The sequence below is a fragment of the Ahaetulla prasina genome, chromosome 9 (genome assembly GCF_028640845.1).
Source record: "Ahaetulla prasina isolate Xishuangbanna chromosome 9, ASM2864084v1, whole genome shotgun sequence".
NCBI classification, from domain to species: Eukaryota; Metazoa; Chordata; class Lepidosauria; order Squamata; family Colubridae; genus Ahaetulla; species Ahaetulla prasina.
In genome coordinates, this window is record NC_080547.1 from 1,764,589 (window position 1) to 1,823,391 (window position 58,803).

At 45.8% G+C, this 58,803-nt stretch overlaps 3 protein-coding genes across 3 annotated transcripts; 1 reads left to right on the forward strand and 2 right to left on the reverse strand.

The window, feature by feature from the left end:
- Positions 1–10,270: 10,270 nt before the first annotated feature.
- LOC131203676 (pulmonary surfactant-associated protein C-like) lies at positions 10,271–17,285 on the reverse strand. The gene is made up of 6 exons (XM_058194126.1): positions 17,149–17,285; positions 14,747–15,241; positions 14,043–14,180; positions 13,356–13,457; positions 13,000–13,149; positions 10,271–10,583 (listed from the first exon to the last, which is right to left on the reverse strand). The coding sequence occupies exons 1-5, from the start codon at positions 17,209–17,211 to the stop codon at positions 13,000–13,002; spliced, it is 948 nt and encodes a 315-aa protein (XP_058050109.1). The 5' UTR covers positions 17,212–17,285; the 3' UTR covers positions 10,271–10,583.
- A 5,967-nt stretch (positions 17,286–23,252) lies between these two features.
- SFTPC (surfactant protein C) lies at positions 23,253–29,207 on the reverse strand. The gene is made up of 5 exons (XM_058194127.1): positions 29,060–29,207; positions 28,195–28,335; positions 26,818–26,958; positions 26,009–26,119; positions 23,253–25,522 (listed from the first exon to the last, which is right to left on the reverse strand). The coding sequence occupies exons 1-5, from the start codon at positions 29,120–29,122 to the stop codon at positions 25,388–25,390; spliced, it is 591 nt and encodes a 196-aa protein (XP_058050110.1). The 5' UTR covers positions 29,123–29,207; the 3' UTR covers positions 23,253–25,387.
- Positions 29,208–33,875: 4,668 nt separating this feature from the next.
- Positions 33,876–49,752, forward strand: LGI3 (leucine rich repeat LGI family member 3). The gene is made up of 8 exons (XM_058194118.1): positions 33,876–34,267; positions 40,681–40,752; positions 43,185–43,256; positions 44,832–44,903; positions 45,239–45,310; positions 45,647–45,816; positions 46,669–46,833; positions 47,567–49,752. The coding sequence occupies exons 1-8, from the start codon at positions 34,047–34,049 to the stop codon at positions 48,382–48,384; spliced, it is 1,662 nt and encodes a 553-aa protein (XP_058050101.1). The 5' UTR covers positions 33,876–34,046; the 3' UTR covers positions 48,385–49,752.
- Positions 49,753–58,803: the final 9,051 nt, after the last annotated feature.

The window sequence follows — 58,803 nt, forward strand, 5'->3', positions numbered from 1 at the left end:
CAAAATGTACACTTGTGTCCTTTGTTTCCTTTAGCTTAGGTCTGGAGATAATGTGCATTGCGCAACGGGGCGAACATTTTTTCTTTCCTAATAAAATATGTGTTGTCTGGTGTAGGAAGAAACGATTGCGTCTCAAATTCTTAATAAAATGACAGTTTTGCAGTGGAAAACATTATTTCAAGAGTGGGTGTCCTGCATAGCTCAGAGGGTGCAACGTTGAATGATTGTCCATCCAGGGCAGAGGTCCTCAAACTTGGCCGCTTTTATGACTTGTGGATTTCAACTCCCAGAATTCTCCAGGCCAGCAGAGCTGGATAGACTTGTGGACTTCATAGCTGGCTGGAGAATTCTGGGAGTTGAAGTCCACAAGTCTTAAAGCTGCCAAGCTTGAAGACCTCTGGTCCAGGCTGTGAACTCGCTCTGCGAGTGTTTTCTTGGAGGCAGCTCACGCTTGTGGTGGTGAGAACTGCACTGCTTTAATTCTGCAGTTGCCAAGTGATAAAAACATGAACGCAAGGCTGTGTCTTTTTTTTCCTGAAACCCTCCTGACTCTCTTCCGGCTGGAAAATCAGGCCTTGATGGAGAGGGGTTGGGTGTGAATGTGTGAACAGAGGTGGCGCAGTGGTGGGATTCAGTCAGTTCGCACCTATTCGGGAGAACCGGTTGTTAACTTTCTAAGCAGTTCGGAGAACCGGTTGTTGGAAGAAATCTTATTTTGCTTTTTTTTCACTTTACAGGGCTAATCCTGTAAGGAAGGCAGGAAGAAACATTCTGGTGGTGTTTCTAGCCTCATCTTTATTGCCCTGCTTACAGAAACTGCCTCTCTGGTTTAACCCTTAGTACATTGTAACAGCTAAGGCGAAGCTCCCATTGATGTGAGTGATGTTGAGTTGGCCACACCTACATGATCACATGACCGCCGATCCACGCCTACCCAGCTGGTCATTAGGGCAGAGAACTGGTTGTTAAATTATTTGAATCCCGCCACTGGGTGGCAGGCTCAGCTATGTCGAGTTTAATGACAAGGAAGGACTGGGGGGGTGGTGACATGAGAGCAGTATTCCAGTATTTGAGGGGCTGCCCCAAAGAAGAAGGAGTCAAGCTATTCTCCAAAGCACCAGAAGGCAGGACAAGAAACAACGGATGGAAACTAATCGGGGAAAGAAGCAACCCTAGAACTAAGGAGAAATTTCCTAATAGTGACGACTATTTATTTATTTATTTACATTTATACCCCGCCCTTCTCCGAAGACTCAGGGCGGCTTACACTATGTTAAGCAATAGTCTTCATCCTATTTGTATACTATATACAAAGTCAACTTATTGCCCCCAACAATCTGGGTCCTCATTTTACCTACCTTATAAAGGATGGAAGGCTGAGTCAACCTTGGGCCTGGTGGGACTTGAACTTGCAGTAATTGCAGGCAGCTGTTGTTAATAACAGGCTGTTTAGCAGCCTGCGCCACTCAAGGACCCAATTAACCAGTGGAACGGCTTGCCACTAGCAATTGTGGATGCTCCATCACTTGAGGTTTTTAAGAAGAGATTGGACAACCATTTCTCTGAAATGGCATGATCTAGTCCACCCCCCCACCCCCCTCTGAGCAGAGGGGTGGACTAGAAGACCTCAAAGGTCCCTTCCGACTCTGTTATTCTGCTATCTATATCGGTTACAAGAGTTGGGGGGAGGGGAAACACTATGAAACCGTACAACTTTAAAATCGGAGCTATTGAAGTTTTCACTGAATCCCATCTCCAAATCGGTAGCGTTTATCTGAAAGACATGAATGAAAGCAAAGCTTAAGGGCTTATGGGGATGACAGTTCCCACTTTTTATGCAAGTCACAAAGGGCTGATGATCTCCCCAATGGAGGACCCACCTCCATTGAGCTGTGGGCTGTTCTCCAAAGTCCTGTGACCTCTATTGAAATGGGGGCTACCCAAGCCAGCTATTCAAGAGAGCTGAGCCCGCTTTAGCAAACAGTCAGAGGAGGGCGAAGCTTTGAGTTTGCACAGATGTCCCAACATGTCCTTAGACTGCGTGGTTTTCCATAACCTCCAGAGACCGATCGTTTACCTTCCCTGAGGGCCGACGTCCGCGGATGGTCAATCCAGGCAGACAGTAAGTGAGTAAGTGATGGGCAGCTGAGCTTGTGCGTTTGCTGGCTTTCTTTGAGGTGTCTTGGTAATATTTTTTTCACCCTTATTCCGTCATCTTTGACTCCCGCATTCCTTCCTGTTTTAAGATGAGCCCAAAATTTATAATAATAATAACAACAACAATAACAACAGAGTTGGAAGGGACCTTGGAGGCCTTCTAGTCCAACCCCCTGCCCAGGCAGGAAACCCTACACCATTTCAGACAAATGGTCATCCAACATTTTCTTAAAAGTTTCCAGTGTTGGAGCATTTACAACTTCTGCAGGCAAGTCGTTCCACTGATTAATTGTTCTAACTGTCAGGAAATTTCTCCTTAGTTCTAGGTTGCTTCTCTCCTTGATTAGTTTCCACCCATTGCTTCTTGTTCTACCCTCAGGTGCTTTGGAGAATAGTTAGACTCCCTCTTCTTTGTGGCAACCCCTGAGATATTGGATTGACTGCTATCGTGTCTCCCCTAGTCCTTCTTTTCATTAAACTAGACATACCCAGTTCCTGCAACCGTTCTTCATATGTTTTAGCCTCCAGTCCCCTAATCACCTTTGTTGCTCTTCTCTGCACTCTTTCTAGAGTCTCAGCATCTTTTTTACATCGTGGCGACCAAAACTGAATGCAATATTCCAAGTGTGGCCTTACCAAGGCCTTATAAAGTGGTCTTAACACTTCATGTGATCTTGATTCTATCCCTCTGTTTATGCAGCCCAGAACAGTGTTGGCTTTTTTGGCAGCTGCTGCACACGGCTGGCTCATATCTAAATGGTTGTCCACTAGGACTCCAAGATCCCTCTCACAGGTACTACTATTGAGCTCTGCTCTTTCTTTCTTTCCACTTGTGTGAAAGACATGATATATTGCTTCAGTTTTCTTCGTGCGCCACGTATTGGCAACTGATCTTGTCCAAGTTCGTTTGTAAGTAGGCTCCCTCTAGATCTTTCCCTTTGCAGAGTAGGCTACGTCCGGAAACAAAAATCTCAGCGGTTCAAGATAAATCCGCCAGGAAAAGCAGGACACAATCCATTAAGCTGCTTTAACAGACCAAATTAACACATCTTTGTTCAGGATAGAGCCATAATTCAATTAACTTCCTGGGTGGGATAAACCTACTGCCAGTTTGCAACAGCTGGAGTTGGAGAGAATTTTCCTGGAGGGCAACCAAACTATTAGGGAAAATGGATGTCTGGGCATCCCTCCAGTATTGGCTTCTCCAATTTAATGCCCCAAAATATATTGCTGGCGTATTATTCAGGGGTGAAATGTAAAATTTGTTACTACCGGTTCTGTGCGAGTGGGTTGGGGTTGGGGGATTAATGTGACTGGGTGGGCGTGGCCAACTCTTTTTTTTTTTTTACTATTAAAAGCATTTTTTCTACAACCTCTTTCGGCCGAAGGGGTTGTTAAAAAATGCTTTTAAAAGGCTCTGATGATCAGGCAGCTCAGGTGGGATCGCCAGAGGAGCCTTTTAAAAGCATTTTTTTACAGCCTCTTCAGCCAAAGAGGTTGTAGAAAAAATGCTTTTAAAAGCCTCTGACGATCCCAGCTGAGTTGCGTGATCATCAGAGGATTTTTTTTTACTTTTAAAAGCATTTTTTCAGCCGAAGAAAAAATGCTTTTAAAAGTAAAAAAAAAAAACAACCTCTGATGATCAGCTGGGCATGGGGGGGGCAGGGATTTTTGCTACCAGTTCTCCAAACCACCTGCCACCATCGCTATTGGATCGGGTGATCCGGTCCGAACCGGGAGCATTTCACCCCTGATATTATTGGAATCCAACTCCTATCGAGTCAAAAAGCAGCAGGTTGAGAAAAGTTGTTTTAGTGAGATGAAGGCAGAATATGAGACCTGAACTATTTTTTAAAGTTCAGATCCTGCTTTTAGTGTTTTAAAGACTATTTAAGCCCAGTAAGGCTGCATTTCTTCTAAACATGGAAGATTTAAGGTTGAAGATTGGGCAAAAGACCCTCCGTGAGTTTCCTCCCTCCTTAATTGCATGAGGGGCTCGGCAGAAAGAGGTTGGTGCCTTTGTGTCGGGATGGGGGTTGTAACCGCATGTGCAGTCCCTGCCCCCTTTTTTCTCTGGGCTGCACATGTGTTCTTGACGTGCACGGCATGGGGCTCTCCAGCTTCCCATGTCCCACTAACATGATCATTAGAGACCCCAGCTTAACTGAGGAAGACCCAAAGGTATCCTGTCTTGGGACCCATTGGTCTCTTTGTAATGGAATGGAATAGAATAGAATAGAATAGAATAGAATAGAATAGAATAGAATAGAATAGAATAACAGAGTTGGAAGGGACCTTGGAGGTCTTCTAGTCCAACCCTCTGCCCAGGCAGGAAACCCTACACCTTTTCAGACAAATGGTTATCCAACATTTTCTTAAAAATTTCCAGTGTTGGAGTATTCACAACTTCTGCAGGCAAGTCGTTTCACTGATTAATTGTTCTAACTGTCGGGAAATTTCTCCTTAGTTCTAAGTTGCTTCTCTCCTTGTTTAGTTTCCACCCATTGCTTCTTGTTCCACCCTCAGGTGCTTTCGAAAATAGCTTGACTCCCTCTTCTTTGTGGCAACCCCTGAGATATTGGAACACAGCTATCATGTCTCCCCTAGTCCTTCTTTTCATTAAACTAGACATACCCAGTTCCTGCAACCGTCCTTTGTATGTTTTAGCCTCCAGTCCCCTAATCACTTTTGTTGCCCTTCTCTGCACTCTTTCTAGTGGTGTAGAACTGGATGCAGGATTCCAAGGGTGGCCTTACCAGGAGTGGGTTCTACTTATCTCTGCTACCGGTTCGCAATGGGAGCACGTGCCCACTTCTGCGCATGCGCAGATCCTCCTTGACGACATGTGGCTGGGTGGGTGGAGCCTCCCGCCACCATTACTACCGGTTCGCAAGAACCGGACTGAACCGGGAGCAACCCACCACTGGGCCTTACCCAGGCATTACAAGGTGGCACTAATACTTTGAGTTTAAAAGAGCATCTCTCAAAGCTGGCTTTGCAAGGGGGGGGGCAGTCGGTATGTTTGATCTCTAGAATCAAACTGCTGTGTGCTTGCCTGCAAGATGGAACTCCAGTATCCGTTTGCAGAAAAGAGGAATACATGACAAGGCCTTCAACCTACCCCTGGCCCATCACAAAGACCTGGCCTCTTTTTCTTAATGTTTCTTGTGACTCTTGCTGGGTGTGCAGCAACTCAGCCCCATGGAAGTGTTGGTGGGGGGACACACAGCCTGCCCCTATTGGACAGGGCATCCTCTGGAGCCCGCCTACTGGTTTTCAGGACCACTCATTCTTTAGCTCTCCTTTGTGCCTAAAAAACTGGTCCAAACTTTTGGGGCATCCCAGGACTCAGAATCTGCCCCTGGAATGTTATTGTTTCTCTGTCACCTTCTAAGCGTTCGGGTGCTGCTTGGAGTTATGATTTTATTGCCACTGATTTGAACTGAGCTGAAAAAAAAAAGTCAAGAGGAGAAGAACCTCCAAAGCACCTGAGGGTAGAACAAGAAGCAATGGGTGGAAACTGATCAAAGAAAGAAGCAACTTAGAACTAAGGAGAAATTTCCTGACAGTTAGAACAATCAATAAGTGGAACGACTTGCCTGCAGAAGTTGTGAATGCTCCAACACTGGAAATTTTTAAGAAAATGTTGGATAAACCATCTGACTGAGATGGTGTAGGGTTTCCTGCCTGGGCAGGGGGTTGGACTAGAAGGCCTCCAAGGTCCCTTCCAACTCTGTTGTTATATTATAATATATTCTCTCCTCAGTCAGCACATCCAGCGTTTCCGCTCCAGACCTCTTGCAGTTTTGGGGCGCTGCAGAAAGTTTTTGTATCCCAAACTCGAAGGCTTTTTCCTGGCGCTCTGTCGCAGCTGCTGCACATGGGCCTTTGCTCCTGGCCCTCGGGCGATGCATAAAGCAATCATGTGAGGGACACAGGGTGTGTGTGTGCTGAGGTGTGTGTGTGTGGAGGGATGGCTGAGCGCACACCATTCTCCATCCCTTTTGTGTTAGCAGTTCCCAGAAGATTCGGCTCTCCTGTGTCCTGAGCCCTGAATTGTGCTTAGCAAGACCATTCCTTCGGGAAAGGCCTGGCTGGGTAGTTCTGGATTAGCAAACCTGCCTTTTGTTTGTTTTCGGAGTCAAAATAGTATTTATTTGACCAATGAGCAGCCAGATTTGACGAAATACAGCACCCAAGTAAAAACAAATAGATGAGATAAAATACTAGCGTAACAAAGCTAATAAATAAAAATGCAACCTACACTACAACGGGGATGTATCAACTACCTGTAAAAGTGCAGATTTAACATATTATGATCTGAAGTAAAAGTAGACATCTAGATAGCACTAGCAATAGCCCTTAGACTTATATACCGCTTTACAGTGCTTTAGCTCTCTCTAAGCGGTTTAGAGTCAGCCTCTTGCCCCCAACAATCTGGGTCCTCATTTTATGGACCTTGGAAGGATGGACGGCTGAGTCAACTTGGAGCTGGCCAGGATTAAACTGCTGGCAGTGCGCAGAGTTAGCCTGCAATACTGCACTAAGCACTGAAGCACCAGGAAGGTGAAGGAGAAAGGAAGGAAGGAAGGAAGGAAGGAAGGAAGGAAGGAAGGAAGGAAGGAAGGAAGGAAGGAAGGAAGGAAGGAAGGAATAGCAATAGCATTTAAACTTATATACTACTTTACAGGGCTTTCCAGCCCTCTCTAAGCGGTTTAGAGTCAGCTTGTTGCTCCCAACAATCTGGGTCCTCATTTTACTGACCTCGGAAGGATGGAAGGCTGAGTCAACCTTGAGCCTGGTGAGATTTGAACTGCCAAATTGCAGGCAGCCGGCAGTCAGCAGAAGTATTGTGCTGTCTTGCTCATAGGTTTTTTACTTAACAATCTGACCCTTTGGCAGAAAGATTATCAGCATCAGACCCTCAATTGACTGCTAAAATCTTTTCTTGTCCCTTTGCCAACACCAGGTTACTTTGCTCACCAGAGTGGGGCTGTGGGCACACGCCGGCCCATCGCTCATGCAGTCCAGTTGCGACTAGGCCCCGTCCCACAGGTCCCAATCCAGGGATCCCTGGATCAGACCATAGACCTGATTCTCAGCCCACAACTCCAGAGAGGGCAACATTGATGCAAAAGATATAAACCCCTGCAAGTGGCCAAAGATCATTCAGATTGCAGAATTCAGAGGTCCGCAGGAGCGATAGATCGCGGAATTCCTCTCAAGGTCAGGATTTGAGGTTGCCAGAAGCTTCCGGGTGGTTCTGCCAGCCCAGTGCCGGCTGAGGAGGACCCACGATGCTCCCTTGGTCTTTCTGTTCCAGGAGAAGCACCATGAGGTACGGCTGGACCACTTGCTGCTTCATCGTGTTGCTGCTCCTCATCCTTTTCAGCGGAACGGCTTCTTCCCGCAGGGCAGGTAGAAGAGGAGGCTCCGGCAAAGGGTCGCCGTCACAAGGGGAGGCCCACTCGGCGCCGAAAAGCAGCAGCAGCAGCAAACAGAGTCAAGGCGGAGGTGGCCAGGGGGCGAAAATGGTCGGCCTGGCCGCAGTGGGCGCAGCGATGGGATACGGCTTGAATTCCCTCGGCAAGTCACCCTACGGCCACAGAGGGCACAGCTCCCCTTTGGGGGGCAGAGAGAAGGGCCTCAATTCCTCGGCGGTGATGGCGAAAGGCCATCTCCACAGCTGGGCTTTGAAGGGGTCCAGCCTGCCCGCCTTCTCCCTGCTGGTGTGTGGCCTCACCACATCCCTCTACCAGAACTAAAGACGGGCTGTTGAGGGCATCAGCCTGGCCAGAAGAGGACCTGTCACGTATCTTGCCCTGGGTTTGCCTTTTTTTTTTGCGGTGGTGAAGAGAGCTCCTCCTGGTGGCTTTTGGAGTGTTGACACGGGGCGGAAAGGCTTTAAAGCATCCCAAATATAACGCAACTCTGTCCGAGCGCAGTTCAAGCTAGAGTGGGTTAGCGAATAAATATTTATTTTTCTTGCCTCGAGTGTAACGTTGAGCATAAGATCCCGTCTCACTGTAAACAGCAGCCTTGCGGGGTAGGTTGGGCTGCACGGGAGCGACTGGTCCAAAATCACTTTCAAATCCAAGTTCTGCCTCAAACTTTAATCCCTACCTTGGCGGTCAGATCTAAGAAAATAGCATCTGCTGGAAGAGAAGATCTAGATTCTGCCCTCAAGGGAGGCTTGTCCCTGGATTTTGGGTGGAGAAGGAAGCAAGGAAGAGATGGAAGGCATTTGGAGATCTGTGCAGAATGGGGATTTTAAGCGGTTCAGAGAACCGGCAAATACCACCTCTGGCTGGCCCCAGAGTGGGGTGGGAATGGGGATTTTGCAGTATCCTTCCCCCAGGAGTGGGGAGGGAATGGAGATTTTGCAGTATCCTTCCCCTGCCACGCCCACCAAGCCACGGCCACAGAACCGGTATTAAAAATTTTTGGATTTCACCATTGATCACCATTCATCATTTAAATACAATTGGAATTGACAAATTCACCATCAGTCAATTGCAAAAGATAGCTTTAATTGGAACAGCTTATTTCCTGCAATGATATCCGCATCTGTTTATCCCAAGTCCTTGGGGAGGACTCAATAGGCGGATATTAATGCCAAACCCCATCTAAACATCTGACCGACTCTGTGATGCATCATTAAAATAGAAATTCCATGTCCTAAGCAGTACTTGTGATACAGTAGTAATATTAATAGTATAGATTTTTTAAACTATTCTCTGACTTCGGCCTCAACCGTTTTTTACAGATGGCCTATCAAATGTTAGGTTAGGTGGCAAGGAAAATATTAGCAAACATTTGTATCTGCCAGTATATTTTGTTTGCCTATCTTGAAAGGCATAAATAGTTTGGTGTGAAAAAAACACCCCCCCCCACAATAATAAAATCTTCTGTTTGGTCTGGTGTTTATTGTGTATGAGCATCCTTCCTCTATATATACACTGCTCCCAATCCAAACCCAGCATTTAATTAGTGCATGTTATCTAAGCTTTTATTCCCAGAGGTGGAGAACAAAATCCCTCAAGGCACATACACATCTGATCACAATAGTGAATTTAAAGCAATTCTTATGTAAAAAGCATGCTCTGAATGCAAGGAGTACATTGACAAACTACTATGCCAGAGGTCTCCAAACGTGGAAATTTTAAGACAGAATTCTGGGAGTTGAAGTCCACAAGTCTTAAAGCAAAGCTGGGTAAGGAATTCTGGGAATTCAAGTCCACAAGTCTTAAAGTTGGCAAGTTTGAAACCCCTGTACTATTCAGTTTCTGTGTTATAAGCTCCGAGTTTCAACTTCTGGAAATCCGAGAGAGTTCGCTGGCAAATGATCTGTATAAGGGTGCCCTCTAAAGGCAGAAGCCCACAAATGCACATTCAAGGGCAGGTTGGTATTTTTGTGGCCAGCTATGGACTATTGTGGAAATGGTTTTCAAACTGAGTCCAGAGGAATTGCCTGTTTACTTAACTAAAACTTCCTTCGGTGGTTCCAGAAACTGCATATATCCATAGAGCAAACTCCTAGTTTTCAGGCAGTTTGGACTTTGGTAACATGATTAGAATAGAATAGAATAGAATTTTTTATTGGCCAAGTGTGATTGGACACACAAGGAATTTGTCTTGGTGCATATGCTCTCAGTGTACATAAAAGAAAAGATACGTTCATCAAGGTACAACATTAGCCACAAATCATGGTTAAAATACACTTCGAGCTAACCACAGAGCTGACCTGGTATTATCTTTTGACTGCCACACTCCTGCAAGATTGTCCTGATCTTACACTCCTGCAAGAGTGTAAGGGGACTGTTATTAAACTGTATTTATTTAAAGTGTGTGTGTAGCAATAGCACTTAAGACTTATATACCACTTCACCGTGCTTTCCAGCCCTCTCTAAGCAGTTTACAGAGTCAGTATATTGCCCCCAACAATCGGGGTCCTCATTTTATCGACCTCGGAAGGATGGAAGGCTGAGTCATCCTTGAGCCTGGTTGGAATCGAACTGCCAAATTGCAGGCAGCCGGCAATTGAAGTAGCCTGCAATACTGCATTCTAACCACTGAGCCACCATGTGTGTGTGTAGAAATACAGAGAGACTCATTCTGTGCCAGGTTGTTTTATTAGAATTTTGTACTAAGTTGCATAAGGCATTACATATTTTGATTAGTAATTATTTAGTATTCCAAGCCATAGGCACAAACTACGTATAATCTCTTAGGCTTTGTCACCCATTATCTCCAAGGGTGCTGGCAGGGATTGGGGACAATAGTGATAAAAGTGGTGATAAAAGGAGGAAAGGGATTAACAACCGGACAGCAAGTATTGCCGCAGCATAATTTCTGAGGAATTTGTAGGCTGACACCGTGATGTACATTTGTTTCCTCCTACCCCTGCTCACCATGGATCCAGGTTTCTACAGGGAAGGAGAGGAGAGGAAAGGAGGAAAAGAGAGAAAACATCATCAAACGTGGACGTAGATACCTTCTCAGCGAGTTCTTGGGTCCTGTTGTGTCTCGTCCAATCTCACCTCAGCCGGGGTCTTCTTATCTGCTTCCGAACACGGAGGAATGTCCTAGTATGCCTCCCGGCCCCAGCCCTGGCTCCATGCCCAGACAGGCTGAAGAGGAAGAAATACCTCCAGCCCCCAGCTCTGGCTCCATGCCCAGGCAAACGGAGCAACTAGACCCCTCCCCCTCCTCCATAGCATGTGAGCCTGAGGAAGGTCAATTACCAACAGCTGCAGACTGGAGTGACTCTCGCTTCAGAAGAATTGATAGGCGGAGGCAACAGAAGGAAGGGAGGGGCAGGCCTGGATAAGTGCTGAGTCATGGAGCCACACCCCATGGCCTATATAAAGGATCTGCTTTCTGGCATTCTCTGAGTCAGGCAAAGTCTAAACATATCTTGCTGAAGTCACTTTCTGGTCTCCTACCTGCCCTGAGGACTTTGCTAGGACTTTGGCAGAGCTGCAGAGGCACGCCTGATTCGGATTTCCCTGACCCGGCCGTCAGCGGAGGAGTGGGACACGACAGGTCCTTCACGACTGCTGCCTGCTACATTTTCTGTTCCTCCTGATTTTTCTGAGATCAGGTTCTCAGGAGGTCACATTATCATCACCTTCTGACTGCTGTCACTTACTATAAATCAGGTTTCTGTTGTTTATTTTAAGTGCTTTCCCCATTGTGCTGTGATCGGTCCAGGAATGAAATGTTCCCGGTTCGGACCGGTTCAGCCGGACCGGTAGAGATGGCAGCACGAGGCTCTGCCCACCCGCCCGGTCATCGTTATTTCTTGGTTTTAACCAGGAAGCAACCAATTTTTTACCCTCTGTGCATGCGCAGAAGGGTTTCCGTATGCGCAGAGGGTCTTCCGAACCGGTTGGGAAAGGTAAGTAGATTTCACCCCTGGATTAGTCCCGATGTGATGATAATGTGGGAGAAAGAGAGCAGAATGAAAGCCCAAGAATTCTAAACAAGGGACATTCCGCCTCAGGCAGACAGGAGGAAAATGCAAAGGATTGACGAAGTAATTATGAAAGGCCAGAAAGGAAAAGGCAACTTGCCTCCCCCCTCCCCACCCAGCACCTCCATTCTCTGTGCCAGGACAATGGCGAGGTGTAGGATGGACACCATAGTGCAGGGGTTCTCAACCATGGGGACTTTGAAATAGGTGAATTCCCTCTCCTTCTCCCAGCATTGATTCTGGGAGAATTCGGAGAAATTGAAGAGGTTGAAGGTCGCACAACTGAAGATGGCCAAAGATGTAAGGGTCTCCAACCCCTGCCCCAGGACTGAGCCACGGTCCATCCGGAACTGGCTCATGCAAGTGGCGGGTGAGTGTGCATGCCCACGCAGCTCCGTTTGTGTGAACGGTGAAAACTCGCGCATGTGCGTGAAGCTCCAGTTGTGTGAGGGGTGGGCGTGCCTGTTTAACAACAGAAATTTTGGCCTCCCTTGTGGCTGTAAGTTGAGGACTAGCTGTAGTGAGTGTGCCAGCTAGACAGGGCCTCCTCATCCCATTGGTTAGCTCCCATGGAGAGATGGAGCCTCATCTGAATTCTCTGCTCATCCACATCAGAAACCCCTTCCAGGAATATATCTACATATGCAAAATATATCTACATACCACTGTGCGGTATGTGTCAACGGGAGGGAGGCGACTCAACATTCTGGTCTTGGTGATCCTACGTACAGACATGCTGCCTGGAACATGGAATATTAAGGACTAGAAAGACAGCTCATTCCGAGAACTATGGCTGTGATGGCAAACTTATGGCACGCGTGTCGGAAGTGGCACACAGAGTGATCTTTTCAGAGAGATCTCTCTAAAAAACAACAGGATCAGGGGTGAAATTGCTCCCGGTTCGGACCGGATCGTCTGATCTGGTAGCGATGGCAGCGGGTGGTTTGGAGAACCAGTAGCAAAAATCCCTGCCTCCCCCACATGCCCAGCTGAGCTGCGCAATGATTTTTACTTCGGCCAAAAAAATGCTTTTAAAAATAAAATAAAAAAAGCCTCTGATGATTGTGCAGCTCAGCTGGGATCGTCAGAGGCTTTTAAAAGCATTTTTTTCTACAAGAAAAAATGCTTTTAAAAGTAAAAAAAAAAAAAGAAAGTTGGCCATGCCCACCCAGTCACATTACTCCCCCCCCCCTCAGCCACGCTCGCAGAACCGGTAGTAACAAATTTTACATTTCACCCCTGAGCAGGATGAGTGTGTGTGTGTGTGTGTGTGTAAGCCTGTATCCACAGGTAAGTTTTCCTGGATGACATTGTACCTTCCAAGGTTTGAACTGAATCTGGCCCCAGTACCCTCGTCCGCCACTCACCTAAGTGTAGAATATGGGGATGTGTTTGCAGAGGATGTTAATGGTGGTTCCCAGCCTTGAACGATCCAGCTGGGCTGTGGGGAATTCTTCTTCTTGCTCTTTCTCCTCCTCCTTCCCCTTTGGCCTGAGATGCATGACGGACACCTTGGCCTACAAGAGAAGACGACATAGCTGGACTCGCCCTCTTCTTTCGTTGAAAAGAAGAAAAGCTACAGTAGGTAGATATGACTCCTCAGGTCCCTGCTCAGGATTCGTTCTCTTTTCCTCACTGCAAACTGAGTTTCTCTCCATTAATGCTGACATTTGCCATGTTATCCTGGAGCCTTTTCTTCACCTATCAAGGTTCCCATCCTTACCTGGAATTCCTTGAGGAGAGTATCTAGTCCTTGGATATTTTCCTTATCCATCCTGGCCAGGTAACAGGCTTCTTGATGTTCAGGCTTGTAGCCGATCAGCAGCTGTTGAACAAGGCATTGAGATTCGTTTACTCTCCGTTTACTCCTTGAAGTACATTTCTGCTGGCGACTCGGGGTTTCTGCATGTCACAGTAGCCACCCAATGCTGACTTCATCAATTATAAGAACTGCCAGCTTAGTTAAAAGTTCAAGGAAGAATTTCACCTTCAAGAACAAAATGGACTTTTTCAAAGTTTTCAAAGTTCATGGTCACACTGGCACAACTTGTGCACTTGGAAGATCTGGAAACAGTTATTTTTGACACATTCCATGCAACAACAACAACAACAACAATAATAAAAAAATAACAGAGTTGGAAGGGACCTTGGAGGTCTTCTAGTCCACCCCCCTGCCCAGGCTGGAAACCCTACACCACTTCAGACAAATGGTTATCCAACATCTTCTTAAAAACCTCTAGTGTTGGAGCAATTGTGTTTTTCTCCATGAGCTCTATTCGGAATCCTCTTAGCCATCCATAGCTCACCATACATGGTCTCCTTCAGTTTCTCGTGTGCAGGATAAAACTGATTTTTCCTCCATCCAGGTAAATACCTGGGTTTCTTCCTTTCTTGCCCAGCTGCCACTCACCTTGGCAAAATCATAAATGACCGTGGCTGGGTTGTGGATCCCATCATCCACATAGTAAGTGGCTACTTCTTCCTTATCCATGGAGAACTTCAACTGGGATTCTTCTCCATCCAACTCGCCAATGCTCATGTGCAGAAGCTGCATGGAGCAGAAAGAGATCCTTTTTGGCTGGCTTGCAGCTACAGTTACTAGAGCGTTAAATCGGGTGGGAGGTGAATTGAGACCGGACAGGAGTGGGATGACCCAACCCTTCTGCTGCATGGCTTCCTCTTGGCAGCCTCTCTAACGGGAAAGCTATTGGCCGCGAAGATTGGAAACTTAGAGAGGTGTTGCTATCATTAATTATTGAGGTGGTTATTATTATTTCAGGTTTTTTAAAGAATCCACCGGAGGGAGAGCAATTTGTATGTGTATCTGAACTGGGATAATGGGAGGATCTAAGGGCCATGCTGGTAAATGCAGAAGAACCAGCTGTGCTGTTGTGTCTGCTGCGAAAGGAGACTCAGCTTTGCTTTTAAACAGCTCGCAAAAATCCCTGAAAATGTAGCCACCAGCTTGGCTGAGTGGGTGCAGGGCAGGCCCAGAACACACCTGGGTGCCTCTGCCTGCAGCTTCCCTCGCCTCTCCTGCCAGCCCAGCCCCAGGGGGGGAAAAAACCCCTCCCCCAGCCCAGTCCCCTGGGGGCCCAGCGCTCCCCTACTTACGGCCTCTGTATGCGCCTGGGTGATGTAGAGCCCCATCAGAAGGGCCCCCACGACAACCAGCACCACAAGACCCACAATCACCAGGACCAGCAGGAACCTCTTGATGTTTAGAGGGCAGCCGATCATTTTGGGCACCTGGCACAGAAGCCGCGGGAGGCAGCAGCACAGCTGGCAACAGCAGTCGCAGCTCGGGGGGCAGCAGCAGTCGCAGCTCGGGGGGCAGCAACAGTCGCAGCTCGGGGGGCAGCAGCAGCTGGGACAGCAACAGCAGTTGGGGCAGGAGTCACAGCTGGGGCAGGAGCCACAACCACAGCAGGGACAGCAGCAACCTGGACAGGAGCCGCATCCCGGACAGGAGCCGCATCCCGGACACGAGCCGCATCCCGGACACGAGCCGCATCCCGGACACGAGCCGCATCCCGGACACGAGCCGCATCCACAGGCAGGGCAGAGACTACAGCAGCCCCCAAGCTCTGGATCTAGGGCATGGAAGGCCTGTGGAGGTAGATGAAAGAGGAGAGAGAGAGAGAGAGAGAGAGAGAGAGAAAGAGAGAGGGAGGGAAGGAAGGAAAGAGAAAGAGAGAGAGAAAGAGAGAGAGAAAGAGAGAGAGAGAGGGAGGGAGGGAGGGAAGGAAGGAAAAAAGGGAGTGAGGGAGAGAGAAAGAAAAAAAAGAAAGAGATTGATTGATTGATTGATTGATTGATTATGGGAGATCCGTGGGGGGAGAGGAGGGGAGAGATGGTCTCTGGCACTGCCAGGATGAATGGGGCTCAGGAAGGAGCCTCCTGGGGACCCAGCTCTCTCCTCTTGCCCTGGTCTCTGCCACCTGTGCCACACAACCAGGCTCCATGTCCTTTCCGCTAACTTGGTTGACAGCAAGCAAACTTCCTCCCCCAGTCCGTGGCTCCATCCCCTCCCCTCCCCAGCCTTTTGCCCCCACTACACATAGCTGCTCTTTTCCAAGACCGCCTCCTCTTAGGCTCCAGGGCCTTGGATGCCCGCCAGGTGAGTTATAAATTGATTTTAAGGAAGATTTATAAGCTGCCTGCGTCCATCACTACTCTGGGTGGCAGGCAGCATGACCCCAAAAGTAAGAAGTTTTATCGCGCTGATTAACCAGCACAAAGAATCTTAAAACGACAAACAGAAGAACACGAAATCCTAGAAGAACGAATACCAAGAAAAAAACACTATCAAGCCAGATATTTTACCAGGGGTCTCCCCACAGATGAGCCTTGGCATTAAGAGAGTCATTTCAAGATGGAGACCATCCAAATCTCTAGGGAAACATTGTTCAGGAGGGCCTGTGTTGTGACGGACAGAGTCACTCAGTGGACACGACTCCACTGTTGAGACCCAGAGCGGGTCCCCATGAGACCTGAGAGGTCCGAAGGGGAGGACAATTTGTGTGGTTCTGCTGCTGGATTCTCCTTAAATCAGAAGATGCTGCCTGCAGGAATGCCCTGACAGAGACCTTTTGGACCACCAAGGGCTTACTCAGCAAATGGAAAAACAGGTAACTGGCCGGGAAAAACCATCTCTCTAAAACAGGGGTCTCCAACCTTGGCAACTGTAAGACTCTTGGACTTCAACTCCCAGAATTCCTCAGCCAGCAACCTTGGCAACTGTAAGAATTGTGGACTTCAACTCCCAGAATTTGGGGAGTTGAAGTCCACAAGTCTTAAAATTGCCAAGGTTGGAGACCCCTGCTCTAAAACATCTAATTGAAACTGGTGGGAGAGATAGAAGAGGCAACATCCCCCAAAGCAGTGGTGGGTTTCAAAATTTTTTACTAGGTTCTGTGGATGTGGCTTGGTGGGTGTGGCAGGGGAAGGATACTATAAAATCTCCATTCCCATCCCACTACTGCAAAATCCCCATTTCTTCCCAATCAGCTGGGATTTGGGAGGCAGAGAATAGATGGGGGTGGAACCAGTCAGAATTTTTACTACCGGTTCTCCGAACTACTCAAAATTTCCGCTACCGGTTCTCCAGAACTGGTCAGAACCTGCTGAAACCCACCTCTGTCTCACAGCCACTGCAGCTCATCCCAATATTTGCTTGGTCTGAAGATTTCCAAAGCTCTAATACCTATTTCCAAGGTGTAACTCAAGGAATTCAGGGTTCATTCTAACCTCTGAGAGAGGGATTGTAACTATGAGCCATCCATCAAGAAATCCTGAATAATGATTCCAGCATCTAGAGACGGGCAGGTTTCTAATTGGACTTTTAAAAAGTTGATAGTTGGGTCTTCTTGCCAACGATGCTGCTTAGATGCAGGTGGTCCCAGGTGCTGGGATATTTCAGGCACTTATTTAAATTTAAACCTGACCCTCTGCAATTTGGAAAAAAAAGAGAGTACAAAGGGAAGGAAGCATAGTCATGTAACAAAGGGACTCACGGCTGATGGTGCTTTGAGTAGCGCCTCCTTGGTGACAATTTCTATCTTCTCCTCCATCTCCATGACTGGGCTCTCGCCTCAGCATGAGGTCTACCCCTCGCCAGTTACTGAAGCGGAAAGAGTCAAAGTTATATATATTTATATATCCACACCTAGCAAGACTGCTGTAAAGGAGAGGGGAGTGGCTATTTCCCCATTTCTCTGGCTATGAGATGGACCTTCTCTTGGTTGGTTGGACTCAAGAACTTGATTCTCCGCTGTCCCATCCTTCTCACACAAGTTTCTGAGACGGGGCCAAAGTATTGCGAAACACGCACAGCTAACGGCCTTCTCCTTCAAAAGGCTCTTCATGGAGTTAAGAGGACCCTTGTCCCCAGCTGGATGGTCCTTGTGGTTCAAAAAGTGGCAAACATTAGACCCTGTGAGCCAAACGAAAGCTTTGTGAAGGGCTCTCCCATCCTTATGGTAAGTATACACCCTTATGGTAAGAAACGGCCTCTGTCTCCCATCTCCTCAGCTCATTTTGTTTTGCTGCAGACAATATTATTATGGGGGGGGATGGATAATCTAGTGGGGTCTGCATAGTGGAAAGGTTTGAAGCAAGCAGATAGCAGAATAACAGAGTTGGATCTGGAAGGGACCTTAAAGGTCTTCTAGTCCAGGGGTGAAATTCAGTAGGTTCTGACAGGTTCTGGAGAACCGGTAGCGGAAATTTTGAGCAGTTCGGAGAACCAGCAAATGCCACCTCTGGCTGGTCCCAGAGTGGGGTGGGAATGGAGATTTTGCATTATCCTTCCCCTGCCATGCCTACCAAGCCACGTCCACAGAACCGGTAGTATAAAAATTTGGATTTCACCACTGGTCAGGTTCCATGGAGAAAGGACCAGAGGGGACGTGGCTTTCCGTGGACCGGAGGGGACGTGGTTTTGCGTGCTGCCTGCATCCGTGGATGAGGCTTCGCTTGTTTGCGTGGCCCGGTTTCTAGCATGCCACGGACTGGGGGTTGAGAACCCCTGGGGTAATGTATTCAAGAAGAATACAGAAGGTGGCCTCAACGGCATGATCAAAGCCCCAGGAGGCATGGGCTAGGCTTCAGTTGGGCCATCTTGGCTTTTTAACTCCTACCTGCAATGGCCCTGGTGCTCCCCGATACTGAATTCTCACATTCATCTTTAATAATTCAGCAGTCTCAGTCAATGTATTTGCCCCCCCAAGAGCCCCCAATGCTTTTTGCTGCCACCAAAGCTCCACCTTATTATTTTTTTCATCTTCTGCCTTGCCAGGTATTTTTGATAACCCAACTATTTGGACCCTATTCCCCTTCAAACCTTCTCTCGGTGGTCATTGAAACTCCACTCAAAGTTGGCCAGGATGGACTTGGTCTTGCCACAGAGACCCAGGAGTGGAAAGTGCCATTTCCACCTTACACTTCAATCACAAGGGTTTGAGTTGAAGTATTTCCTTCCCCAAAGCTGAATACTCAACACCTTGTGATGAGTTGAGTATCGGTTCATAACTTTCATGGCCAGAAATCTTTACTTTGCTTTGGATGACTTGTAAAAACTTGAGTTGAATTAGTCTTCAAGGAGACCCTTTTCCAAGAGAAGGTTCTTAGGAAATAAAAGCTGGACCTGCACTGAAGACAAAGTGGGAATTGGTCAATCGTCATCCTTATTGTGCCAAAAGTGTGCCAGAAAAGAGATGGAGTCATGAATACGTGCAGAAAGAACACAGAATGTCCTTAGGTTGAGTGTTCCTACTACTTGAAGGAGTAAATGGGGGAGGATATAAGGAAAACAGTCATGGTGGCACTCACAACAGTACAATTGAAGCATTGCCCTTCTTATGTATGTAGTAGATCACAGAATAGAATAGAATAGAATAGAATAGAATAATAGAATAGAATAGAATAGAATAGAATAGAATAGAATAGAATAGAATAGAATAGAATAGAATAGAATAGAATAGAATAGAATAGAATTCTTTGTTGGCCAAGTGTGATTGGACACACAAGGAATTTGTCTTTGGTGCATAGGCTCTCAGTGTACGTAAAAGAAAAGATACATTCGTCAAGAATTATAAGGCCACCCACAGTAGAGGGTCAGTGGTCAAACCTGAAGGACTTCTGGCACCTTCTCAGATGCACCATTGTACGCAAACCAGGCCTGGTGGGTACTAATAAAAAGTTGGTATGATATTTTAGGCGACTTCTGGAAGTTAATGGGCATAATTTCCATTGAGGACCTGTATACTGCACGAGTCAAAAAGAGGGCTGTGAAAATATTTACAGACCCCTCACATCCTGGACATAAACTGTTTCAACTCCTACCCTCAAAACAACGCTATAGAGCACTGCACACCAGAACAACTAGACACAAGAACAGTTTCTTCCCGAACGCCATCACTCTGCTAAACAAATAATCCCCTCAACACTGTCTAATTATTTACTAAGCCTGCATTACTATTAATCTTCTTATCGTTCCCATCACCCATCTCCTCCGACTTATGACTGTAACTTTGTTGCTTGTATCCTTACGATTTATACTGATATTGATTGTTTCCTGATTGCTTATTTGTACCATATCACTATCATTAAATGTTGTACCTTAATGATTCTTGACGAACGTATCTTTTCTTTTATGTACATCGAGAGCGTATGCACCAAGACAAATTCCTTGTGTGTCCAATCACACTTGCCCAATAAAAAATTCTATTCTATTCTATTCTATTCTATTCTATTCTATTCTATTCTATTCTATTCTATTCTATTCTATTCTATTCTATTCTATTCTCTCATGATCTCAAATTAATTCAAACTTTTTATTTATGTATACTAGAGAGGAACATCATCATACACAATTAATCTAAGGCAGTGTTTCTACCAGCAGGGGTAGAAACTAGCTGATTACACTCCTTGACTTGAGTGGCAGAATGCCAGCCTGGCGAGGTAGTCCAGACATGAAACATACCGGGAAGTAGTAGCTTTATTGCAAGGTTACAATAACTGACTCTTGCAAATCTGGAAGTGCACCTGTCTCCCCTCCTCCACCTAGTCCAAAAAACAAGGGAGGGTCCCTTCTGAGGTGTTTGCCACACCCCCATTCCCCCTGTGGGCTCATCCCCCTCTTATCTAATCCCTGCCCAATCTGTGGCTCTTCCTCCTGCCTCCCAAGGTCATTCTCACATACCATTCTTAGCAGACCCTAGATTGCTGCGATTAAATATCCCTTATGTAGTAACTGTACACCAGAGATACTGTGGCTAAATAAATAGATACCTAGATTTCCTGATATGAGCATTAAGTGGTCATTAAGCCCTTTTTTAACACTCTAATTCAATCCTTTCACCCCCAATATTCTCTATGGGTTTTGCAAATTGATGTACAATTTCCTGTGGTAAACTTCAATCTGACCTAAGCACAGTACATAAAATTATCTACCACAATGTCCTACCTGTCAATGACTACTTCAGCTTCAACCACAACAATACACGAGCAAATAATAAATGCAAACTCAAGGTAAACCGCTCCAAACTGGATTGCAGAAAATAGGACTTCAGCAACAGAGTTGTTAATGCCTGGAATGCACTACCTGACTCTGTGGTCTCATCCCAAAACCCCCAAAACTTTAACCTTAGACTGTCTACTGTTGACCTCACCCCATTCCTAAGAGGTCTGTAAGGGGTGTGCATAAGCGCACCAGCGTGCCTACCGTTCCTGTCCTAATGTTCCTTTTTTACTTACTCTTTTCATGTAACCAAGTTATGTTTATACTTTTACCTGCTATCTTATGTATGATGGACAAAATAAATAAATAAAAATAAAATAAAGCAACAAGCAGCAATTCCTCCCCAAATTCTTTGGCTAACATCTGACGTGGCAGCTCCCGCCTGGATCAGTGCCATCCCCAGCTCTGGATCTTCATCATCAGCAGGTTCACTGCCAGCAAGTTCAGGAAGAGGTCAGCCTTCAAAGTCATAAATGATGCATGGGGAGGTGGGGTGGGGGGGATAGATTTTCCCACTCTCAGCAAGGCAGGATGGATGTTCCTGGGCGCCAAATGAACTGGGCGCAGTCAGCCGTGAGACTCAAGGACAGACAGCTTCATCGTTCTGACTCCGGATGGCTTTTGTTCCTCTTGGGAACAGCAGTTGCCCTTCAGATGCCTCGAAGGCTGCGGCAACAGTGGCCACTTCCCAAAAGTGAAGGGCAGGAACATGGATATTACTCAACCTCAGCCACAGAACGGAGCCAAAGGAGAACTAAGAACTGCTAACATTAAGGAGAGCTTTCTTGGCAGTGAGGGCCATTCATCAGTGAAAGTGAAGTTGTGAGTTCTCCATCGCTGGAGGATTTTAAGAAGAGACTGGACCAGGGATGGTGCCCAAAGCATTCGCACGTGCCCGAACCCCCAAAATGCAACATGTGCGCCCCCACACACATGCGCCCCACAGATGCGTATGCATCCCCCCCGCCCCGTACCCCGTTTTGGCTTTTAGGTTGGTGCAGGAGGTCTTTCAGGCTCAAAACGGGGTGTGGGAAATGCGCAAACCCCCCAAATTCAATGTGAGCACATGCATCCCGCCCGCCACGCATGTGCGGTGGAGACCCAAAGACAAGCTGGCCGGCGGGAGGTATGTGCGCATGTGCAGTGGAGCTGGGCTGGGGCGATGGCTGGCGTGCCTGCCATAGGTTCACCATCACGGGACTAGATATTCACTTGTCCAGAATGGTAGAGGGTCTCCTGCTTGAGGCAGGGGGCTGGACTAGAAGACCCCCCCCACCCCAAGGTCCCTTCCAACTCTGTTTCTCTGTTTGAGAGAGAAGTGAAATGGCCAGGACTGTTGGGGTGCCGTCATGAAATCATTAGCTACAGCCCCTAGATTCTCCTTTTATGAGGCCCAGGCATTCAGCGGGAAATCTCTAACTTGTGCAGATGTTTTCCTTGGTCCAGTCTCTTCTTAAAAGCCTCCAGTGATGGAGCACCCACAACTTCTGGTGGCAAGCTGTTCCACTGGTTAATAGTCCTCACTGTTAGGAAGTTTCTCCTCAGTTCCAGGTTGCTTCTCTCTTTGATCAGTTTCCAATCATTGTTTCTTTTGCGGCCCTCTGGTGCTTTGGGGAATAGGTGGACCCCCTCTTCTTTGTGGCAGCCCCTCAACTATTGGAACTCTGCTATCGCGTCATCCCCAATTCTTCTTTTCTTTAGACTAGCCAAACCCAAATCCTGCAGCCGTTCTTCCTATGATTTAGTCTCTGGGCCTTGCTTTGATCCTCTTAGTTGCTCTTCTCTGCACTTTTTCCAAAGTCTCAACATCTTTTTTGTAATAATAATAATAATAATAATAATAATAATAATAATAATAATAATAATAATAATAATAATAATAATAATAATAATAATTTAATTTGTATACCGCCTTTCTCCCGAAGGACTCAGGGCGGTTTACAGCCAGGTAAAACAACGATCAATAACACAATACAAATAAAAGAATAATTAAAAAAACTTATTCGAATTTGGCCCCAATTTAAAATACATTTAAAACCATAAAACCCAATTAAAAATTAAAAACCCAATAATAAAATCTAAAAATTCTATGCCAGTCCTGCGCGGAAAAATAGGTACATCTTCAGTAGTAAGGTGACCAAGATTGGTTGCACTGTTCCAGGTGTGGCCTTACTAGGGTTTTATAAAACGGTACTAATACTTCACATGATCCTAATTCTATGTTTATACAACCCAGGATTGTATTAGCTTTTTTGGCTGCTGCCACACACGGCTGGCTCATATTCAAGTGATCGTCCACTAGGACTCCAAGTTCCCTCTCACAGTGACTGTTTTTGAGCCAGGCCTCGCCTAACCTGTGCTTATATATTCTCATCATCTATTGCCTTGAAGCTGATGATTTTCAATGCAGGAGGTGTGTTCTAATGTCTGGTTGGGGCAGGGGTCGGCAACCTTAAGCAGTCAAAGAGCATTGGGACCCGTTTCCCACAGATAAGAAAACACCGGGAGCCACAAAAACCCTTCCCGTGCCTGACTATTTCTTGAGCGGCCACAAAACTAGCATATGTAGTTGAATTAAACGTTGCTGTTTTTTTATTTTGTCACAACAGTATACACAAACATTGACATAAAAACAACAACACATCATATAAACATATATATAGGCTAAAATATGTATAAAATATAAAATATAGGCTAAAATATGTATATATATATAAGCAAAAGTATTAATTTGATATAATGAAAAGGAACAATAGGACAGGAACGATAGGCACTTTTGTGCTTACAAAAAAAAAAGTTTCTTCTGAAACTTTTCTTTTGTTGGATTTATTCATGGCTGGCGTGCCGGGGGTTGAAAAGCTCAATAAATCACATGCCTGCTAGTGTCGCATATTTTGAGAGATTGCATATTTTGAGAGACAGGGAGCCGCAACAGAAGGTTGAAAGAGCCACATGTGGCTCCAGAGCCGCAGGATGCTGACCCCTGGGTTGGGGCTTCCTACTCCCTGCCTCTTAGGAAACCTGTAGTAAAATCATCTTCCAGCTCCACTGCAGCTTTTTGATAAGCTGGCACCCCCGATCTGCTTTCAACAACTTGATTTATCAAGATAGTCATCTCAGTGACTCTGGGAGACGTAACCGCGTAAACAAAACACAACCCCCAGGACTTCATATGTTGCACAAAAAATGTGCAGAGACTTGAGCCAAATGTTGCCTAAGATATATTCCAACCATTCATCTCCCTGGTTTATAGTCTGACATCAAAAATGGTCCCAGACATGGTCAGGTTAATACCTTTTTTAAAAAACATATTTTATTATTATTTTTTCGATACAATAAAAGTACAGAAAAATCAAAGAAATAGCAAATAAGGAAAAAAAAGGAAAAAAGTAAGAAAACAGAATTATGATTTCCAAATTGCCGTTTTAATTCCCCCCCCCTTTAACTTTTTTTAAGTTTTCCCAAAGGTCAGGAATCTAAACTGCAAACCGCAGAGGGAATTATGCTGTCAGAACAAGCCATTGTTTGTTAGGATGATGAATAAGGTCAGGCTGCCTTTTCCTTCTGTTGCTTCTGGCAATTAAGATCAAGAAGGGATGAATTTCCTGGAAGGGTCCTTTGTCCTGAGGAACTGAAGAAGCTCCTTGGACGAGAGAAGTGAAACGTTTCCAAAGAACAAAACCGAGAAAGTCCAGTTGCCTGTTGAAAAAGCACCTTTGCGTCAACTACGAGCCGACATGTTGCTTGCGGGGGCAACTGGACTTTCTGTTTTTTCTTTTGAAGACATTTTGCTTCTCCTCTAAGAAGCTTCTTCAGCTCTGACTGAATGGTGGGGAATGGAAGGATTTAAACTCCTTGCAGACAGCTGGCCATTTGCATCCTTTGAGAGGGTCTTTGAGGCCACCTGGAGGTTTATCTGTGTCCTCAGGGTCACCTGAGTGGTGCAAATGGGCGTGGCGCCTTCTTGGAACTGCTGAAAGGACTGTTATTTATTTATTTTATTTATTTATTTTGTCAAACACAACAGTATATATAAGTATAAGCATGAAATAACTATATGAATTGGATACAATCAAAGGGAACATTAGGAAGGAATGCCGCTGGTGCTCTTATGCACACCCCTTACAGACCTCTTAGGAATGGGGTGAGGTCAATAGTAGATAGTAACATAACATAACATAATAACAGAGTTGGAAGGGACCTTGGAGGTCTTCTAGTCCAACCCCCTGCCCAGGCAGGAAACCCTACACCATTTCAGTCTTTGGTTAAAGCTTTGGGGATTTTGGGAAGAGACCACAGAGTCAGGTAGTGCATTCCAGGCATTAACAACTCTGTTACTGAAGTCATATTTTCTACAATCAAGATTGGAGCGGTTCACATTAAGCTTAAATCTATTGCGTGCTTGTGTATTGTTGCGATTGAAGCTGAAGTAGCCTTTGACAGGAAGGACATTGTAGCAGATGATTTTATGAATTATACTCAGGTCATGCCGAAGGCATCGTAGACTGGAGGTAGATGATGTCGTAGTCCTCTCTCCCTTCCTTCCGTTCCCCACCATCCAGCCAGAGTTGAAGAAGCTTCTTGGATGAGAAGTGAAATGTCTTCAAGGAAAAACAAAGAAAGTCCAGTTGCCTCTAGGAAAAAAAAACCCATGGATGACGGAGAAACTCCTAAGACATTTGGTGGTTCCCCACTTCCCCGTCTGCCGCTTTGCCTCCTTCCTCCTGGCTCCGTTAAGCCCAGTAGATGGGGAGGCTGCTGCAGAGAAGGTTGATGGCAGCTCCCAATGTCAAACGGTCAGCGGGCACTGCGGAGAAGTTTTCCATTGGCTTCTCTCGCTGTCCAAGGGGCAGTAGGGGAGGGGGCTTCTGCAAGAGGAAGGGGAAAAAAAAAAAGAGATTTGCTCCACCAGGAAAGAAACTCAACAGCGAGCAACTCTTTCTCCTGGTAGGCCGAGATGGGTCTCTAGGGCCTTACTCTGGGAACTGCAACTCAAATGAGAACCCCTCGCTTAGCGGTTGTTCAAAGGCACAGGTCCTCACGCTTATGACTGCCGCAGCACCCCCAAAGCCACGCGATCAAAATCCAATGGCTTGCCAACCGGCGTGTGCTTACCACCATTGTACAGGTTACCCTTGAGTTACAACCATTCGTTTAGGGACCGAAGTTACAACGGCACTTTTTTCGCGTGATGGTTGTGGTATCCCGGTGGTCGCGTGGTCAAAATTTGAATGCTGTTTTAGTTTGGCTTCCTGCCCCAAGCAGACGGTGGGCGCTATGGCCTGAATGGGTCTCCCACCCTCCCACCATGAATGCCCTCACTTCCCTCCCCCCCCTTGTTTTTCTATACTCACCTGGACATGCTGGAAGATCTGGATGATGGCATCCAGGCTCTGGATATCCTTCTGGTTCATTCTGATGACGTAGCAGGACTTTCCTGGCCACGACCGGTAGCCGATCACCAGCTGTTGAAAGGCAGAGGGTGGAGATAGCAAGAATCAGGTATTTGGGTATCTGAGCAGAACATCCTTGCCCGAGGCATCTTTTGCCATAGTTGATTAAAATCCCTTATTAGCCCAAAGTGTCGGAAATGTAATTAACATCAAGGTACCTTCCTTCATGCTCGGTGGCTATGTCCCGAAGCGAAAAAATACAGGACTAAGATACAAAGATGGCTTCTTAAAACAAAATACTTAAAACAAAATAGGATAGAAAAATAAGGTATCTGATCTTACACATATTAACAGCGGCAAGAATTGCGTTTGCGCAATATTGGAAGGAACGCAATATACCACCAGAAGGACTGATTATTCAGAAGATTTATGATTGTGCCGAAATGGATAAACTGACTCTAGAACTAAAAGAAAAAGGCGATTCAGAATTTTATGCGGTTTGCCAGAAAACAACGTTGATAGCTTCGTCTTCTTGCATTTATTTTGTATCGGTGTCTTCTGAACTTTTGCCAAGAAAGGCCTTTGGAAGTTTGCCTAATTGGACCAAGGTTTGCGATAGGACTGAGGAATTTGTGTTGGGAGGAATTTGCTTTAATTTAGTTGAATTACACTGAGAATGAAGTAATTCTCAGCTGTTTGAATAAAGTTTGTTTGTTTTTACACTGACTGAGTTTCCTACTATCTACTTAGGCCTGGGTCACAACACTTACATTGCTGTAGTCATAAACCACCGTGGCTGAAGAGTTGAGGTTCAGATGGATGGGAAATATGGCCAGTTTCTCCTTCTGGCTCATGGCCAGGTGCTGGGAGGACCCTTTGCCATCCAGACCTTGAATGGTCATTTGCAGAACCTAGGAATCGCCAAGGAGCCAAAGCAAGAGGGAAGAAAAATGGGAATCAGGACTTCCAGAAAGGATGAAAGACCTTTGGCTGGGTGTCACCAATCACACTTGAACCTTAATCCTGGTTTAAGAAAAGCACCTGTTGAGCCAACAATGCCTGTGCTGTCCGGACAAATGACCCACAGCCGTGACGGCAAACCTGTGTGACACATGGAGCCATATCTGTGGCCACGCAAGCATTGCCCTAGCTCAGCTCCAGAGCGCATGTGTGCACCGGCCAATTGATTTTCAGGCCTTCCGGAGTCCTCCAGAAGTTGGGAAACGAGCTGTTTCTGGTCTCTGGAGGGCCTCTGCCGGGGGTGGGGGAGGCCATTTTTGCCCTCCCCAGGCTCCAAGAAAGACTCTGGGGAAGAAGTACCAGGGCCACTGTGCCATTACGTGCCAAAAGCGGGGGGAGCACAGGGGGAATTATGTGCGGTGGGGCGGGGTGAAATATGGGTGTGGGCACTCCTTGCCCTGGAGTGGGGAGGGAATGGGGATTTTGCAATATCCTTCCCCTGCCATGAATACCAAGCCACACCACACCCACCAAGCCATGGCCACAGAACCGGTAGTAAAAAAAAATTGGATTTCAAGACTGCTCTAGGTGTCTCCAAAGGGACGGGGACAGGGGTGGGGCTGCTGGGGGTTCGCAGGGGTTCGGGAGAACCTCTAGCCAAGATTCTGTGCAGTTCGGAGAACCCCCAAATCCCATTCCTGGCTGGCCTTACCCCACCCTGCCCCTCCCCTCCCAGGAGTCCCCACGCAGCCCATTTTGGATGCAGGTAAGTGCAGGGTGCGCATGGAGGCTCGGGGAGGGCAAAAACGGGCCTACCGGAAGTTTGTGAAGATGGGAAACGGGCCTGTTTCCAGCCAGCAGAGGGCCTCCGGAGCCTGGGGAGGTTGTTTTCACCCTCTAGGAGGCTCGAGGAAAGCCTCCGGAGCCTGGGAAGGGCAAAAACGTCTTCCCACCCCGCGGTGCAGGAGGCCGACTAGGCCACGCCCACCATGGCCACGCCCACCCAGCAACAGGGCAGAGAAGCCCACCCCTGGGTAGATTGTCAACCACACAATCGTGGCCATCGTTCTGATTTTTTGGGGGGGTGGGGGGGTGGGGATGGATCTAGTGGGGATGAATGACCATCAGCTTCTCTGGAAATCCCTTCCATGGTTTCATCGCAAGAGCCCTGGTCAAGCTGCCCTTACCGCCTCCGTATGTTTCTCGGTAATGTGCAGCCCTGCCAGCAGCAAAGTCAGGACCACCAGAGCAATCCCCACGACCGCCGTCGCCATGATGAAGAGTTTTCCCCAAGGAAGGTCAGGCGGCTTGGGAGATTCTGTGTAATCCTGCAGGGCCAAAAACAGATATAGAATAGAATAGAATAGAATAGAATGTATTTAGAATAGAATAGAATAGAATAGAATAGAATAGAATAGAATAGAATAGAATAGAATAGAATAGAATTTTTCATTAACCAAGTGTGACTGGACACAGAAGGAATTTGTCTTTGGTGCATATGCTCTCGGTGTACATAAAAGAAAAACTATCAAACTATTCTAAAAATACGAGATCCAGATATATTTGTAAAACAAAAAACAAACATTCTGCGAGCTCTGGAACTAAAAAAATTAAAGTTATTTTAGTTTGATTTAAAATTATTTTAATAGCGATCTCTGCAATGGTAGTTTAATACTCTGATGATGCCAGCAAACAGGTTTTCTCCCGCGTAAAATTGGAAGTGTCTTGGCGACGTTTCGACAAAGTCTCATTCGTCATCTTCAGGCTTCAGTTTCGTGCTTCTGGGAGCAATGTGATAACCAAAGACCTACATACAACACCCGTGAAAACCTCAGAAAACAAATATAGATAGATAGATAGATAGATAGATAGATAGATAGATAGATAGATAGATAGATAGATAGATAGATAGATAGATGTAATTCTCCATCTCAGTTATCATAGGTTATAGGCTAAATCTCGCTGGCTCTGTTTCTCTAGCTCATGTCCCATGCATTGTTCCAAGTTAAAGTTGAAAGAACAAAAATTCTTCCCAGGAGGAGTGAAACTCACCGGAGGTGGTTCAGACATGAGGGCCAACTTGTTGCTATCGTCCATCTTGTAATCCCCTTCCATTCCAATCCTTAGCTCTCTAGCCGGAGAATGTCCCTTATTCTTCTGGATCACTGAAAGCAGGAGAACCTCTACTTATACTATACACCTGATGTTAAACTCCTCAGGGGGGTGAGGGGTTGGTTAGCTCTCCATCCCCATTGCGACTCCTGTTGGTTGGTAGCCAGTCTTGCTTTTAGTAAGCGTTTCTTGCCAAGTCTTCTCCAGGACACTCAAAAAGTGTTATTTGCACATATGTTCTTCAAGAGTTTCTGAAGAACCTTGTCCAAAAGCAGAAGCACAAGTGACCTCTTGTCGTTCCTAAACTTTAAACTCAACTTGTTCTAAAGTCAATCCGGGAAGTACGAGGTCCTCCTCGTTCACTTTGAAATCACTCCTTGAGAAGTTCTCAAGATGTTTGCCAAAAGCAGGAAGGCAAGAACTTCTGAGAACAGCAAAAGTATTGAGGGAACGAGGTTCACGTTATTGGAAAGAAATCTGGAGCCCAAGAGAGGGGTGAGGAGCTGTCGCTCCAGTAGCTCCACCATCATAGTCTGGGATGCTGGGAATTGAAGTTAAACAGTGCTGCAGAGAGGCAGTGTTGCCACCTTGTGTTATAATAGCAGTCATTCAATTGCTAGGAAGTGGGCAGCCCAGGGGTGAAATCCAGCAGGTTCTGACAGGTTCTGGAGAACCAGTAGCGGAAATTTTGAACAGTTCAGAGAACCGGCAAATACCACCTCTGGCTGGCCCTAGAGTGTGGTGGGAATGGGGATTTTGTGGTATCCTTCCCCTGGAGTGGAGTTGGAATGGAGATTTTGCAGTCTCCTTTCCTGGCCACGCCCACCAAGCCACACCACGCCCACCAAGCCACGCCCACAGACCTGGTAGTAAAAAAATTTGGATTTCACAACCGGGGCAGTATAATGATAATTTTCTTCAGAGCTTCCCAATAAGATGTCCTATCTGCTAAAGAGAAAGAGCTAGAGGGAATCTCTTCTTCCATTGTTTAAGACGGGGGTCTTCAGCCTTGGCGACTTTAAGACTTGTGGACTTCAACTCCCAGAGTTCAGAATTGTGAGAGTAAGAAAAAACACACACAGAAAAATAAAGGCAAAGCTTCTCCGTTTTCAACACATGCTGCGGGAACCTCTGTCCTTCTGTGCTTAATTCATTTGAGTGTAGCTTTGTGCATACTGAACGGTCTCTCAGTCAACCTGGGATTAAAAGGGAGTGAAATTTAGTGTTCCCCTGCCTTGGCATCTTGATCTGGCAAACGATGACCTGTAATCTCCTAGCAACAAGCATAAAACCATGACACACACACACACCCCGAGGGTTTCATTTCTCCTTCCCTCCCACCCATCAATGGGGGTTTGCCGTCTGCCCCCAAAGCACTGAACTTCTGCTGGGCCTCGCCCCCAGGAGCCTCTGTGCCCATCTCAGCCCAGCCCTGGGGTTGCAAAACACGGATTGCAAAGCTCAAGTCACCCCCTGGCACACTTCGCCCTTTGTTGTCTGGAACACAGCTGTGCCCAGAACAAGAGGTGTTTGTGCCCGTGCCACACGCTGCCCTCCCAGCAGCTCCTGGGCCCCAGTGGACTCAATTCAGTCACCAGCACAATGGGGAAGAGTGGGAAGACAAGCAGCAACAACAGCGATTGCAGCCAGGAGCCCAGTTCAACAATGGCCACAAAGGCTGGGGATGAGCTTGCTGGGAAAGCAGCAAAGAAACATCTGGATGTTGACAAAAAGTATTAATCATCATTTATTTATGGTCCAAGACTGAATACGAGGGGGGGAAAGCTACCAACAATAGAATAGAATAGAATAGAATAGAATAGAATAGAATAGAATAGAACAGAACAGAACAGAACAGAACAGAACAGAACAGAACAGAATAGAATAGAATAGAATTTTTATTGGCCAAGTGTGATTGGACACACAAGGAATTTGTCTTGGTGCATAAGCTCTCAGTGTACATAAAAGAAAAGATACGTTCATCAGGAATCATAAGGTACAACACTTAATGATAGTCATAGGGTACAAATAAGCAATCAGGAAACAATCAATATCAATATAAATCGTAAGAATAGAATAGAATAGAATTTTATTGGCCAAGTGTGATTGGACACACAAGGAATTTGTCTTGGTGCATATGCTCTCAGTGTACATAAAAGAAAAGATACGTTCATCAAGGTACAACATTTACAACACAATTGATGATCAATATATCAATATAAATCATAAGGATTGCCAGCAACAAGTTATAGTCATACAGTCATAAGTGGAAAGAGATTGGTGATGGGAACTATGAAACGATTAATAGTAGTGCAGATTCAGTAAATAGTCTGACAGTGTTGAGGGAATTATTTGTTTAGCAGAGTGATGGCCTTCGGGAAAAAACTGTTCTTGTGTCTAGTTGTTCTGGTGTGCAGTGCTCTGTAGCATCGTTTTGAGGGTAGGAATTGAAACAGTTTATGTCCAGGATGTGAGGGCTCTGTAAATATTTTCACAGCCCTCTTTTTGACTTGTGCAGTATACAGGTCCTCAATGGAAGGCAGGTTGGTAGCCATTGTTTTTTCTTCAGTTCTAATTATCCTCTGAAGTCTGTTTCTATCTTGTTGGGTTGCAGAACCAAACCAGACAGTTATAGAGGTGCAGATGACAGACTCCATAATTCTTCTGTAGAACTGGATCAGCAGCTCCTTGGGCAGTTTGAGCTTTCTGAATTAGCACTTGTAGTTGGAACTTCTTGCCTGGACTGTCTCTGAAAGCCTTTGGCCCTGGGTTCATCTAGAAATGAGTCTCATTTGGAAACCGGTCTCATCACGAGAGTAGACGGCAAATTCTGAGATGCAAGGATACAGTTTATTCAAACGGTGCTGGCTGGGGAAAAATAACCCTGACAACAACAGCAACAACAAACATCTCCTTGTGTAAGATGCAAGAGATGGTAGAAGGCGGCTCCTTCGCCAGCTGACCATGCCATTAAAAGGCATCAGCTGTAAACACCATCTTCCGAGGCCTACAGTAGCTAGGGTAATTTAAGAATTAAGTGGGGGGGGTGAGGTGGGTAGGAGGGGGAGGTAGATGCAGGTCATATACATATAATGCATCTCATGAAAAGGTTTGCAAACATCTTATTATCATATGTGGTGGACATGTCCAGAAGCCAAAAACTATTGGGAGAAAATAAATGTTTGGTTAGAAGAAATGACCCAACAACATATTGATTCAAAACCGGAGTTGTTTTTATTGGAGATCCTACCGGAGAAAATCAGTAAAGAAAATACCTATTTGATTATACATGTAATTACAGCAGCAAGAATTGTTTTTGCGCAAAATTGGAAAGCCGAGAAAACACCCCTGGGAGGAGAAATTATTAGAAAAAATTTAGATTGTGCAGAAATGAACAGATTAACTTTGATGATTAAAGAAAGAGAGGATTCAGAATATTTTAAGATATGGGATAAATTTTACCATTGGTTACAAGAAAGGTACAGATAAGCAATGGATAATTATGTAAGAAAATGATAATAATGTATTTATGGAAAAATGGTAATAGTTCAAATTGAAGTGAAGAAAGAAGAAACAACAAAATAATGGAGCCAGGAAGAAAACGCCGAGACGTCACACGGAAGGAATTACTGATGTTTTAAATGTACGTTTGTCTATAAAACAAACAAAAAAACTTTTTTGAAAAAAAGAAAAGAAAAGGCTTGCGACCAACAAAAGCTGATGCCTTTTTTGACTCATATTTATGACGGTTGCAGTGGGTCACCTACATGTGATCAACTTTTGCAACCTCCCAACCAGCAAAATCGATGGCGAAGCCAGGTTCGTTTAACAACCGTGTTACTCATTTAACAACGGCAAGTGATTCGCTCAACAACTGTGGCAAGAAAGGCTGTAAAATGGGTCCCGAACTCATTCAACAACTATTTCACATGCCAACAGAAATCTTGAGTTCATTTGCGGTCATCAACTGAGAACCACTTGTACACGTCAAGGGCTATTCGTGTTATTCTCTTTTATGGCGTGTGGTATTATGCAAAGCATAAAAATGTAGTCAGGGATAGCCAGAGAATTAAAGGTTTGAATTTTTAAAAAGAGGGAAATCTAGCTCAATCTAGTTTGGAGCAATTATAACTTTCCGTATGATTTGACTCTTACAACCTTCTCAGCTTCCCCCATGTCCAGCTATGGGCTTTTTAAGTGGCCTCTTGTTCTACACCTGTCAAGTTTGAGGTACTCACAGAGACCCCAGGCAGTCTTGGCAAAATGGCTCAGGAGCCCAGACGATGCATTGTGCAAAATCCGTATGAAGCCCTGGGCGGCCAATGACCAGGCGCGTGGCACAGGATTAGCAGTGGCCCCAGCAACAGCAGATCCTGCGCTCCAAATGGGACTTCTCTGTCTTCCCCCCCCACGCTCCAAAGTCAGTATCCCACTTGTGTGGGTCGCCCCCCTCTCTGCAACCCATGGCGCCTTTTAGCATCTTTTGGCAGCCTTAGGTGGCTCCTTGCATGGGATTCCTCAAACAGCTCTTTGTCTGGGCGCCAAAGTTGGGGGATGCTTCCCTCCCTCCTTCCCCGCTCACCACCCCAGGAGCCACTGATGCCACGTGCTTCCTTTCCCCTCCATCCCGATGCCCTCAGGAGTCCCCAGCGCTTCCTTGCCCTCCCCCCGCCCAGGGCTGGCATTTGCAGCCCGCTCCCTCCCTCCCTTCTCTGGCTGCCACCCCCGCGCCGGGCGGAGAAGCCGAGCGCTGCTCTCTTCTGCAGGGCTTCAGCATCCCCGCTTGGCCAGTTGCGCTTCAGCAACCGCAGCAGCCACCTAGCCAGGCAGCCGCGGCGGAGGAAAGCCAGCCGGCCGGCCCGGAGGCGGCTGCGGGGGACCCCCAAAGCTCAGCCGGTCGCATCTGGGCAGCTGCGCGGGAGAAGCGATGGCTGGACTGCAGCGCTGGAGCAAAGGCTTCCCCGCGGGGCGCTTCCTCCTCCTCCTCCTCTCCTTGCTGGGCCTGCTGTGCTGCTGGGGGCCGGTCGCCTCCCGACGAGCCCCCCGGCCGCCCCCTTGCCCCGCCAGCTGCTCCTGCACCCGCGACACGGCTTTCTGCGTGGACTCCAAGGCGGTGCCCAAGAACTTGGCCCGGGACATCATTTCCCTGTAAGTGGCAGCGCGGAGTTCCCTTGCTGGGGTGGGGGGTGGTTGGAGGAAGTGGGGGGGAGAGATAGGGATGGGAGTGGGGGGAGTGGCGGGGGAAGGACACCCCTTTGTCTGAAATGGCATGGGGGTCTCCTGCTCAGCGGGGAGAGGTGGGGAGGGGGTTGGACTTAGATTCCCTTCCAACTCTCCTCTGTTGTGTGTTCTTCTCCCGGCGTGTTGTTTTTCTGCGTTCTCCCGGTGTGTATTTTCAGCACCACAATAACTCTTTGGGAAGGTGGGAGGGGGGCAGAGAGAAACTTGGCCAGAGGAGGGCTCGGGTGCGGGGTGTAAAGAGCGAGGAAGAGGAGGAGAAGGAGGGGCCAGCGGGGCAGGCAAGAGCAGAACAAAGGAGGGGACCCCCTCCAAAAAAAATTTTTTTTTCAGGGAGGCGAAAGGGAGAGGATTGGGTGGGGCTCCAAATCGAGAAGGCTGGAGGTGTGGGGCGGGAGAGGATAGATGCCGCTGCAGGTGGCTTTCATGCTTGAGAAGTTGGGGGGGGGAGACCTTCTCTCCATCCTTTGGGGAGGGAGAGGACCAGAGATGGTGGCCCATCCCATAGGATAGCATCTTCTTCCACGGGCTGGTTCGCCTCTCTGGTGGAAGGAGAGAGAATGTGAGTGTGGGTGTGGGGGGTCCCAGCCTTTACTGGATATTGCAGCCCCCCCTCCCTAGCAACAGAGAGGGATCAGGGCTTCCCAGCCCACATTTTTTTTTTTAATCTGGGGGAGAAAGAGACCCGCAGGAAAGCCTAGAGCCGGATGCCTGCCCACTTCTCAGAGACCGAATTGGTTGCTCTTGTGAAGGTGTGGTGGAAAGACATGAGTCACTTGTGTTGTTGTTGTTTTTTGGATCAGTGTGTTGCTTGTTTTTGTCATATCCAACATTCCCCCTCCACACTTCTCTTGCGGGTGTGTGCTTCTTGGGGGGTCTGAAAGAGAGAGAGGGGGCACTGCCAGGATCTGGAACAGGGATGGTTAACCTTTATGGTGCCGAATGCATTTGCACGTGCCTGAATCCTCAAAATGCAATGTGCGTGCCCCCACACACATGCGCCCCACAGATGGATCCCCCCCCGTGCCCCGTTTTGGCTTCCAGGTTGGTGCAGGAGGTCTTTCAGGCTCAAAACGGGGTGCAGGGAAATGCACAAACTCCCCAAATGTAATGCGAGCGGCACATGGATCCCGCCCGCCACGCATGTGTGGTGGAGACCTAAAGAGAAGCTGGCTGGCGGGAGGCGTGTGTGCATGCGCAGTGGAGCAGGGCTGGGGCGATGGCTGGCATGCTTGCAGAAAGGGCTCTGAGTGCCACCTGTGGGACGCCTGCCATAGGTTCGCCATCACGGATCTAGAACATAGAATAATAGGACTGGAAGGGTTCCTGGAGGTCTTCTAGCCCAACCCCCTGCCCGTGGCAGGAGATCCTGTACGATTTCCAGACTTTTTTTTTTAGGATTGATGGGATGGATGGATACACATGATCACAGAAAGGACAACAGAACAGAATAACAGAGTTTTGAAGGGATCCTGGAGGTCCTCCAATCCAACCCCCACCACCACCCAAGGCGCATATATCGATTACAGCTACCCCACGGGTGAAATTCAGCAGGTTCTGACAGGTTCTGGAGAACCGGTAGTGGAAATTTTGAGCAGTTCAGAGAACCGGCAAATACCATCTCTGGCTGGCCCCAAAGTGGGATGGGAATGGGGATTTTGCAGTATCCTTACCCCAGGAGTGGGGAGGGAATGGGGATTTTGCAGTAGCCTTCCCCTGCCACGCCCACCAAACCACGCCCAGCAAGCCACGCCCAGAGAACCGGTAGTAAAAAAAAATTGGATTTCACCACTGAGCTACCCCAAAGTCACATCACTAATCAACAGTGAAAATTCTCCAACTTGGAGAGGCCGAGTAATTTATTCTGTTGTGGGAACCCAATTTTGCATTCACACGGATCCCAAACAGCCATCTTTTGGGGATGCTTAATCTGAACCAAAGTTTGGATCAGCTGACTGGACCAAATGGTCCTTTTCAACTCTAGAAAATTCTAGGTTGCATTATCTTTGCAGATTGTCATGGACAATGCATGTCTATGTAAATGCTCGTTTGGCTTGGCCTTTGTGGCATATGAATGTAGTAGCCACGCTTAGTTAGTACAGATTTACATTTTAACATGGCATATAAAGGAAGCCATGGCTCTTCTTAGCTCAAGCCACTCTAAGATTGTTGTTTTGGGGGATCTTAGGGGGAAAAAACGTATTATACTTGTTTAACAATAGGATAAAATTTTAAGATACACTGGAAAATAAAACAACAAACTTCCACATTCAGGGTCCATCAGATGCCAAAATTTGCCACTGGCACAGGTTTCGTGTGAATGCACAACCGTTGATTACACTCAAGCATTTTACAAAATATCTGCAATTGCCAGACCAATAGGCAGCTGCTATCCTAACAAGGCATCCTTAGCAATTTCTGAAAAACAGTTCCTACTCACACTTGAAAAGTTGAGGCTCAGTCATCTTAGAACAGGGGTGTCCAAACTTGGTCCCTTTAAGACTTTTGGACTTCAACTCCCAGAGTCCCTCAGCCAGCAAAGCTGGCTGAGGAACTCTGGGAGTTGAAGTCCAAAAGTCTTAAAGGGACCAAGTTTGGACACCCCTGTCTTAGAATATAGAATAGAATAGAATAACCGAATTGGAAGGGACCTTGGAGGTCTTCTAGTCCAGCCCCCTGCTAAGGAAGGAAACCCTACACCATTTCAGACAAATGTCTATCCAACATTTTCTTAAAAACTTCCAGTGTTGGAGCATTCACAACTTCTGGTGGCAAGCTGTTCCACTGATTCATTGTTCTAACTGCCAGGAAATTTCTCCTTAGTTCTAAGTTGCTTCTCTCCTTGATTCGTTTCCACCCGTTGCTTCTTGTCCTGCCTTCAACCTTGTGCTCACACAACCACCCTTAACGTAAAGTCAATGCACGTTTTAGTGTCTAAGAAAGCTCACCATGCTTGTGTGAAAGTGTGTGTGTGTGTGTTCCATCAAATTGTGAAAATCCAGTCTATGTGGCTACTTTATGACTGGAATGGAAATCCCGACAATGAAAATTAGGTCAGCCCAGGAGGGCTTGTGGGGCCTTGTCTAGAATGATTGGGTCTGAAGGATGTAACAACTAGTTGTCCATTTTGTGGATATGGCTTGAAATATTATAAGTTGAGTAGACTGGATGGGCAGCAAAGTTGTCTAATAGTTGTCAGAAATGGTGTAGGGTCTCTTGCTTGAGTGGGGTGGGGGGGTTGGACTAGATGACCTATAAGGTCCCTTCCAACTCTGTTAATCTATTCATCTGTTAATCTTCCAAAAGGAAGTTCTGTGAACATTAAGAAGAGACACTATATGTGGTCTCCTAGCATCTTCCAATATTTGAGGGGTTGCCCCAGAGAAGAGGGGATCAACCTCCAAAGCACCAGAGGGCAAGACAAGAAGCGATGGATGGAAACTAATCAAGGAAAGAAGCAACCTGGGACTAAGGAGAAGTTTCCTGACAGTGAGAAGAATCAACCAGCGGAACGGCTTGCCACCAGAAGTGGTGGAGGCTTTATCACTGGAGATTTTTAAAGAAGAGATTGGATGCTTGTCTGAAACCGGGATAGGGTTTCCTGCTTGAGCAGGAGGAGATGGACTAGAACAGGGGTCTCCAACTTTGACAACTTGAAGACTGGTGGACTTCAACTCCCAATTCTGGGAGTTGGAGTCCACAAGTCTTCAAGTTGCCAGGGTTGGAGACCCCTGGACTAGAAGACCTCCAAGGTCCCTTCCAACTCTGTTATTCTGTGTTCTGTATCTTCACACAGTGTAGAAAGGACCTGGAGTAGGAGAGGCTGAAAAAACGAATACAAGTAACAAGGAAGACGTTTTGTTGGAAATGCTTCGAGGAACTTACAACTCTTGAGAGCTGAATAATTCCAAGTCACAGGGGTTGGGCTCCCCTTGGGAGACTCATTTCAACAAGAGGCTGGGTGGTGACACGTCAAGAGTTCCAGCTTCCTTCTTTTGGCTGTAGTGGGTTGGAACAGATGACCTTCAAGGGTTTTTCTCTCTCCCAGTTCTTTAAATTTGCAATTGTGTAGAGTGAAGCTAAAATTGTGCTGCCAAGAAGAGACCGTTTCTGCAGAACAGCACAATGCAAATCCTTAGGTGAGCTGGGCGGTATAGAAATGTGATCAGTGAATAAAATTTTGATTGTGTTTAGTTGGGGTGCCCTTATGTTCAGATTGGGACCTCCGGGTGGTGTCCAATCCACGTGCTTTCCGACAGCCTTCTCGCCAGCCAAGAATCATCGGAGGTGCTTGCCTTCCATCAGCCTCAAGCAGCAATAATCTAAGCTGCCCCAAAAACACCATCTTGCAAAATTCAATATATCCCGTTTTTCTTCAGTTTGGACCCTGGTGCAAAGGAGTTCCAGGAACCCCTCAATATTCAGAATACTAAACGCCTTCAGGGCTAAAATTGCGGCAGCCCCTCCAGCCAGTAGTGAAATCCAAATTTTTTGACTACCGGTTCTGTGGGCATGGCTTGTTGGGCGTGGTGTGGCTTGGTGGGCATAGCAGGGGAAGGATACTGCAAAATCTCCATTCCCACCCTACTCCTGGGGCCAGCCAGAGGTGGTATTTGCCGGTATTCCGAAATACTCAAACTTTCTGCTACCGGTTCTCCAGAACCTGTCAGAACCTGCTGGATTTCATCCCTGCCTCCAGCCAAACCTAACCCCACCACCGGCTGGAAATTGTTGGGATGCGAGGCGACAGGCCCACCTGTGGGGCCGGCATTGATTTGCTGAAGTGCTCTGGTGGCTCCTTGCCAAGCAGTGTTCATGAATCACACGACGACAAACAGCATTCAAGGCTCCCTCCCTCTCCACCTCGGGGGTTTCCGAGTGTCGCAGTTTCTCAGCCGCAGGACAAAGAGGAGAGCCAGCTGGGGGTGGGTGGGTGGAGGAGGAACCCCTGGAAAGTTTGGGAGGGGGGTCTACGGGGGTGCTCAAAAGAATCAAGGGGTAAAGAGAGTTACAGGTGTTTCGACAAGCAAACATTTAAATGACTCCATAAATCATGCAGATGATGCCATTGTAATTTCCCCTTTTTCCCTCTCGTGAATTTCATGGAATTTTCTGGGAACAATGCAGGAGTCGATTCTTAGATTTCCGGCCGTCCCCACTTCTCTTATCTTATTATAACCTGGTATTTCCTAGGGCTATATTGATATGAATGCTTATTTATTTTAATCTTTTGAAATACGATTTATGAAAATATTTTGAAACATCATTCAACTACCTGTTTTGAAATATTGCTATTACTGAATGTTCGCTTGTTGTTATTGTTAATTTAAATGTTATTTATTATTTAAATGTTATGAAATACGAAACATCGGTACTGCTGTTATTCGTTTTAATACCAATGAGCAATGCTTTAATAAGAAATATTATTAAAGTAATTTATTTATCATTTATTTATTTTAACATAAATACAAAGAAAGGTTAATAAATGGTTTATGATTATTAAGCATTAAATCTTTTAAATTGAAAAGTTAGCCCTCGAGAGCAGCCAAATTCAGTGCTGCCATCTAGCTGTTCTATACATTTGATGGCTACAAGTTTTTTGGGAAAAGATTGACCAAGGCATTGATATAATCTTGATATAGGCTTGCATTTCCCAGGCTGGCTGTGTTCTGACCCAGCTTCCCAAAAAAGGTCAAACTCTCTGTAGTGGAAGCAATGATTCCTTTATTAGAAGTGCCAGCAGCCCCCAGGAAAAGTTTCTCTCTCACTGCAGGCTAACAAGTCCGTCCAGCTGGAAGATGAATAGTTATCTTCCACATCTATTCATCTCCGCCCCCTGCCTTTTATCCCCAGAGCTAGGGTGAGGCTTCGCTAGCAGCGGTGGCTCTTCCTTCCCAAGGACCGGCCCATAGATTTCCACTGCTCTCCTCTCCTCTGCCTTCTGCACATCCGTGTGTCAGGCATTGGACCCAGCTGTTCCTCCTCCTCCTCCTCCTCCTCCTCCTCCTCCTCCTCCTCCTCCAGACCTGGGGGCTGTTGATTCTCCATCTGAGGCTGATGGACAGTCTAGGCTTCCCCTCTGTCTCTCTCTCTCTCTGCCAGTTCCATTCCCTCTTTCCCCTCGGAGCACTCAGGTTGCCCGGATGCTGACCCTGACTCCCACGCCCCCTCCTCCTCCTCCTCCTCTGATTCGGCTGCTGGACGGGCCACAATAGTGGGCTTCAGATTCCCTAACTGCAGGCAGCTCAGCCAGATGGACTGTTCTGGGGTGCCAGGCTCTGTAGCGACTCCTTGCTGATTTCTGTCCCCTTCCTCTTTTGCAGGACCCTGATCAACGCAGGCTTCAGCGAGTTGAAGGAAGCGGCTTTTGCACATCTTCCATCCCTGCAGTTCCTGTAAGTCTCTCTGCCCATCGGTTGCCTGAAGTGGGGGCCCGGGTGGTCAGTGCAGAGCCCCCACCAAAGAGCTTCCCCAGGGGAATGCCTGCCTAGGAGCATTTGGCCATGGGATTTTCTTGGGAGCTGGCAGGAGGGCAGAGGTCCCATCGTTTCATTCAGCACTACGGCATTCTTAGGGACCAGGTTTTTCAACCTTGCCACTCTCCGATGGGTGGCTGTCAGCTCCTAGAATTTCCCAGCCAACCGTTTGGGAGTTGCCAAGGTTGAAAGATGAGTCTCCAAGGAGTAAGTAGAACTTTGATGGTTTCTAGGACCCGATGTGAAGAGTGGCTTGGGAAACCCCTAACTCAGTTTGGGGGTTCCCTTTGAGGCAAGAGTTGGCAGAGCCCTTCCCAAGAACGAGGCCCTTTCCCCAAACTTCATGAAGTCCAGTCCACCCTCCCATCTTCTTTTTGAAGGAGGGCAGGGAGCCTGGAAGGAGAAAAGTGGATTTGAGAGACAGGAAATGGAAGGACGCTTCCTTGAAAGGAACACATTTTGGATATTTTCTGAATCTTTATAGTCCTGGAGAAGATGTGTCTGCTCTCCAGCTCTGTTGGAGTGGGGCAGGGGCTGATTTTGAAGACGCCGTGCCCTTCACCTCCAGATTTTTCCTTTATGCTACACCGCACATCTGTTAACAATTATCCACGAACTGGCTTTGCCGGTTCAATACCAAGCATCGCTTGTGTTCTAGTTCAGATAACGTTTGCATATGGCTGAGTTGCTAAGTGGGTCACTTGTTTCCAGACGGAGCCTAGATTAGGGTAGAGAGAAAGGGATGCTGCAGTAGTAAAGAAGGAGAGAAAAGGGGGCTGAAAAAGTCACGATGGCTTCACGGAAGCCTCCCTCCTTTTAAGGGGTGTCGCCGTGGGGGTCTATGCAGTGAATATCATTATACTCACCGTGGGTGGCTCAGGCTGTAAGACAGCCTGTTATTAAACACAGCTGCTTGCAATTACTGCAGGCTCGAGTCCCACCAGGCCCAAGGTTGATTCAGCCTTCCATCCTTTATAAGGTAGGTAAAATGAGGACCCAGATTGTTGCGGGGGCAATAAGTTGACTTTGTATATAAATATACAAATAGGATGAGACTATTGCCTTACACAATGTAAGCCGCCCTGAGTCTTCGGAGAAGGGCGGGATATAAATGTAAATTAAAAAAAATACTGAAATAATAAACTGTTTTGTACTCTCTCTCTCATCTCTCTCTCTCTCTCTCTCTCTCTCTCTCCATCCATCCATCCATCAATCCATCCATATCTATTTATCTTCTCTCTCTCTCTCTCTCCATCCATCTATCTCTATCTTCTATCTATCTATCTATCTATCTATCTATCTATCTATCTATCTATCTATCTATCTATCTATCTATCCATCCCCCCCCTCTCTCCATCCATCCATCTATCCATCTCTATCTATCTATTTATCTATCTATCTATCTATCTATCTATCTATCTATCTATCTATCAATCATTCAATCATCTTCTATCTGTCTGTCTGTCTGTCCGTCCTCCCCTCTCTCTATATATATCACCCATCTCTCTCTCATCTATCAGTGAATCAATCTATCTGTCCATCTATCATCCATCTCTCTCTTATCTATCTATCTATCTATCTATCTGTCTGTCTGTCTATTATCTATCTATCTATCTATCTATCTATCTATCTATCTATCTATCTATCTATCAATCATTCAATCATCTGTCTATCTGTCTGTCTGTCTGTCCGTCCTCCCCTCTCTCTATATATATCACCCATCTCTCTCTCATCTATCAGTGAATCAGTCTATCTGTCCATCTATCATCCATCTCTCTCTTATCTATCTATCTATCTATCTATCTATCTATCTATCTATCTATCTATCTATCTATCTATCTATCATCCATCTACCTCTCTTTCACCTATCAATCTCATCCATCTATCTCTTTACCTCTCTATCATCTCTCTCTCTCTCTCTCTCTCTCTCTCTATTTATCCTCGGTGTTGATCTAGCAAAGCCAGTTGGTAGATGATTCTATCTGTACGTTTTGCATGACTGAAAAAGTCATGTGAAATACAGCGGCATGATCCAAACCCCAATTCCTTTTAAGGTGTATCCCAAGGTACATAAAAAGGGGAGGTGCTTTGATCATGAAATCGGGGCCACTGTCATCACTTTTGGGATACCCCCTCCCTCCAACATCCTAATATCCTGAAGGGCCTGCTAAGAGTTAAGTAATCCCGGCTAAGTGTAAAAACTGAACTGAAATTAAATAAAAATGCAAGAGAATTTAAAACAAGTGCTATTTGGGAACGCTTGAACAAAATGAGGGTAGGCTGTTTTTGCCTGTCTTAGATTTTCCCTTAACCAGCTTTAACACTTGTTTCTTTTTGGTTGTTTCTTGCAGCTTGTTGAATTCCAACCAATTTTCCGTGATCAGAGACAACGCATTCACGGGCCTTTCTCACCTGCAATACCTGTACGGAATATTTATTTTTTATTTATTTATTTTATTTTGTCACAACAATATATGTAGATATCATACAAAAAGATTATATAGTAAATAAACACATATATAAGTAAATATAAGGAGGTATAAGCATATATATAGGAAGAAGAAAAGAAAAACAATAGGACAGGAACGGTAGGCACGTTTGTGCGCTTATGCATGCCCCTTATGGTCCTCTTAGGAATAGGGTGAGGTCAATAGTAGAAAGTTTTTGGATAAAACTTTTAGGATTATGGGAAGAAACCACAGAGTCAGGTAAAGTATTCCAAGCACTGATGATTCTGTTACAGAAGTCATATTTTCTGCAATCTATATTGGTAGCTTTTCTCCGGCCCTTAGTCAGAAAGTGGGGTGACCTGGGCCAAATGTTTTTTTTGGGGGGGGGGGAGGTGGAGAAATAACACTCTGCACAAGGGCATGCAAACCTCATGCAGGGTTAAAAGAGGAAGGTCTAGGCTGGAGAAATAAGGAAGAATTACGGGAAGGAACTGGAAGTCACCCACCACACGGATATACTGAAAGAGGCTTAGCAACCTTGGATCTAGCACCATTCCTCTCCCTTCTCAATGGCAGCACCTAGAGCAGGAGGTCTCCAACCTTGGCAACTTTAAGACTTGTGGACTTCAACTCCCAGAATTCTTCAATTCCACAAATTCTGAGGAATTCTGGGAGTTGAAGTCCACAAGTCTTAAAGTTGCCAAGGTTGGAGACCCCTGCTCTAAAACATCTCCTATAGACCAGAGACATGGGTCGCTCTCCCTGCTCCAGTGCTGGTTAGAGCGCACCTGCATTGAGGTACCGATCAAATCCCACATTGGATCTTTGCCACGAAGCAAAAACAAAACAAATCCTGATCAGGAAGCGGGAACATTTTTTCCCTAGGAGTGTCGACTCTGAGCTTCAATATCCCTGCAGGAGCATCTGCTGACTCTGTATTTTAGCCCAGGTGCCATGGAAAAGCGAGACTCTGCTATGGATTGGCACCAGTCCAATCCGGAAGTTGAGTTTTGGAATAATGTCAAGGTTCCAGAAAAACCTCCTCTGCATAAAAAAACTCAGAAGCCGTTGTCTTTCAGAGTTCTTTAGTAGCATAAGGAAACTGGCACACGATGAGTGAAATTCCAAAACTGAACTTCCGGATTCTTTTCCCAGTTATACAAACCCCAAGAGTCCCACCCCCCTGACCCCTTTGCCGGTCACATGGTCCCACATTCTCCCAGTTCATTTGAATATCTTCTCGCCACTCCTCCTGCAGATGTGAACACCATCTGACCTTGACCGCTTGAAGAATGTTACCATACCCCTCAACCCCCCTTCTTCCCCTCAGGGGAAAAATGTGGCAGCGTCTGGAACCCTAAAGTCTAGTATGGTTTCCAGGCCTGACAACCAGTGGTGGAATTCATTTTTTTTTTTACTACCGGTTCTATGAGCATGGCTTGGTGAGCGTGGCAGAGGAAGGATAGTGGGACGGGAGGGTGATGGAGAAAATATAGGTGGGGCCTTAACAAAATATGCCCCTTGCCATCTTGTTTTTTGTTTCCTTAGGTTCATCGAGAACAACGACATCCGGTCTCTGTCAAAAAACGCCTTTCGTGGGCTTAAGTCCCTGACACATCTGTGAGTTTTCCCTTACACACGGATCGTTTCACGTGTATCTGGTTGAAGAGTCTTTGACTTTCAAAGAATTTCGTTTTTTGAGAAGGAGGCTTCTGTTTTTCCACCTCATTTTTAAGGTCTGAGTTTCTCTACCTTGAACGAAAAGTGGAAGAGAGTGCTTACCTTGCAAAACTCTTCACCACTCTTAAAAAGGAATTAACATTTGCTCACTGAAGTATGTTCCCAGAACTCAGTTGCAGCCCCACCCCGCAGACCTCCCTTTCATTGTTCAGTCTTAACGTGAGGTGGATCATGAAATGTTTGGCATCAAATAGTTGTCCCTTCTTTTCTTCTAGATCTTTGGCCAACAACAACCTGCAGACGCTGCCCAGAGATCTCCTGAAGCCTTTGGATATCCTTAGTGATCTGTAAGCCTCGCTGTTGGTTGTGAATGCTATATAAATAACAGGAATAATAGTACATGGGTTGGCCATTAGATGAGCAATGTGAGATCGTCGTGCAAATTGCACAAGTCACAGAATTTGCACCATTTGTGCTGTGATCTCATGACACATGCAACATTATTGTGTATTCCACTATAGCCTGGCTAATTCATACTGGATTGTTTAACCATACAATTGTTAATTTGCTGGCGGACCACAACACCCCATTTCCACACCTGCATTCCACACCCGCTTTCTTTGAGGGCCTAGAGCTGAGATGGGGAAGTTCAATGACGGTCCCCAAATTTTCCATCCTCACAGAGACCTTCGGGGCAATTCTTTGACTTGTGATTGCAAGATCAAATGGTTGGTGGAATGGATGGAGAACGCCAATGCAAGCATGCCTGCCATTTTCTGTGGTGGTCCACCCCAGTACCAAGGCCAGAAGATCCGAGAGCTTCCTCTCAAGAACTTTGACTGTATCACCACAGGTAGGAACGGGTGTCTTTGTGCAGCTGTCTAAGTAACGGTATCAGACCTCATCAATTAGGTCAAATTTACATACATGTTCTCCTCCAGCTGCTTCTGGGGTTTAGGATGAAGTTGCCTCAATTCTCTTGACAACTTCCAAGCATTTATAAAGGTTATCTAGTTAAGATGAGAAGTTGCTGGTGCAAACGTTTCCTATTTCCAGAGATGTCACAGGCGTCGGGATGGATTTGTTTGTAAAATTACAAGATTTGGGTTAGTTAACTTAAAAAGTATTATTGACATTATCTGACACATTTTCTAATTTCAAAAAAAAAGAAGTTTGCATATATAAAGGAGCTGCAGCTGCCAAAATTCACCTTGTGATCAGCTGATACTTCAAATATAGTATGTCAAGGCCAAATTACGTTCAAATATAGGACATTATCTTATTTTGAAATTGCCATTATGTGCAAAGTAAAGAGGCTTTTCAGGCACTAACGTTAAAAGGCACTAATGTAGTATCAGGAAAAAAATATGTTTCAGTCTGAAATAATAAATAGCTTTGATGAAATCTTCCTTTTTTAAAAATATTTGTTGTGTTGATTTATTGTCAAACCACATAAATTACAACCCTTGTAACTGGGCAAAACTTGTCATATATTTATTAAGTAAAAAAAGGAAGGAAATGACTGCATATTAAAATTGATAAATATTTAAAAAACTTGTATGGCGAATGCTCCCGCATGGAGAAGGTCCTTGGATGGAAAGTGTATTTTGTGGTTTTGGCATCTCGATTATAAATTCCTCCAGGCTTTACGGGGATGCCCTAAACATGATTGGTTCTCCCCCTCCTCTTTCCCCCCACCCCTCAGATTTTGTGGTGCACCAGGTGCTGCCTTTCCAGTCCGTGTCTGCTGAGCCCTTCACGTATTCCAGCGACCTCTACGTGGCTCTGGCCCAGCCAAGTTCCAGCAGTTGCACCGTCCTGAAGTGGGACTACGTAGAGCGCAAACTGCGGGATTTTGACCGCATCCCTGGTAAGGCACACCTGCAGGGGCAAAAGGGGAAAACCCATGGATTTCCATTGCTCTCATCTCCTCTGCCTTCTGCGCATCCGCACATCAGGAACTGGACCCAGCTGTTCTTCCTCTTCCAACCTCCAGACTTGGAGGCTGTTGGCTCTCCATCTGAGGGCTGACGGATGGCCCAGGATCCACCTCTCTCCCTCCCTCTCTGTCTCTCTCTCTCCCCCTCCCTCCCTCTCTCTTTCTCCCCCTCCCTCCCTCCCTCCCTCCTTCCCTCCCTCTCTCTCCCTCTCTTTCTCTCTCTCTCCCCCTCCCTCCCTCCCTCTCTGTCCCTCTCTCTCTCTCTCTCCCCCTCCCTCCCTCTCTCTCCCCCTCCCTCCCTCTCTCCCTTCCTCCCTCTCTCTCCCTCTCTCCCTCTCTCTTTCTCCCCTCCTCCCTCTATCTCTCCCTCTTCTCTCTCTCCCCTCCTCCTCTCTCTTTCTCCCCTCCTCCTCTATCCCTCCCTCTATCCCTCCCTCTTTCTCTCTCTCTCCCCCTCCCTCCCTCCCTCCCTCCCTCCCTCTCTCTCTGCCAGCTCCATTCCCTCTTCCCCCTCGGAGCTCTCAGGTTGCCTTGATGCTGCCCCTGACTCTCACAACTCCTCCTCATCCGATTTGGATGGAGGGGCCGGCGGCCGACAGGCCACAACACACAAGCCGCACAACGCCACAGTAACAATGCTTTCTCTCTTGTTTCCCTCTTGCAGCTCACTCCGCCGTTTACTGCAAACCCATCGTGGTAGAATCCCGTCTGTACGTTGTGGTGGCTCAGCTTTTCGGAGGCTCTTACATTTACCGCTGGGACACCAACATCGACAAGTTCATTAAGATCCAAGATATAGACAGCCAGAAGATCCGGAAGCCCAATGACATCGAGGCCTTCCAGATTGATGGCGAGTGGTTCTTTGTCATCGCCGACAGCTCCAAGGCAGGCTCCACCAGCCTCTACCGCTGGAACCAGAATGGCTTCTACCCCCACCAGGACCTGCATTCGTGGCATCGGGACACAGATGTGGAATACCTGGAGGTTGATGGGAAACCCCGGCTGATCATCTCCAGCAGCTCCCAGGCCCCTATCATCTACCAGTGGAATCGCTCCCAGAAGCAGTTTGCTCACTGGGGGGATGTCGCAGACGTGCTGGATGTCCAGATGGTCAAGCATTTCCAGATGAAGAGAGACAACTACTTATGCCTGAGCCGTTACATTGGAGACTCTAAGGTGGTCAGGTGGGAAGGGCTGCGGTTCACAGAGGTGCAGGCCTTGCCCTCCCGAGGCTCCATGGTGATGGAGCCTTTCCAGATATCTCAGCAACTTTACATGGCTCTGGGGAGCGACTTCTCCTTTACCCACATCTACCTTTGGGATGAAGACAAGCAAAAATTTGTGAAGTTTCAGGAACTGTCTGTCCAAGCTCCGCGAGCTTTCCAGCCCATCCCTTTGGAGGCCATGAGTATCCTCCTGGCCCCCAGCTTCAAGGGGAACACACTGGTTTACAAGCATATTGTCGTAGACCTCAGCTTGTAGGAGAGAGATGAATATTTCCTCCTCACTTCTCCTCAACAGGCAACACACCGGCCCTCTTATTCTTCTGAAACACTTGCAGCCTTCAGTGGCAACGGGGCAGAGTCATCATTGGGACACAGTTACTGATGCTCTCTTTTACATCTTTCTGTTCCTCATAAACATAAAAGAATAGGAAAGGATCTTGGGCGTATCTTGCAAGAGCCCTTTGAGATCGTGCAACGAAAACACATCTCTTCAGCGAGGCCCAAATTTAGTTGCCCGAGTGTGAGACCACAAGAGTTGCACATAAGTTACCTGTAGAGACACACACTAATGTATCCTCACAGCCTATGCTACTTCCACTAGTATATCCTCACAGCTATGAAAATGACTTTTGGAGGCGTTCCTTCAAAGACTGCATGAATTGGCATCTTGGGTAGCAATTGGTTCACTTCAGAATAATTACAAGAGGCTTCCACATTACATTTTAATCTGAAATCGTCATGTTTTATTTAATTGTGTTTACAGGCCACCACCATCACTTTCACCAAATCATTGTCATGTTTCCTTCACCTTTTCCTGCTTCTAAAAGTTTTTTTTTAGGAGGCAATGAAGAGATACTTCATAAAAGTCAACTTTCCCTTAGCGGCTGGTTCGCTTAAAGACTGGGTTCCAGGTCCCGTCTGTGATCGCTAAACGAGGACAGCCAGGAGGAAGCCTTCACATCTATTCACCTGTCTGTTTTGGAGGCTGTGTTGGGATGGTACCAAGATGTAGGGTGTCTAGTTCTCTACCACCTTCCTTTTTCATTTCATAAAACTTAACACAATTACCTTTCCAAATGCCATCACAGCAACATGGTTTTATAAAAAGCATGTGATGATTTGGGCTACATTTTCCTGCCTACTTTAAAAATATTAAATGGTTCTAAACAAAAGAAGTTTCGATCTTGAATTGAAAATGGAAACCGAATAAAATCCTGTCCATGCCTGCTCAGAAGAAAGTCCCTTTGCATATTTTTTGAAGATGACTTATATTCAAGTCAGTCCCCCTTTTTCCATCCACGGTTTGTACCTGCAGATGTAGGTAAAGGAAGCAAGAGGGGTCCAGTCCTCACTTCTAGATCCACAGGTAGATTTCTGGAGAAGAGAAAGCAATTCTTCTACGGATTTATATCTTGGATCTTATACTCCAATTAAGTATTCAAATCGTGGGGAAGGGATGTGGCTGGCTAATTTAAGGGTCACCTTTCCACCCTGATCTATAACTACAAGTAACGAGAAAAATCCTATTCTGAAGGCAGAACTTTTTGGAAGTGTCATGAATTTCTGCCAATACCTTTTTAAAAATTTTGGAGAACATCTTTAAACTGCTTTGTGTCTCAATCCATCTGTAAAATCTATTTTATTTAGACTCTATACATAATATTGTGTAAGAGAAGTAAAAAATGATTCCAATGTACTTTTTTAGTTTTGCCTGATGAAACAATACAAGTGGCTGATGTTTGTGTCCAGGTGCACATCCCTTCCATCTGGTCTCCTCATCCATCCCTTGTCCCAAACTCTGGGGCTATTGTGAATACCGGTTGAGTTGCACAACATGTGCAGGTTCCTTTAGCCTTCTGGGCTTTCCCATCTCAAAAGATGAGATGCAGTCGATGTACTGTTCCAAAAAAGACATTCTAACCCATCCTCATCTCTGTATCTGTAGCATTGGCTTCCTGAGGACAGAGCTCAGTTGGTGCCTTTTCAGTTTTAGTTGGGTTAGCTAAGAGATACACCTGTTCAGGTGACACGTTCAGGTGTGGAAGGGACTATGAGGTGGGCAGTCCTTCCTTCTCTAGGCTGTGAATGGGCAGCAAGAAGTCCTTGCAGACAGGTGAAGCTTAACAGGGAGAAGTCCCTCACTGGTGTGGTGTGTTATGGTCGCCCTCCAAATATGTCCTCTGATCAGGTTTGTCAGGGAATGAGCCAGTAAAAAATGGAGTCAGAGACATTGACACAAGTTTGCAGTTTTATGTAAATAAATACATTTACAGGAGGCAAATAGGAACATCATCAGGTAAATCAACGCAGCAGGAACATCATCAGGTAAATCACAGACCGCACACACCGCACACGGGAAAAAGGCAGGAAAGAAGAACACTCCCCCCTCTCACAGCAACCAATGACAGCTCAGATTCCCTCTGGCTGGCTCTCAACTGATTGGTTAGACCGTGTGTCGTTACTCTTTGTCCAGCCCTTCACTGCTCCAGCTATTAATTTTCCAATATCTTAGCACCCCCTCACTGGTGTGGTGTGCTATAGTCTCCATCCAAAGATGTTCTCCGATCAGATTCAATTTTACTAAGAGGCCTTTAATCGTGTGATCTCCTGCCTGACCAAATAGCCATCCCTTGTTTGCCATCATCCCCATTTTGTAGCAGGTGCTTACTGCACACTTCCAAGGTGGTGTCGGGTGTTGTTTGGCCATCATCCCTACACAATATGCTTCCCTGAGATTTTTCAGGGATAGTTGATGTTTGGCCTTCTTCACCAGTCCACCCAAACTCAACCAGAACCCCTGCCTAGTTTTTGCACAAGTGGGATTCTTCCATTTGAGTGAACCAGCTGCGTCTTTAACATTTTTATTTTCGAGTTGCTGATATTTGCAAGTAATTTAAGTGTGCATTACATTGGGGAGGGGGCAATAGTCCCACACTCCACCAAAGGAATATACACACAATTTGTTCAGGGTTTATAATGATCTGATTGGTCAATACTGTTCATTTACAATCATAAAAGTTAATGTTAAATATCATAGGCAGCAGTTATCCTAATATTTTAGATTTCCCTACAGATGTCTGTAGGAGAAAATGCCAATGTCCGGGGAAGCTGAGAATGATGTCCACCGTCTCTTCTCGTTTTTAAACCTGCACGTTTTCCAATGAAAGAAAGTTACATTTCTAACTTGTGCAGCCATGCAGCGTTGAATGTGAAAGATTAGAAATCAAGTGGGGGGGGGGGGAAAGTAATTAAGCCAAACAAGGACATGAAGAATATTTGTCTTTCTCTGCCCCTGTAACTTTACAATCAGATTCCCGAGTCTGTTGTTCTTCTGAAGTGAGAGGATCCTAGGTAGAGGCAGATGTAAGGTTTCCTGCTTGGGCAGGGGGTTGGACTAGATGACCTGTAAGGTCCCTTCCAACTCTGTTAATCTGAAATATATCGAAGGATGTGTGTGAGGGGTCCTTGATGGATGATTGTTGCAAACGAAGTAATGTGCACCTAATTCATTATGCAATTAAAATAGCTGGCTGGTATGAGTCCTACTCATTATTTCAAGAAGGGCCAAAATACTAACTCCACCCGCCCCCTCAAAAAAAAGAAAACCCCATTGAATAGTCATTCAAAGAAGGGAAAAAAATTGAAATTCTGGCTACTTTTAAGGTGGATATATATGGATACATGCACATGCGCGCATACACATACATTCCTACTTACTTCCTACCCAAATTTCTAGTATAAGCAGGATGAAGACAACAGACAGACAAAGGATATAGAAGAGGCTTGAAGTTTGTGGTCAGCCCACTTCTGGACAAATCGCTGTCCAATTTATTCTTAACAACTGCCAGCGACAGAGCACCATCACTTCTGGAGTTCTACAGATCTACAAAGATCTACAGTACATAGGAATGGCCCTGGGAAATTAAACATTTTGGATTCCCTGTTTTCTTGTGATAGTCCAGACATGTAGGGCAGCGTTATCATCATCAAACAAATCATCAATGGGTGTTGGGCTCAACCGCTTAGGCCTCTCATGCATCAATACCTAAACTTGGAACTTTTCAATTCACACAACCCTTCCTTAATATAAACCAGTGGTGGGATTCAAATAATTTAACAACCAGCCTTAATGATTTCTTCCAACAACCAGTTCACCAAACTGCTCAGAAAGTTAACAACCGGTTCCCCCGAAGTGGTGCGAACTGGCTGAATCCCACCACTGATATAAACCCTTATAGCGCTTCAGCAATAAAGAAGGTTTAACAACTATGGGGTTACCAACGCTTTCTTCACGCAGAGCTGGAACAGAGGGAGGCTTGCTAACTTTAGACCATTGAGGAAAACTTTACTCAAAGAGAAAGAAGTGACTTACTGCCCAAATGAAAAAAAAAATAATCCCGCTTTTGTGAAAGTGACGATTGGCTACCAGGGAAGGTGAGTGGTCAGGAGAAGGACTGAATATTTTCTTTCTTCCAGGGCTTAGCTCTTGATAGCCAATGCTGATGTGCTCTTTGTCTCCTGCGGTGACATCATTCTGACCTCAGAATGCCCAGAGGTAATATAGAGACAGCAAAAAACACATCTAAATGATCCAAGTTTTCTAACCAGTCTTTCCTAGATACTCATCTATATAGTTTCTCCCATCATTTGAAAGAGACACTCTACTCTATCATGGCAGGTAAGAATTGGCCCTTTTCACTCACTGAAGGAATCCCTACTTTCTCCAGAAGACTCATTCAGAGGCAAATCGTAGCATTAAGAGGCAGAGGTGGGGAAAGGAGAAGATTTGGGCTTGGGCTGTACAAGAGAAGGGAATGGAAACCACAATGGGAAGTAAGTCAGAAGAAAATCAATGGGGTGAGCCAGCTATAAAACCCAATTTTGGGAAATCCCCGACTTCTTTTTATAGGATACGCTCAGATCTTTGGTACTTTATTCAGTGGAGTTTTACATCTGCTACCAATAGATCTTTCTCAAAGCATTTTTTAAAAATAGAAATAGATTTTTAATTCTGTTTCTTCATCACATCTAAAGTTTAACAGTGGGAAGCGACAGAACAGAGAGACGAAAAGAAATCTGAGCCGCAAAGCAGGAAAACAAATATCCTGCTGGTAAATTTCGCCGTGGGTGAGAAAGAGGCTTCTGAGTTCTTTTAAAATCCATCATTTCCTCCATTATGACAGGTAGGAATTGGGCCATCTCACCCATTGAAGGAGTCCCTTGGTTCTCCAGAAAATTCACTCAGAGGAAAATAGTTGCATCAAGAGGCAGAGCTGGGGAGTGGAGAAGATTTGGGGATGGGCTGTAAAAGAAAAGCCAAGGGAATCCATGATGGAAAGAGAGTCAGAAGAAAACCAATGGGGCGAGCCATCTCTAAACCCAGTTTTGGGAAATTCTTGACTCCTTTTCATTGGATGTACTCATATCTTTGGTGCTGTGGAGTTTTATATCGGCTAACAATATGTGTTTTTCAAAGTATGTTTCTTTATAGAAATAGATGTGTAATTCTATTTCCTCATCACATCTAAAGTTTGGCAGGGACAGTGATGGAAGAAAGGGTTGAAAAGAAATATGAACGGCAAAGCAGGAAAACAAATATCCTGCTGAATTGCCTTGGTTTATTTCTCTGTGGCCAAGGAAGAGAATTCAGGGTCCTTTTAAAATTTTAGGGGGGATGTCAACTCCCTGGGGATCCTTGCTTTTGAGTGCCCAAATATTTTTATTTGGAAGAAGCCTCCAATCAACAGGCAGCAGGCAAGGAAACCTCTCTCAAACTCCTTATGGAGTGACCGAGGACTAAACTACATGATACCCTCAACATTGAAAAAGGAAGAAAATGTTCCTTTCTTCCCAATTATTTTTTCTTTCCCTTTCATTCTGGGGCATGTGTGCTGGGAGAATGGCTTCATGCCTGGGGTGTTTAGTGTTTAATCTCTCCCATGGCATTTCATGATGTGGAATTAGATCCAATCAAGGGTGAAATGCTACCAGATCAAACCAGATCGCACGATCCGGTGGTGATCGCGGCCGGTGGTTCGGCGATCCGGTAGCGATGGTGGAGAAAAGCTCCGCCCACCCACCCGGGTATCATTACTTCCTGGTTTTAACCAGGAAATAATGTGTTTTTGACCTTCTGCACCCGCGCAGGTTTTGTGGATGTACAGAAGGTCTGCGCACGCATGTGTCACGCACGCATGGCGTGTGCACTCCTGAGTATCACCAAATGGTAAAGCTTTAAGATGAGAGAGGGATAAAGCATTTAAATAAATAACTGAAGAGTAACTTGGTGAGGAATAGAATAACAAGGACTTCCAGATACAAGTGAGAACCTGCTGTAGGAGCCGCCAAAACCTTATCAAGATCCTCCATTGAATAATGGAGAAATCTCTACCCCTCTCTCCCAGCTTCCAGGCAGCAGATCCGGTTTTCCGTACAAGATTCCCTCATGGTATATTAAAACTATAAATGCAAATAACGCTGGATAAGTATATTATTATTAGGAGATGAATGACTAATGTCCTTGATTCTTTGTATGTGTGGCTTATAGATGAGGCCAATGAGTTGTGCATTCATCTGGCAGAGTGGCAGCCATTTCACGTTGAATGAAGCCAAAGATCTTTGTCCAAGATGAGAGTATTCCATCTATAATAGCAGGAAAAGGTCATTTCCCAACAAGTCACCAGAAGAAGAACCCACCAGAAGTACGGAAAAGAAAAAAGTGTGTCAGTGCAGTATCCCTGCCTTTAGCCAAAGGCCCAGGATCAGTGGGACTTCCAGATACAAGATGAGAACCGCCGGTTGCAGCCTTCAAAATCTTATTGAGTTCCTCAGGGCGAACCGTCTTCTACCGTATGATCAAATTTCGGGAAGAAGCAAAGTGGCCCTTAAGGGGTTCAAAGAGAAGCTGAGGAAGAAGGGGGAGAGCAGGTGGCAGTCCTTCAGGTGTCCTAGAGATTCAGATTTCAGGATGGGAACGTTGAATAACGGAGAAAAGATCCGTCTGAATCTCTACCACGCTCTCCCAGCTTCCAGGCAGCAGACCTGGTTTTCCTTACAGGATTCTTGCCTGGTATATTGAAACTCTAAATGCAAATAATGTTAAGTACATCATTAGGGCTGATCAGGAGATGAATGAGTAATGGCCTTGCTTCTTTCTATGTTTTTCTTATAGATATTGTAGATGACTTGTGCATCCCAGTGGCTGACTGGCAGCCGTTTTCCTTTAGACAGACTGAAGGTAAGAATAACACTGGATAAATATATTATTAGGGCTGATCAGGAGATGGATGACTAATGGTCTTGCTTCTTTCTATGTGCGTCTTACAGACAAATTAGAACAGTTGTGCACTCAGCTCGCTGCATGGCAGCCATTTCCACTTGGACATAAACCAAACAGCCTTTGTCCAAGATGAGCCATAATAACATAATAACAGTGGGAAAAGTCCTTTTCTCAACGAGTATCCGGAAGACCCCATCAGAAGGCACTGAAAAGAAAATGTGTTAGTCCACAACCCCCACCTTCACCCAAAGGGCCAGGATCAGTGTGACGACAAGACGCAATGCTCAGTGCAGTCACTTCTTGGGTTTACATTCAGCAGTTTCTGGCATGAACAGTTTGAGTTCTCTGGCCTTCCGTCCACCTAACACATTAAAGTCCACATCTACAACGTCACTGAAAAGAAAAAGAAAAACTGTACGAATAATTATATTGGTCCGGTCAGCATTCCCATAGCTATTGCAACCAGTCGACAGTTTGTGGAAAAGGGTTACACCATCAGCACGGTCCCACAGTCAATAAGGGGAAATCTGGTATGCTGTCCATCCAAATCAAGTCATGGTACCAGGCCACCATCGTCCTGCCTATGGAAAAATATATAGAATTTGCTGAATTTGTAACCAACAATTATACTGAATTGTGCTCTGTTTTGGATCCAGTCATAAGTGTCAGAAACAAAGAGGAGATGCCTGTGCTATTCTTCAGAGCACTGGCAAAGCAAAGGACTTCTTGACTGATCTGGTGATGTCTGAAGTGGACCGTGATGAGTTGATCTTCAGAGAAAATACACTTGCCACCAAATCCATTGAGGAATATGATCTCAAGTTGGTGGGACAGAAGTATCTGCAAGATGCACTACAAAGGTGGGTTTCAGCAGGTTCTGACCAGTTCTGGAGAACCGGTAGCAGAAATTTTGAGTAGTTCAGAGAACCAGGAGTAAAAATTGTTCGAGACATTGCAGGTAAGTTCTCCATCATAAGGCTATTTAGTTTTAAGTGTTTGAGTACTGCAAACTCATTCTAGCATTGAAGTTCTCTCTGACCCCAAATAGTAGTATTTGTACCAAGGTGGAAGGCATCTTCAAGACTTAGGGAACTCAAAGGTTTGTGGAAATTCAAAAAAACCTAGTAAACAAGACAGGGTGTATTAGAATTCAACTTCCCATGCATATCTGAACCTGTTGATCTGCAAGGGCAACAAATGTAGAGATAGTTAGCAGAGGGGGTTGTACTTTTCATCCTTTTGCCTTGCCAATAAGACTTCCTTTGAATGTTTTGATGTCATCAGCCTCCAGTTCAGGTTCTTATATGACTCACTGTCTCCATAGTAGAGAACGGCATTCTATAGGCTCTTAGCTGCACGTCATTTAACAAGTTTTTTTCTAAATAATTTTTATTTCATGTAAGCACCAATTTCAGGAGAACTGTCTTATAAAGGTTTACTATATAAACCTCTCCTATCCTATTAATCCATTAATAAATTGTGCAAAATTCTCTATTTCCATTCTTCTTGGTCATTCCGATTAGGATGTCAGGTGATCGACTAACGGTCGCACCATAACTTTTGCTCATTTTCATTTCTTCTGGGCGTTTCCCTTAGCTCTCTTTTATTCACTTCCCCTCTTTCACCCAACTGTTGTTATTTCCCTAGCATCATTATGTATTTTTTTTTAAATTCTGTCATCCCTTTTGGTTTGCTGGGTTTTTTTGTTATTGCCAACATGGTAATTTTTATGTATTTGTATTTTTCTTCCTAGCTTATTCTCCTGCACTCCACCGCCTTCCATTTCCCTCCCAATTTTTACTTTTTGACAGAACATCTCATTTTTTTCTGTCGTGTTTCTCTTGCCATCCCCTCCATTCCCTCAAAATGTTCATCTGCAGATGTCCCCTCCGTCAGCTGTTAGTGCTGTTTTTTTCTCTCTACGCCATCTCAAATGGCCAAAGCTATTGCCGATCTTTTCCTTCAAAGGGTCCCCGCTGCCATCTCTGGGGCCTGGCTCCAAGGGTCTCCTCTCCCTCCAGGGCGCTCTCAGGCTCCTCAGGCCTGGGGATCGCTTCAGGAGGGACAACACCGCATCTTTCTTTGTCCATTTGGCTTCCGTCCAGCAGAAAGAGTCTCCATCAAAGGGATCTTCTATACTCCCTTCACAGCTGCTAAAATGGTCCAGAGAGCCATCTTTTTTGTTTCCAGGCAGTAGAAATGCTTTTCCAGGCCATTTTTACCTCAGAAACGTGATGACAGAAAAAGGTCTGACTTGTTTGTGGGGTTTTGCTCTTCTGGTCAGTTCTGGTCCTTTCACTTTTTTTAAAAAAAACTTTTACGCTGCTCCTGCTCACTCAGGAGTCAGGCAGCCTATAATTTAAAAAAAACGAACAAACCCAAAGGCATAAGTCCATGTCTCATTTCATTGAGAAATCTCTCCCGCACCGTGTTCGCATCTTCCGGCTCTGAGGTAGATGGAACGAACTCAGGCGGGAGTAACGGAACTGCCTTGTCCGTTGGTTGTGAGGGAAAAACGTTGAGTTTGAAATCTGGACGCTGCCTTTCTGAAGGGCACAGAGGAAGGAGGCTTCCTTCCTTGGGAGATGGCAGACATCTTACAAGTTTTAGAAGCTCATTGAAATGACCATACGGCCATTCACGTAATGACTGTTTAAAGTTACGAGAATGCTGGAAAAAGTGCTTACAACGAACCCTCACAGCTATGTCCACAGGACTAAAATGTCGGCGCTTGGCAATTAGTATGCATTTCTGATGGCCATAGTGCCCCCCCAGAAACATATTTATCATCTTTGAGGAAAAAAGTCGACCTCTTGCAATCTTGTGCTTGAGAAAATTAAGATATTTTTTTTGCTGAAAATGCTCCCGTATCTCCTTCCAAAGATCCTAAAGAGAGTTGAACTATCACCGGCCGTTCCCATAAATTGCCTTTAAATTTAAAAGGCACGCTGGCTCAAAACATATAAAGCTGAAGCTGGCCAGCTGAAATAAATTAATTTCTAGAACTTTAATATAATAGCTTTCAACCTGTTTTGGGTTTATGAGACACTTTCTCTTCCATAGACCATCAATGCATATAACCTAGAAACAGAGTTGCCTAAAAAATGAAGATCTTGTGTTCAAAAAAACTCATATAAACAAAAAATGCAATAAATGAGTTTTGAATTAAAGTAATTTTACCTAATTTTTTTACCTATTTTAAACTATTTAAGATATATAATAGATTGTGATGTATAGAAAAGTCTAGTTTTTCCTGAATTTTAAAATAAAAGAGCTAGAAACCAGACAGGTATCAAAAACACCCAGATCTGACTTTAAAATCCCTACTAAAACAGGGGTTTCTTTCTTTTCCAGGTTTAACAAGGAAAAATTGCCAGTAATTGAGTACGAGTCTAC

Coding starts and splice junctions, on each gene's coding strand:
- LOC131203676 (XM_058194126.1), bottom strand. CDS start 17,211: ATGGAGATGGAGGAGAAGATAGAAATTGTCACCAAGGAGGCGCTACTC. Junction 14,181..14,746: donor CCCAGGCGCATACAGAGGCC/GTAAGTAGGGGA, acceptor TGCTCCATGCAG/CTTCTGCACATGAGCATTGG. Junction 13,458..14,042: donor TCATTTATGATTTTGCCAAG/GTGAGTGGCAGC, acceptor CTTGTTCAACAG/CTGCTGATCGGCTACAAGCC.
- SFTPC (XM_058194127.1), bottom strand. CDS start 29,122: ATGGAAGGGGATTACAAGATGGACGATAGCAACAAGTTGGCCCTCATG. Junction 26,959..28,194: donor CCGAGAAACATACGGAGGCG/GTAAGGGCAGCT, acceptor GGCGATTCCTAG/GTTCTGCAAATGACCATTCA. Junction 26,120..26,817: donor TGGTTTATGACTACAGCAAT/GTAAGTGTTGTG, acceptor GCCTTTCAACAG/CTGGTGATCGGCTACCGGTC.
- LGI3 (XM_058194118.1), top strand. CDS start 34,047: ATGGCTGGACTGCAGCGCTGGAGCAAAGGCTTCCCCGCGGGGCGCTTC. Junction 40,753..43,184: donor CTTCCATCCCTGCAGTTCCT/GTAAGTCTCTCT, acceptor TGTTTCTTGCAG/CTTGTTGAATTCCAACCAAT. Junction 44,904..45,238: donor CTTAAGTCCCTGACACATCT/GTGAGTTTTCCC, acceptor CTTTTCTTCTAG/ATCTTTGGCCAACAACAACC.